Here is a 72,089-nt window from a genome sequence, read left to right as displayed (position 1 = left end):
TATTCGACGTGACACCAGCGTCGTCAATTCTCGCGAATGGCCTGCAGATGTTGGGATTGTAGAAAATGAAACCAACATCCCAGATAGCACCGTACATCCTAAGGACGACCGTTTCATGTCCAATTTATATCCGAATGTCCTACGTCTATTTTGGACATGCTTAGAACGTTAACAAAAGTCGTACGGATGTTCTAAAGACTTCATAACTTTCGGATGGTTTCGTTTAGTATTTTTGCCTATGTCATTCCGTGCAAGGTAATGGAACCCCATGAACAAGGTGTCAGTCTTTAAAGAATCAATAGATAAGTGTAACGATACTAGTGGTTTTGTGCGAAAACTTCAATAAAGTTGAAAAAACATGTTTTAAACTGTCTCTAACCAACACCGAATCAGACTTTTGCTGTGAAAGTAGAAATAAACACAATGTACTTGGAGATCATAATCCCCAGACGTATATTTTCATTACAATTCCTTATAGGAAGTTTAACCTTCTATTTATTAACAGGAACTAACTAAATCTAATTTCTACTAAGTGCGGAAATTGCAGGAACGTTAATCTTTTATTTGTTAAACACAAAACAACCTAACCTAACCTCCTGTCACCTTGCATACAATGAAACCTATCCGCAATTTTAAACATTTGGGAAACGTTCCTTATACGTCTTTTAAGACATTACCATAGCAATTTTCAAATCTCTTTAAAACGTTCCCAAAACGAATAGGGAATGTTACTTTTACACATTCAGGTAACGTTCTGAGAATGTTGACACAGGACGTCCTCAGGACGTTCCACTTTGTAAATAGGACCTTCCTAGGACATTTAAAGATTTTAATGAGGACCTAACGGGGACATATGGACCTTTTCGGGACATCCTCCGAATGTACAGAACGTCCGGAACGTCCGTACGTCCATTGGACGTACATAGGACGTTTTTGTGCTATTTGGGATAGGTATTATATATTTGGCTAAAGGCGAATTTACAGTTTAGATATACAGTGTAAGGCAGAGTATTAACTGCTGTTAATAAAATTAAATTACTCTCTAGTGTACTTTGTAGAGGGTCAAAACTGTTGCAACTACCTAGGCAGTTAACATTGTATAACACTACAGCTTGACCCATTAAGGTCCACCTCTGTAATGTTACGTTCGGCGAAAATATAACATTCCGTTTTACACCATTCACATATTATTACGTATTGATAAATACCTACGTAACAGTTTGGATACCATCCCATGTTGGAATTGAGAAAAATGATCTAGTAGATAACTTCCCTCACAAAGTACAATATACAACAACGTTGGAACAAAGAGTCAATGACCTGTCTTATCAGGATCAGACCATATTATATTATCAAAAATAAGAATGGGCCTTGCAAAATCAACTCACTCGCATCTCCTAAATAAAAGAGAATTCTCAATGTGTGACATCTAAAACATCAAAAGCATTATAGACTACAGTATTTTTTACTGCATCAGAATTTCATCGGATAGACGACACTTCGATATCGATCTATCCAGTATAAAGGACAGTTTGAACAATTTACAGAAAATACTACAACAATTACCTTCCCTGGAACAAGCAAAACTTTACCAAAAACAATAGTAGCGCATTTTAAATTGCAATCGTAATCGCTAGTAACCAGGCTGTTAGGGATTGGTGCGACTATAAAGAATAAAGTAAAAGAAAATATAGCGTGTATCTCAAAAACCACAAGTTTGAAAATCTACTCGTAATAAATCTGTTTTATGCTTTCTTTAAAGCTACCGTATGCACCCAAATAAACGACAGACAATCGATGAGAGGCTTAGGAAATAAACATTTTCTGCAATAATTGATCCCGAATGTGATTCCAGCGTAACCGTACTCACGATGCGCATGGCGTGTTGCGTGTTGCTCCGTTAGAACGCTATTGTTTACCGACTCGTTATTTGTATAGCGAAGGCATTGGTAATAACCGCACCGTGTCGCAGTGAACTCCGGGTAACCAGTAACCTGTACGCTGATGATAAGGGAAACGCCATCAGGCCCACACTGTTATACGGTCGCTCGCTTCATGTATGCAAGCATTCAGGTATCTTCCACGAAAGTATAAACTACGACGTTTCTACCGAAAAATTCAATTACAGTAGAACTTCATTTATCTGAATCAGAAAACAGTTCATGTAACTGGATCGTTCATGTAATGAGAGTTCACTGATTTCCCCCACTATCTATAATTTTTCTTTCAAACAACCGGAGTTCACGATCGGATAAGTGGATTCGTTCATATATTTGTACGTTCTTTTGCATATAATACAGCTTTAAATCTTATGGAAATAAATTTGCGAGAACAATAATTTCGTAATGCCTAGTAAATTAGTTGTACCAGTGAATTAATAAAGCATGATTGTGATTTTTCAATGCGTTAATTTACTGTTTACATTTAAGGCCCATTTACGCAATGTATTCAAAAAGTTCCCGTACTGTTATTACATGATAGCTTCTGGTGGCGACATCTGTGTTTTAAGCGTACATCTATTGACTATAGATCTTCTTTTGTTCATCAGCTTCGTTTAACCTTAATAGATTTAGTCGTGTGTCTGCAGAGCACATTTAAATTTGTCAGTTTTGTTTTGTTGTAATATTTTTTGTGATGGAGCAAAGAGCTGCGATACGGTTTTGTTTTTTAAGTGGAGAAAGTCCTACAAAGACATGCCAAATGATGCACAATGCATATGGAAGTGACAGTCTCCGTCGTACGCTAGTAGTTGAATGGTATTCAGGTTTCAAGAATGGTTGCAAGTCACTCGAGACAACCCAAGGAAAGGGCGTCCGTCGACAAGTAGAACGGATGAAAATTTTGAGCGAGTTCGTCAGCTTCACATGAAAGATCGCCGTATGACCATTGAAATGTTGTCAGAGGAGTTGAAAATAAGTATTGGAAGTGTTCATGCTATCCTTCATGACGAACTTGGAAAAAGAAACACCAGTCCGGTTAATGGTTTCTGTTACACGATAACGCTCCGTCTCACACATCGCTAACTGTGTCTTCATTTTTGGTTAAAAAGTCAGTCACGGTTCTAATGCATCCTCCGTACTCGCCAGATCTGGCTCCAACGGATTATTTCCTATTTCCAAAATTGAAACTAGCCATGAAAGGAACTCGTTTTGAGGATGAGGAAGCAATCAAACGGAAAGTGACAACGACGTTAAAGGGTATTTCAGTCGAAGACATTCCAGATGTTTCCGGCGACTGTATGAACGTCATCAAGAGTGTATCAACAGAGGAGGAAACTATGTAGAACATTAAACAATAAAATGATGTCTACCTATAAATCTTTTTGGTAGCAACGTCAGTCCGGGAACTTTTTCAATACACTGTGTATACACACCTGGGCCGTGTCCGATCTGGGTCCGGGAATCTTCCGGTGATGTTCCGGACATTTTTCGGGGATCGCCCGGACCGCTCCGGGAGAAATGTCAGTTTCTTTGGGCAACATCAGGGGTATAAAACGTCAGCGCGTGAAAAACCAGCAGAAGTTGCGTCTGAACCGCGATCCGACACACATTCACTTTGTACGTATGTAACTTCATTTTTACGCTATTTCTTACGTTGAGAAAACACTTTCTTTGCCACGTGACAACGTTATAGTGTGTACAACAAAATGCCGTTTTTAGCTGAAGAGTTACATATAATGGCAATACTTTTGCATAAAGAGGAAGAAGAGCAACAAAGGAAGAAAAGACGCTTTAGCGTACATCCGCTACGGCAAAACCGTGAAACGAAAAAATTTATTATTTTCAACCAATTAATAGACTATGAGGAAAAGTTTTATGAATACTTCAGGATAACAGAGTATTCTTATAATGTTTTACTGGATAAAATTAAACATCGAATATCCAAACAATATACACATTGGAAGACACCTATGTATATCTGCAAGAGAGCGATCAGCTGTTTGTTTACAGTAAGTGTGTATAAAATTCATACCCTTTTTAAAAATTAAAACATAACTCACTTCTTTTTTTATAAAATATAAACAACACCATATTTATTACAGAGGAAACTATTTTTATATTATGTGTACAAAATTATTTTTTTATTATATATACAAAATGTATACTAAAAAGGAAACGTCCCGAATTACGAAATCAACTCTCTTAGATTGTAGTTCGCTTAAAAATATTTGACACGTATTTTTTTTACCTGTTCTTATGCGCGTTGAAGGATCAAAACAGCCCTCAAAGTTGGGGGTGTGAACTGTATTCGGCCGAATATCTAGGAAACTATAAGAGATATAAAAACGGTTTACATTGCAATATTCTGTGTTTCTTAATAAGGAATCCAGCTATATGATTGGATCCCAGAATAATCCATTTGTTTAAGCAATACGGTTAATAATAGCACTTGTTATTAATTTTTCTAGTCAAATGTTAATATAAAATTCGCTCCTAGCTTTAGATTTGAGAATTTTGATTTGGAAAAAAATGCAAATTTTCAACTTTGAAAGTGTTTTGTGCTTAAATAGTAATGGTTATTCGATTGCTTTCAACACCAAAGTATCTCGTGATCTCTTCCGAATGAAATAATATAAGTTATTCTTGCATTAAAAACATTACAATATACTTAAACACCGATGAAATGATATTTTTCAATTTATTTTGAAAACTAAAACTGCAAGTAAGAATCGTAACTATAGTACCGCGCATTTGTTATTTATACATTTTTCAGATCTTCTCATTGACTGCATAAAACAACGAAATGTTATATGAAAATGGATAATTTTAAGTATACATTGACACTGTTTATTTTATCTGTTTTCTTTATTCTTCTGGATCTTCGTTTTTTCTAAAAGTAAGAATAACAATCGATTTGTCAGGTTAATATGGAAGAAATAAACCCAGTCTATAAGAAAAACAATTTATTCAATCGATACCGACTGTATACCAATTATAAACATATTTTTTGGTTTTACCGATTAACATAAATCTGTCATTCACATTCGCTCGTTTTTTCACGTTTCCTTCAAGTCTACGTAGCGATGGATCGACCTCCTTTTATCTTTTATATATTATTTATTCTTAATCTTCGAACTATCATGTACGAAAATCATGTTCCCTAAAATTTATCGTTGTTTTCATTCGAATACATCGAGCATCTTTATTATAGAAAAAGTTTCTTGTAAATATTGTTGAAATGTCGTCGACTGCGTGCAATAATTCGAGGATTAATTGAACGCGCTAATTCGTTGTCGACCATTCATTTAACTAAGTATAAACCTCTTCGAAATAAATGTCGGTTCAACCACGATCCACATATCGATTCGATAATGACGAGAACAACGTTAAAAACGGGAAACGCGATCGCGTTTGTCCAACCATTTATTTCGACGAGTGATTCATTTTTCACGCTTCGTGTTCGTCGACGAGTTTTAAGGAGATTCGAAAAATATTAAACTTCTATGTATATAACGCAGCCACACACGGGCGATACTTTGATTTTGAAATTCGCGCGCTTAATTAAACGATGAACTAAGCCTAATCGTATAATACAAACTGTACGTACGCATCGAAGGACCAGAGTCTTTGGTTAAATTTCGGGTTCACGACTGATGGAACGGATCGATGAAATTTTAAACAATCCGAATTTTCATCGTTTTTACACATAGGGAACCCGAACAGTACCGCTCGACTGGGTCCGACTTATTTCTATCTTTGGTCCTCTAGCCGCTATGATTCGTTGCCGGACATCGAATTTTTACAAAAGTTTTCTAGTCCCCCTCGCTCTTGCCCTTTTCGTCTCCACTGAAACGCATTATATATCGCAGTAGAATATTGGTTTCTTTTCACTGTAGCCGAATACTATAAAGGGTGGTGGAAAAAAAAGGGTCTAAGACTTTAGGGCTTATAGTACTCACCAAGAGGAGTAAAAAACTACTAACCAACATAGGTTCCAATATCAATCCTTCCAAAGAAAAATACAGAAATTGTTTTCACATTCGTTACAGACGTTCCATACGTCTTTCTTCGAATTCAAAGCAAAACTCACGTCTGCGAATCGAAGATCCACGAACATTTTCAAATATTCCTTCCATATCTCGTATTGCTTGTTGTAATATAACCTTGAATTAATGTACTTGTAAACCAATTTTTCTGTTTACATGCAATATGTTGCGAGAAGACTCACTTGCGATATCGATTGTTCGTAAATATAAACTTTAATTTCACAGCGAAAGAATTAGTTTTAGGTCCTGTGCTGTTCCGACATTTTATAGTAAGCCCTTAAAGGTTTAAACACTCTTTTTTATCACCCAGTAGATCGAATGTTTGGACGAGTAATAAATTAATTGTCTTGGGCGTGGAACATCTTTCAATCGTTATTTGCAAAGTGTAAGGCCTTAGATACCAGATAAACAAATTCTAATAAACAGAAACTATAATTCGATTAACTAATGGTCCCTATTTTGGCTCAATGCAAAGAGGATCAACTGTACAAAGAACGTACTGTTTTCCTTTTGTGTGGGTGCAGAAAAAATTTCAAAACATTTTTTTATACGGTTATGAATTCCGAATTTTTAGATAGCACTGTTCAACGCGATATTTGATTTGCACTATCCATTGGGAGATCCTTATATATTTTCTCGACCAGATCACGAATCCGAGGAGCAGTATTTCCCCATCTCCCTCACTTTATGAAATACATGACGCTTGTGTAAAAACACCCGATTTTTGCCAAAAATGACGTATTACGTGAAAATTCCATATATTTCCATATTTGGATAAGTGTTTGGAATCTTATAAAATCTTAATAATAAACACCCTGTAAACTCAATAACAATTGAGTGTGATTTTTAACGGCTACATATTAATAAGTCATACGTATACATGCATCGAACATTGAAATAACTTGAAACTGAAAGTGATCGGGAAAAGTTCATTACAGTTGCGGGACTAGTATTCACGAATACATGGAAAAATTCAAACATTGTACATATGGGAAGGGGATGCCCATTGTACGGTAGTATCGGTGTCGATTGCACATAGCTACGGCACTGAAGAGTCCGAGGTAAGCGAGCAATGGCCGCGTGGCGGTGAAACACCGTGCACACGTTGTTGACGGATATTTTTCCAACCTGTTCGAATTAAAAACTGTTCTGAAACTCTTTCTGGGTGGTTTCTTCTTCACAAACGTTTACAGCACCCGATACCGTGTCGCAAATTCGTACTAGTTAAAGAACTTTTCGTGAAAATGCAAAAATGGTGCATAGAATGTATGTACATCGGTTCTTTTTTAAATTTTCACCGCGGTATATAATCATTAAAAATTACACAATTTTATAACTAGGTATATACACTGCTGAATTTAGGAAACTCTCCTCTATCTTTCAAAGTTAAATTGAACTTTCTAGCATTCTTAGTTTTCACGTAATACGTCATTTTTGGCCAAAATCGGGTGTTTTTACAAAAGCTCATGGTTTTCATAAACCGAGAGAGATGGGGAAATTCTGATGTTGATCAGAAAAAAAGTTTAAATTTGTTAGACAGTGTAATCATTTTAATCGTGTTCACGAAGCACAATTCGAGATTGACGTAGCAAATATGCAAATGCATCCACTTCGAAATATTCATTTTGTGACACTGTCTTAGAGAATTTGATTGAAACCGCTTGCACAAGGATCCAGAATTAACTTTGGTTTCAAAAAAATTACATTGCGAATAGTTTACGCATTCCACTAAACATTTATATCGTAATATCTAATATACACGTGTGTCAAACGCATATACAATTTGTGGAAATATACGTCTAAAATACGAAACCTAATCTTTAAATTAAAAAAAATTTATCGGAAACATTACAAGGAGAAATATTTCCCTTTTCTCTCATTTTCTTATATGAATTTGACTACATATTTCATTTGATTACATTAAAACTGTTATTCGTATGCAAGATCAAATTCAGTATCGTCGTCTTCGTGCTTGCAGCGTATATTTTTTAATGTATTGCGTTCCTGAACATTATTTTCCAACGTAGATATGGCTTTTTCTAACACTCGTTTCAACACACTTTGAAATTAATTCTTATTTTTTAATCCCTTAAATGGCACGTCAGGTGCGATAAATTTTCCATTGCGGTCAAGAAAACTATCAACTTTTCGTTAGAGTTGAATAAAGTTTTCACAAACTTTTAAATTAAATCCACAGAAGCAAATATTGTCGCGAATTGGAAACATTTATGCGAGGATTTAAACATTTCGTAATAAAATCTATTAAATCGCAACTTTTCAATTCTTTCAAAATTGTGGACACTTACACAATCTGAATTTCTAATCAGCGTTGTAAAATTATTCGCGTAATTAAAATTTGTCTTTTTTGTCGCTTGTCGATGATGATTCCTTGACTAAGAAGTGTTATGTTATAATATTACGATTTACGTGTCGCCACTTAAACGATTAACAATATAATCGGTCCGGTAAGTAACTGTACGTACGTCTAAGTACATATTTAAAAAAAAACCCTGCACGTGCAATTGGTAACGCTGACTCGTATGTATGAAATTATAAGCGCAAACATACACACACGTACGCACACAGTCAGTCACACGCACACGTGACATATCATTACGTCAGTACAGTCATACAGGTGCATAAACTGTATTCTATGAATAGATGGGAGCCTTTTTATAATTTGCCTATTTTCCTTCAATTGACTGTTTTGTCCATTTGTTCGTGATTAAAATTATTTCGATTGTTATCAATGAAAATTATATTCTTTTTAAATACATATAATCTAAGCTTCAGTTTAATTATGATGTTGCCTTCTGGTTTTAATTCTTCCGTCATATATATTTTCTCGTTATTAGTAAATGTTTCTTCTAATTTATCCAAGACACCTGATAATTAATGGAAAAATTAAGACAAAGACAATTTTACAAGTAAAAATAGGTTAGACAGCCAGAAGAGAATTTTGTAGACACCTGTATTTTTGAAATATTGCGATAACAGTTTTGATCATAAATCATCATCTTCCACATAGTACTCATAAACAGAATATTATACAGAGTGTAACAAAAATGTTGTCCGACCCGGAAATGGGGCACTCGGGGGGTGAATTGGAACCAGTTTTTCCTTAGCAACAATGTAATCTAAGGCTTCGTTACCGAGATATTAACGAAAAACCCCGACCAATCAGAGCGCGAATTTGCCAGCCGAGTTCTCGCGCTACCGGTGGCTACGCGCTGCGATTTGTAACCAACGGTAGCGCGGGAACTCGGCTGGCAAACTCGCGCTCTGATTGGTCGGGGTTTTTCGTTAATATCTCGGTAACGAAGCCTCAGATTACATTGTTGCTAAGGAAAAACTAGTTCAACATTTTTGTTACACTCTGTATATTAATAACAACAGATACATGCCTGAAATATCCAAATAATTTGAGTCGACAGTATAAAATCTGAATATGCAATCGTGTAAAACTTGCAATAAAAATTTTACTGCAAGTTTCTGATTAATTTTTACTTGTAAAGTCTCCGATTCCTTAAATGTGTCACAAATTAGGATAGAGTATGGACACTGACCAATATAACAAAAATGGTTGCGTAATTCTTCGTTTTCTGATAGATTTCCAAGTAAATAGTACCTATTATTAAGTACGTCGAAAAAAATTATTTCAATCTTTATTCTCGATTTCTCCATTCTTTGTCACTTTTACGCAATGTCGACGTCGTAGATTAAATTTCTGTAACTGAAGCAATTAGTTTCACAAGCCAACCAATACAATAAACTTTGAATGTTTCGACCGCGAGATTTTCCAGTCATCCTATCCCCCATTATGTATATATATATATATATATATATATATATATATATATATAAGTATATATTTATATTGTATATACATGTACTTACATACCGAAAGTACTGCAATAATGGACGGCTGATGATTCCCTAACATGAAAGGCTAATCTTGTTCACTCGCTGATGACTACATACAGCTTTAGTTTGAATATTATGCAAAAGCGTGCCTCCCTTAAGTCGTTTTTCCATTGTTGAAAATTCGGGAGGCGCGTATAAGTACCGGTTATCAGTAGAGCTAAGGGTACACTTCGAACAGGTGTATGCTCTGCATTGTACCTACCTATGCGTCGAACGCATCGAAACTCCTGGTTACGAAACTTTTCGAATGGAAATTGTTTCTTCTTGGAACAACAGTCCGCGGTAATTACGACAAATTTAATTTATGCGTTTAGAATACTTTGGCCGTTGATTTCAGGAAATATTCCTCCCTTAAGTTTTATCGAATTCGTGTTGGAAAACCGTGCAAGCTTGAAATTATGTAAAGGTAATTTGTCAAATTAATTGTCCAAGATTGTCTGTTATTGTTGCATGATTTAATTGACGTCTGGAGTGTTGGGTATATCGAAGAGTAGCCCACTATTTTTTGATCAATTTTCTAATTCTTGCTAATCGCATGTACCCCACCTCACCGAGTTCGACAGTTTTGTTTAGTGCATGAATAATAACTTATTAGAGGGAAATTACAAAATCGATAAATACGTTATTATGTGATAAATGTACGAAAACACGGTATTCGCGAATCGGTTAACGATTTCGTGAAGTATCAGATGTCACATTGACGTAATGAAAATAAAACCTTGATAGCCTGAATGCAAAATAAAGTGTTATGTTTACGCGACTACGTTGGAATGTTTTGAACACCCTACGCGACTGGCTTCAAACATAGAAGTATGAAAATGTATCTACACTATACTGCTAATTTATTAAGAAAATAGTGGATTAGTCATTGATGCACCTAATATTAGGTCGAGTCGTAACTTTCGTCTTCCCGTTTTAAGCTTATATCGTTCTGATCGCTCTTAATATCAGTATACCATACATTCTCAGTCATTATTGAACTCAGTTATTGTTATTCAGTTTAAATATTTCCTTTATTGTTGCTATTCAATTACTATGCAGTAACTTTTTTAGTGTCTACGGTGGAAGTTACTTATGGATTTCGCATCACGATAAGACCTATGGTGGCTATCACTTTGTCCTTTTAATCTTCAGACACCACGCTAGTGCGATTTTACACCAGCAAAACGTTGTTTCCTCTGTTTGTTTTGCAATGTACCATTTCTTTTTAACAAATTTTCGCAGTTAAAAATTATTTCTCACTTTTACAATTATTACCATTGAATTTCTCAGGAAACTTTAACCTAAAAAATAGGTTATTAGTTCAATTTTCTTTTATCCTCATCAAGTTCTTATTCCAAAATTTAACATCCCAATTGGTACTAGAAGTGGTGTTTACGTAAGTTGAGGCGGGGTATCGTTTCTGAGGGCCACATATAATTTAACAAATGTCCAGACTAAAGTTTCGTTTTCGTGAAAGTAGTACCTAACCCAGATAGGTTCAATGACGTTTTGAAGACGGCTTAAACGCACCTCATTGTCAGACCTAAAATAGCCGTAAAGTAGGTGTCTTCAAGGCGTCATCTGCTATCTGGGAAGAAATCCTGTTCCAATCATTCGTTGTAAAAATCCTACTCTCGTAACACAGTCAGATAATTCACGCACCAAATTTACGAGATTTATACCGAATCACGTTTGCTAATCAATTTGAAGTGTACTTCGTAATTCACCGCTGTTCGTGTTTTCCTCCCTCGTAGGCCTCATCGTTGATTCTTTAGACCGAACAGCCGATGGCGCAGCGATCCAGTTGTATACTATCGGTTCAAAGGAGACACGAGGAAAAGTTCGAAGAAAAGGAAGAATGGACGATGATATCGTTGTAGGATCTCAACTGTTTCCAGGAATCGGTAGTAACATGTGATGAGCAGATGGCGCAGCGATGGAGTCGCATACGATCGGCTTAAAGGAGACACGGGGAAAAATTCTAAGAAAAGAAGGAACGATCGTCGAGGGATCTCAACTGTTGCCAGGAATCGGTATCATGTGATAAGCAGCAGAGGTCTGATGCGGTGGCGAGTGTCGAATGGTGGTAGGTTGCGACGGTAACTGGAGGGAACGATAATCGAGGGCCGGCGCTGCTGGATGCTGTCCTTCTCGGTGCCTCCTTAGGTCCACCTTCCTCTGGAACGCTTTCTCACATAGACCGCACTGGAACGGCTTATAACCGGTGTGCTTGCGCATGTGAGTGATCAGATTGCTGCTCTGGGAGAACGCCTTGCCGCATACCACGCACTTGTGCGGTTTCTCGCCTAGAACAAAAATCCCAAAAATTCGATTTTAGAGATTTCAGGATGCACCTGGAGTGGGCTGTTAGCAAGAGATTCCAAACGTTTACGTGTTGGGTTGAGTCATAAATAACTTTCAGAATATTTAAACCGAAACACAATTGAGGGGTCCAGTACAAGAGGGAGCTATTCCAGAACAGTAGCGTTGTGGAATATTGAAGCTTTTATAGAAAGTAGCGTACATCATAGTATACTATGATTGTATACATATGTATATGTATGTACGATCATAGTACAGACTACAGAGAGGAACTTTGCCACATAGTTATAAATTCAGGGACAATAACTAGACATTAAGAAGTGCCAGAATTAATAGAAATCTCATTTTTAAATATTTTGTAGCGCAGCTCCCTTTTGCGCCGGAACCCTCAATTACTGTGCTGGATAATGATTGAGAACATTTAATGCATTGATATTAATTTCAAAGTGTGTTTTTTAGGATATTGTATATATTTGTTTGTCTATATTTTGTAATATAGATATATAAACGTGCAAAATAAAACAGTATTGAAAAATATTTTGGGTTATAGCCATGTGCTATATTTTTACATCAAAACTACCAGCGTTGAATTTACAATAAATTACGTTGTATAATATAATAATATATAATGTAATTTAGCATAAAAAGTATAGTACTTATGCTATAAAATCTATAACGCATGGTTAATATAAATTCCGATAAAATCACCATTATGTTTCCAGTAATTGTAAAATTAGAAATCTGAAATCCAGCATTTTGTCGAATTTGGTAGAGCAGCTGTTCAGGAATTCAGACTGTGTATATACATACATATACAGAAAGATCTCAAGTATTCGGTGGAATTAAACCACATATGTATACTTAACCATAACGATTAAAACTAAAGACCAATGTACTTATTCAACACAAACTGTATTAAAATTCTGTAAATTTTGTAATTTTGTAAGTACATTATATTGTATGCTTCCGTGGTCACTATGAACCGAAAAGTGCATGTTGCCTTCATAAATAATCAACTAAAGAATAAATGTTGGTTTTCTGTTATGCTTCGTGAACAAAAAATTTTGGAACACATACAAAATACAATTATTGTACTAATCATTTTGCAGTGTTGCTTTAAAAATGTCATCTATTTTAGTATTATTGATCGAAGTTCTCCATTTGCAAATCGATTACCGACAATTGGTTTCCTCGAATGATCGTGACAGAAACGCAAGCTTGAAGCAAGATGCAAATTCTATAAACGGACGAAGAGAACGACGAAACACGATTTGGAATAATGAGTCAAGGTGAACTGTGCACACCTGAATCAACCAATAAATCGTGTCGAGCCTTTCATCATCGACGGTCCGAACAATCTGTTTACGTCAGCGACGAGCAAAGTCCCTTTTCGATATGATGGATCTTTATCCATTTCCTTCGACAACTGCAAACGATTCCTGATGCACGGAACAAACGTCAGGCGACCGTCTGGTTTGGAAATCGACAACCAAACGGTTTACAACCGGAGGATAAGCTCTCGTTAAATTCGTAAGAAATAAAATTTATTTAAGGACGTTGAAGTTGCACCGCCCACTTTTATGTGGTATTTAGTTGAGAGTAAAGTGAAATGTTTTAATGCCGACAATCAATTTTGAACGCATATAACGCATATAAATACCTTAAAAAGAAAATCACATGTCTTTAATGACGCTCCAATTTCTTACGGGAGATTTTGCAGTTCACATTAAAAAAACCGAACGAAGTTTAAAATATTCACTTACTTTTTTTGTATTTTATTATATTATTTATATTACATCATTGCATCCCTTTGTTATATCTTCTACATAGTGCCTAAATAAGAAGGTAAATGCATTGTACTGAAATTTGAGGTGGTCTGTGACGAACAGTTTCGAAACAAAATGACGGTAGCAAACGCCTTAAGCAAAGAGAGGTAAATCTGTGATTTCTTCTTACGATTAATTTCATATGTACTTGTTGAATAACCAAAATACTTACTATCATGTTAACGTTCAATCGAAATCTAATTAACTATGGTGTATTAGCTGATGTATAGACATTATAGACAACTTTCGTTCTATTCGTGTCAATTAAGTTCCTCTTTTCACCCATTACCGGCCAAGCATTAAAGTAGAAACTCTAGGACTATTTATATTATATATGTTCAATTAAAATATAAAAATTAGGACATTTTAATTAAGTTTTAGTAAATTGAGAATATAGGACCCTAATAACAAAATACACATGTATATGTATTTGTTACTTGGCTTAAACTATTATACAAAATTAAGTAATTATTAATTATGATAGACCCTGAAAGATGCTGTAAATGGACATTGCATTCACCACACGTATCAATTGTTTGTCTTGAACATATTTTACATCTCTTCCTCGATTTATCAGGATGTTCCCCAATGATATGGTTAATATTGTCTCTTCTCATTTCTTGACGAACATCATTCTTACTTGAAAAATTGGTAAATATAAAACAATTACTTTTTCATTCGCAAACAAAATTTGTTATGCCTTTACACAAATTTAGGGACATAATTATGATAGATAGAAAGCTTTATATTGCCTTTACCATAATTAAAAAAAAATTAAAATCTAATATTGCGTTTATACAACAATAACGGTTAATGGGTTAACTCTTTGGGGTTAGCATAACAATTACCTATACATAGTGGGTAAATGAATTAAAATTGGACTAAGTGACTCGAATTTTTCTGTGAAGATGGAAATATTAGTTTACTAAATGATGAAAATGTTGAAAAATGTTGAAGAAATTGCAACTGTTCGGAATCGCAAAGGAAATAGTAATTATCTGAGACTGTAATTAAAAATTTGTTTAAATATATCTCTTAGATTTATGTTAGCTATCTACATGCTGAAAATTTCATCGCAATCAGTTAACGTTGCTATGAGAAACAACCGGTTACAAATGATGAATAACGCAGTTTTTCGCGATTTTCGGCCTGTAACTATAGTATGTAAATCGAAAGATTTTAACATGTTTCGTTGGCTGTCGCTCGTTTCTGTACCAATCAATTTCACTCAACGTTTTATCATGTAAAGAACTAATGTGAATCTTCGAAATGTATTTTTTAAATTTTCATTAGTCTCAGATAAAGAAGTTGTAAAAAGTGACCTTTACTATTTTTTTCGCAATAGCAACCAGTTTCAATTTTTTCAATATTTGTTTGACACACTACTCCTTCTTTGTAAACATACAATCCAATTTTTGTAAACTAATCCTTTTAACTTCCCAACAAAACTCAAGTCACTTGCCCTAATTTCAAAAAAAGTTGTTCTGTTTTAAAGGGTGTGCAAATACCTTTTTTACCCACTGTATGGTATGTACGTTCTGAACTGGTCGAGTTCGTTCGAATTTCTCTGCTCAACACGTAAGGAATTCACGGAAACATAAATATTTGCACGAAACTATTATCAGGTCGTTTAAGAATCATCTCTCATGCGGATCGGGTTACCGATAACGGGGGGAAGAGCTCGTTTGAAAAGTCCTTGATTAGTCGTCTCTAACGATGATCGTTCGATAATTTGTGCAAACAGCTGTTCTCTCTCGAAATTCCAAACAAACGTTCTCGACCGATTGTAAAACGCCGATAAAAAAGCTCACGCGTAAGCCGTACGCGACGGGGCTCGTTTGTCGTTAAGATTCTATCGAGAAGAAATTAATTTCGCTCGGGGCGAAGTTACGAGCGAGGCTTCGCGTTGTCGGGCTGGAGAACTTATCTAAAGTGCACAAACCGCCGAGAAAAAAGTTTTCCACGAAGCTACTGCCGACCTCCCCTACTTTTCCTACTCTTTCGACGTTCATTACTTGAGGCACCATTTAATTTTTAATTGTTAAAAAAAAAACAATTTTTGTAACTTCTTGGGGGATACTGGTACATACAATATTCACAAATATATTTTAAATAAATACAGCTGAGAAAGAAAAAAAATTATTTTGTTCTGGTGTAAAGCAAATTCGTCCCTGATGAGATTAATCGATCAACATGTTTTCCCAAAATTACAACATTTACGGCAGAATCGAACTCTTAGTTTGTTACTCTTAGTCTCTATAAAGAAATTTATTTTAATTACTGCTACTCCTAGCAGAAAGTATTCAATCAAATAGTTTAATCTGATCACTGCTGGAACTACTTAAGATAAAGAATGAAAATTGGCGATGTTTGAAGACCGTGTTTATAAAATAATACATGATTCCGTGTATTTACCAAATATACAATAACAGAATAATTTCTGAAATGTGAAAACTATAGCAACTGTTTGAACGAAGATGCTAATTTTATTCTGCTCTTCCGCTATTAGTAAAAGCATGCTTTACATTCAGTACATGAATAATTTTTAATACAGACGCTCAATTTGTTCAATTAAACACTTTCGACCAGACGTACGAGGAATACAAATTAATTTCGAATATTATTGGAACATGGCTATTGGTGCATGGAAGTCGATTAATAAGATTGATATCGTGAGGCTGAGACTAAGAAGCAAGGAAAGCATTTTCTAATAATGAAACTATAATCAGAGTTATCGTCCTCACGTTTTGCCTCCTTATCCTTCCTCTAACTCGATTGTCGTGTCATCAATTTTGCAACGATGTATAATCGGAATTAGTGTCTTTTCTACAAATACGAACAATGGTACAAAGTGGTGAGAACGACACCTCGTTATCACTGGCGCCCAAGCTCATTTGTGTCAGCGGTTAGGACGACGCAAAGAAAAATACCATTATCGTAATTGTTCGGTCAGCTTTCGATCTACAACCCTTTTACAACTAATGAAAGATGGTTGTCTAAGAACATTCCCGAACGAAGTGTCACCTTATTATGAAAATGATTTTTTATGAAAATTAAAAACTGCCTGCGCTGGCTGAGTTGGAAAATATTTGCTACTATGTATAGGCAGGTAGGAAACTGGTTAATCGATACACATAACTGTAAACACCTTATTTTTTAATTTAGAACGGAAAAATTGGTAGTTGAATTGAATTATACATTTTATGTAAATGCCATGTTTTTCATTTTGTAGGTGTATTTCTCGGTATACAGGGTGATCCCAAAACCGTGGTACAACCGGTCGGTTGGTGATTCTACATCCAAAAATATGGTGAAAAAAAAATTTTCTCATTTCAGGCGTTTCGATTCTTTATTTTCAAAATAATCGATTTTGAAAATCTGTTGGATACACGTACAATTCAATAGGACGTGACTAGCGCGTCTGTGCATTGAATTCTGTTTCTACTCATTATCAAGACGAATAGACGCGTTTCAGATTAGTTGTCAAATTCGATTTTCTCGAAAACGAAACCTGAAACGAAAAAAATGTATTCTTTTTTTTTCGACTTATTTTTTCTTATAATAAATAATTAGTATATTCGTTGTACAATAAGTATTTCGATGCAAAGTAATAATGAAAAGTGGACGTGACTGAATCAATGAACAAAAATTCATGTATGTAATTAGTTTTTTATAAAATAAGAGTAAAACTATTATCACTATATTTCTATTGAACATTTATAATAAAAGTAGGAAAAATTCGTACTTTGTTACGAAGTACAAAGTTGTTGCGAAAAAGAAGAGAATACGAATGGCGAAGTAATAAAAATATATAATGAACAAGGTTCTACGAAATTAAACCTAGTGCATAATCTAGTTAAGCTTAATTCATAAACCTGAAATTCATATTTAGAAATTGTTACGTTATTTACGTCAATCGCATTTGATATGTATACATACAATGTATATTAATTACTTTGCATTGAAATTTGTACTATTTTCTCGTTGTGTTTCAGGTATCAGTAGACACTAGTTGGAATTGATTGTCACCGATTAAATTCATAGATTAGTGGAGTTTACACGAAACTGGCACGAGGAGGGAAATCGACTGTCTTGCCCATACAGGTGCGTGAATTTACCGTGGGTGAGTACACAGATACAGGTGGTGGTTTCCAATGAATTTGTTATTAGGTCTCATTAAGCTGCTTCTATTTACAAAAACATGAAATTTCAGCTGAGTATGATACAACAACTCCTTGCAGACGATTTTTGTTGATTTAATGGTCTTATCTGTTTGAGAACGCTCGTCGTGTTCTTTTGGTTATTTCACTTATACATATGTTAATAATCAACGTCAAGATTTGCGTCTATATGCTATCATAATATTGATACGTGTAACGTAACACACACATCTTTTTAAAAAATTAAAGAAGGATGACCTCCATATAACACGATTAGTTAATTAATTTGACGAAACGCAAATAAATCTAAATTTGTTACTACAAATGTTAGGGCTGATATTTAAAGAAATATACCAGGATACTTTTAATAACTTCTGATACGTAACACTGCTATTAATATATTATTCCCTTTCTATAGGCGCGCCACTGGGGACTGGTAACGTCATTACAGAGAGAGGCAGGTTGATGTCTCGTCGCACAGTCATCATTATTAAAACTGAAGCAAGCCTTGCTTGCTCTTAATGTGATTGATATTAGAATAATGTGATGAGAAATACTGTTTGTTGTTTAAATATCTATGCATTATGTGTACAGTCTAGACTCTAGACGTTTATGTATACGCATACTCACACATGCAAAAAATGTTAATAGATATGTATTATAATAGACACGTAATATTTCCTAGTTGCACGACAAATTGTTTTTCGTTAATTTACACAGTTCGAGTCATTACGTTTACGTAACCAACAAATACATGACATATTACTTCTAACAGTCACGTAACTTTAATAATAATATTAAACTCACATATTTGGTAAATTCAAAAGTGAACTTGTTCTTCAATTGTGGTAGCATAAATACTATTTCAGACAACAAAATGTGTTGATTGTTGCAGGATTATCGAAATTCATGCAGCTTCAGAGTGTACGTCCAACATAACGTGAATGCATTAGTAAATGAACACATACCAGTGAATGAACATTATCCTATAAAAATGGGTAAATTAAGTTATTACAATAAGCAAACGATTAAATATTAATTTTTTTCTATTCCGTATTTCATACTTGTTGGAAAAGATATTTAGACATATAATGTTCCGTCGCATATTTTTATTTTTGGACGCCAGGCATAGTGAAATGTACACAGTTCGCTGCGTGACTGATTTTATTGCGTTATGCGTTTTTCTTGTTGTAACCGGCCGTAGTGTATTCGATCGTAGTCAGTCGATGCGTGATCGTACTGTTCGTCGCAATGAAATCGTCGCGTAGCCTTAAGCATTCTTTTTTGTAACTTTTAATTATTTCCTTTCATATTATAGTTAAATATAGTTTTATATACATATAGTCTAATAGTGTGTGTGTGTGTGTGTGCTTTATTATTGTTATTATTAAGACCAGGACAGTAGTTCATTGGACAAATATTTCCAATATGTAATATTTAAACAATTTTCGCGCCATTCATTAGAAATGTTCAGTTACTTAATATTGTTCATTTACTGGTCCAATCCGTTACATTTTTCTACTATTTCAAATTCAAATCTATACGTTATAAAAAGGTATAGATATTATAAAATCTAATTTTCATATGTCAAATATCATATTTATTAATATTATTATCATTTAAAATTCAACTTTAATAGTTACAAAATTTCTTAAATGTTCATTCATAAATGCGTTTACCCTGCAGCCTAACTGTACACAATTTTGCACCAAGTGTCTCACTTTTATTTGCCATTAAACAGGACCGTGCATACACCAGGAGAAATAGGAGAAACTCGCGAGAGCGGATGGGCTGGGACGTCGTTGAAACAGTCGCAACTTTTCTATTCCGATCACAGAGTTCCTCTTTGCATGTTAGATGAATAGCGCGTATTGCAGCAGAATCGTAATATCTTTCGAAAGCTCTTTCAATTCATAATAAGAGGACAATCTCTATTTTTCAGTTGCAAAGAGGAAACGTCGTTCACCGCGTCACAAATAAATTTTCCATTCTCCGTCAATGAGAACTTTCCAATATGCTCAATTTATTATCTCTTATCAATAATCTGCGTCATCGTTCGAATCTAATTCTCCACTACTTAACCCTCTGAAACCGTTTACATTCCATTTGTCAGAGCCAATTGGCGACGACACCAACTTATTCTTGAACTTGAACGAATATTTACGTTCATCCAGGCTTTATCGCCGTGCCCGTACCATGCCGCGATTTTTTGTTCATAACTGTTTCAGAAATTAATTCACGCCTGTGTTTGAACGAGATAAGCCTGGAAAGTGACGCGATTCACCTGGTCGTGTATGCGGGTGTCGAGCATGGTGAGCCTGCAACGGCGATCGGGACTGAAAAGGTCATTGGCGAAAATTGTAATCGGGTCTGTTTATTCAAATGTTCTTGACAGCTACTCACAAAACACAGTGGGCATCAGGAAGGTTTCGTATACCACGCTTGAGCTTCATTTGGGTACACTTTAACCCTTTCAGGGGCAGAGGTACGTATACGTAGCATCTTCTTTTTCTCAATTTTTTCAATGTTTCTGATCTAGTTTACAATTTGTATGTACATATCAGAACTTGTTAGACTCTTACGGATCCAATCTATGCAACCTTCAAGAAAAATTGTGTTATGTATTTTGTTTATTCGCAATTCTTAATAAATGATCAGTGTGAGAAAAATTCCTTGTTTCACATTAAATTCGGCTATTCTTAAATGCGAAAACCTAAACCAGCCCTGAAAATTTATATGCATGTTCAATATACTCAAAAATATAATACATATTTCTTTCGGAATTTTCTGCACGCAAGTTCTTCCGAAATAGATTTTTTTAATTTTCGCAAACTGAACTTTTTATAATTAATTGGTTTATTATTTATTATTTCCATAAACATATATTGTTTACACACATATGTATATCATGTATTTACGTACATTTCAAAGTTTATGATATATTTATGGCAAAATTACTTTCTGAAAATCTCGAAAAATTAGTATTTTACAGGCGCCATATTGGACCCTCCATTTTGAATTTTCTAACTCTAATCTCAAAATCGTAATCAGCGACTCCGAAAATCTATAAATAACCTATGATTTTAATGTCCTTCAGCAGAAAAATGTACCCTTGTAAGGGTGAACCGACGAACGGCGGTGTCTGGGTTCATTTTCACCCAGGATTTTAAAAACTCCACGCATCATTCCAGCTTACAAAAACTAATTGAAGCGCACAATTGTTTGTATAAAAATTTACGATGATCAGCATGCTTCGAAGAAATTCGTTCTAAAACACATCTAAAGACGAATGAGGGATTTATGTGGAACTAACAACCACCGTTTATTCGATCAGCAGAAACATCCACCTACCGAGGGTTAACTTACCGAAAAACCTTTCATCGAGAGTTATTTGCATTGATACTGATTCACCAACATCGACTTTGACGGATATTATGTGTTTATGGACATTCAAATAAGTATATGTCGGTGAATGAGTGTCACTGTAATAACTGTCGGTGATACGCTTTGCGGTGAGTTAGAGTGGACTTCTTCATTTAGTCTTTTACGACGGTGTATGACTTTAGAGTCGTGTAGTAAATGTGTCAGGAACTTTAGCAAGGTAATAAATCGACAATGAGGTCTGGGTCCAGCTGTTACCAAAGGGCCCCAAAAAATATCACAATAAAAACATCACTCCGGTAGTGTAATGATGCCTAACCTAGACTTTGCACGGGTTCTAAAAAGCCTGGGTTAAAAAAAAACCCTTCTTCAGGGTTCTACAAAGCATTCTTTTTCTAGATTACATGTATCTATTTTTTTCTTAACAATCTACACGCTATTTTTATAAGGTACGATAGTAGAAAGATATACTTACTTATTGAATTTAAATTATATGTATTAAATTTGAAGATTATTTATTTGGGTTTGTACTTTAATAAACAGTTAAATTCATAAAAAATCTATAGATATACAAAATGTGAAAGTTACAATTATGCGGGAAATAAGATTAACAGTAGAAGCGAAGAATCAGTGGTATACAGGGTAAGGCACTTAAAACCGGCCACCTGAATAACTTGACAGCTTATGGTGATAGGAAAAAATGCATCAGGCCAAAATTATTTGGTATCGAGGGGCTGATCATCCGATGTTACTAGTTTTTTGATAGGTGGAGGCGTCAAGGAGATATGAAGCTCATCTCTGTTTTTTTAAATGGAACTGTATATTTTTTTACTTACATTCTGATAGAGTGTTTCAAGACGAATACAATGACCTACTGGGAAGGCCATTCGTGGTCTGGGTTCAGCCAATTGTGATGGAAAATAATTTACTTGGAAAATAATTAAATGGTCGAACACTTCTTTGCCGTCTCTGGTTGTTGATATTATTACTTCATCTCTGTCTCGGAATCTCTTGTTATGGGCCGTTGAATGGAAATAAACATTCAATCACGCTGTACGCTTCATCTATACATACTATAATTAGTCGTTTATGAGAATCTCTGCCGAGCGAAGTGTATCTCAACTTTCCGAAATGTGTTATTCAATAGCGGAGAAAGTAGATATGGATTTTGTTTATGGGGAATGTCGCGAAATTGTAAGAGATGCAGTCCGTTTGTATGCTGAACGGTTTCACGAACGTGTCACACCTTCACGATCTGCATTTACGAATGTTATTAATAGTTTTCAAGAATCTGGACGCGCAGATAACAAAATACGAAGAAGATCCAAGGCAGCAACTGATGATCGAAATACAATGAACATTTTAGCAGCTGTAACACAAAATCCCCATGCTAGTACAAGGCAGCTAGCACGTGAAAGTGGCATCAGTCAACGAAGTGTTTTGCGAATATTACATTCAAATAAATTCCACGCTTTTCATGTTTCACTTCACCAAGAATTACATGGGAATGATTTTCAAAACCGTGTAAATTTTTGTGAATGGGGTCTGCAGAAATTACAGAGTGATGAGCTGTTTTTGACTAAAGTTTTGTTTACGGACGAAGCCACATTTACAAACTGTGGCCAAGTCAATCGTCATAATATGCATTATTGGTCAATAGAAAATCCACGGAGGCTGCGAGAAGTGGATAAACAAAGACCTTGGTCTGTAAACGTTTGGTGCGGACTTCTTAACGGTGAAATAATTGATCTTTATTTTATCGATGGCACATTAAACACTTCGAGATATAAACACATTTTAACGGAAATTTTACCACACCTGCTGGAAAATATTCCGCTTCACATACGGTAAACTATGTGTTTCCAACAAGATGGATGCCCTGCTCATGCTGCACGGATAATTACTCAATTTCTCAACGTGACATTCCGAGATCGTTGGATTGGTCGTGCAGGAAATCATAAATGGCCCACACGATCTCCAGATTTAACACCTCTGGACTTCTATTTGTGGGAAAAATTAAAGCAGCAAATGTATAATGAAGTATCAACAACCAAAGAAGATATGAGAGAGCGTATAAGAAGAGCTTGTGCCGTGATAAACACAACTGAAATTCAACATGCGGTATTATCCGTCAAGCAACGCTTCAGAGCATGCATCAATGTTCAAGGTCACCATTTTGAACACTTGTATTAGTCGTAAAATAAATCAACGGTGCTTGATCATTTCTTCAAAGTGAATTATTTTCCATCACAATTGGCTTAACCCAGACCACGAATGACCTTTTGCAATAGGTCATTGTATTTGTCTTGAAATACTCTATCAGAATGTAAGTAAAAAAACATACATTTAAAAAAACAGAGATGACCTTCATATCTCCTTGACGCCTCCATCTATTAAAAAACTAGTAACATCGGATGATCAGCCCCTCGATACCAAATAATTTTGGCCTGATGCATTTTTTCCTATTACCAATAGCAGCCAAGTTATTCAGGTGGCCGGTTTTAAGTACCTCACCCTGTATACGTTTGTTCTCTTCATCTTATTACAAACATTGTAGATTATTCGTGTCACAAAAAAGAATTTTTTAAAATAAAGATACATCGGTATCGTAAGTTTGCATATTGTGCAGTACGATATTTTAAGCAATTACACTTTACGATGAAAGTATAAATAAACTGATCACTGGAAAGGAACAAGTATAAGTCTGCTACACTAACAGTCAGTATTAACATACACATTCAGTTAGTCACAAAAGTATTCGGCCACCTTAGGCATTAAGCGAATGTAGCACAGAGTGGTAACTAGATTTTCAAATAAAAAACTATATCAAAAACTATTTTTAATGAACATTTACTGCAAAATAAACTAACAGGCATTCACTAAAAATAGATTTTGGTATAGTTTTTCACTTGCAAACCTACTTACAATTCCACGCAAATTTCACTTAATACCTAAAGTGGCCGAATACTTCAGTGCCCAACTATACGTACAATTTAATCGAATAAAATTTGCAAAAGCTTATAAAGCAATGTGACAATAATCCTATTACGGATCGATCGGTGCAATAGGTTACGAGGAATCTGAATATTTACAAATTGAGGCATCGAAGAGTATAATTTCGTGAGCACAATCATTTTCTACGCTTCTGTTTTCATTCCAGCCAAGTGTCTCCCGGTAAATAATCAAACGAGGAACGGTACGAGCCGAAAGCTTCGTGGCGGCAAAGCTTTTTTCCAGCGTGGACGATTCTTCCATTCAGAATTAATTCCGATTGAGTTAGAAATTACGTAAACGCATACACGAAAAGGGGGTCAAAATAGGTAAGCAATTTCCAGCCGATGGGTAATATTTATCGAGAGTGCCGCGGTGGCGACCGAGAAACGTGTGTGTGTGCACACACACAGACACAAATACACGCTCGCACGCGTTTTATACATATGCCCAGATATCGATCCATCTCGACTCTCATTACCGAACCCTTACCGGCCGGCTTAAATATTTACCGACTGAAACGTTTACTTCGTGGCCGATTTTAATGATAGCACCGGGATACGTTCCACCGAGTATGCGTCCGCGTGTGTACGTGTGTTTTGGTAGTAGCCCGCCCCGTTTAATTATGCAGCGATCGCTTAATGAACTTGATGTAATGGCGTCTCGCGTGGTTTATGAGACCTGGAGCGGAGATATCGATTTTATGCCGCGAATCAGATACTTCTTCGGTGACATCGAAAAATTTTGCACTTACCCATAAAAGTGTTTCGTCGTTCCATACACTCGATACGTGTTTTATATAGTGATACAGTCTTGAATTTCGAAATATTAATTATAAGTTGCGTCAGTATAAACCTTTAGGTTAGGATGCACTCGATTGAGAAATCAGACACAGTTTGTTTTGACCCCAGAACTACCTTTATGATTTCTTTAGTTATACTGGGACCTCTCGATTATCAACTGGCTGTTTATCCACGATTATTGTCCAGGTGTCATCCCCACCACGGGAAGGGAGGGAGGGGGGCGTGGAATTCGTCAAGCGCATACTTTGTTGCCCCGGCGCGCCGAGGCGGCTTCCCATTCACGAGCCGACGGCTGAACGTTGGGAGCCTAAAGAAGATGATGACATTCCCGCGTGTCGGTGAGACAACACTAATGCAACGATGAAACTTTTTGATTTTTGGTTCTTTGTTAATGAAACTTTTACGAACATATGGATGAGATTGTTCAGATTAAAATGATACCAAACACGACACAATTTGGAGCATATTTACTGATGTATGTAGAATGTTACTAATTTGTTGCTACTTAATATGTTCTTTCATGATTTCACTGTTCAACACGCACAACACCTCATAACCGCTAATAGGCATTGCTGATAGATCTTTCAGAGCTGAATACGAATCTGCAAAATGTTTTTCCTCAGTACGTCCAGTTCTTGAAAAAATCATTTTAAGCGAAAATTGAACATTTCAACTTTGGAGGTGTGTTGTGCTTTTATAGTAATAGGTACTCAGTTGCTTTTGACATGAAATAATTCTCTGATACCTCCCGAAGAAAATTATGTAAATTGTTATTATATTATAGACATCTGCATATGTGTAAATAATGAGCAAAGTGAAAAGGACATCGAAAACATACCAACTTTTGTTGATATTCTTAAATTTATTTTAAAAACTAAGGGTCTAGGAAAAAATGTAACCATAGCATGAAATAGAGCAAACCTTTCTGCTAAGGAAGGTTTTTAGGAAAGTTACAAAATCTGTTTTGTTTTCAATAGGGAAGCGAAATAGTTCAGTAGTACTTCTAGTATGTTATACGTATATCAGTACAGTGTGTGCAAAAATTATACGTCACGACCACCATATCGAGATTCGACACCTCTGGATCGGTGGAGATCTGTTAAAAGAATGGACCGCAAAATTGACCTTAACCTTAACAATCAAGGTCAAAAGGTCAACATATTTTTTTCTATTGCATCGTATGTTACTCATCGCCAGGAACAAAAGTCTCACAGGAGCCATAGATCTCAAGTCAACCGTTCTCTTAAAAAAACAATGTTAAAGTTCTATTTAACTTCTAGAATGATTTTACTGTTACAATGTGTTTATATTTGCATGCATTTCCAAAGTAAATAAGAAGTAGGGGCACGAATGGATTACTATCGCACGTAAACACCACAATAAAGGTCAGTCTCTTAGTGTCTTGTTGATTTTAAGATATGATGGTTCGCTATCGAAATATTCGAAGCAGACATTGTGCTATTGACGAAGCAGGGGGAAATTATTCTTTCGCTCGGGAAATATGTATATCATAATAGAGTGAGGAATACCAGTCCAGCAGAAGTACCAGATCGACAGGATTTTCAGCGACTAGATCAACAATTTAGTGATCAAGAAATAATAGTACGTCATCTTTCTACACATCGGGGAGCAGGCCGACCCCGCATTCATTGGCATAAAGAGGAACAGTTTATTGCTGTCACTCGTGCTTATCTATTAATGGACTTACGGAGAACAGCTCGTCGAGTAGGAATCAATCATATGACAGTGCGACGAATAATCCGCGAAAGAGGGCTTACGACCTTACAGAATACGCCACGTTCATGCACTTCGACCAAATGACGCATGCTGCTCGACGAAGGTTGTGCTATTGGATGCTACAAAAGTTGCAATGTGAATCACAGTTTTTGGAAAATGTGTTGTTCATAGACGAAAGCAGTTTTTCGAGTAGCAGCATTCTGAATCAACAAAATGCGAGGATTGGGACTTGCAGAAATCCCCTTTCCCTTCAAAAACAGAAAGAGAAAGCTTCTGTTTCGACTCGACTCGACTGCGTGAGCCTGCCTGCGACGCTTTGGCCGGCCAATGAGTACATTGTAGCTACTGCGGTCGTGTTATCTCACTCGGTCTCGATGTGTCTCGTTCGCTCTCTTTATCATACGGTCCGATTGTGTATGTACCGTTTCGACCAATAATGAAAATACGTGTGACTGGAGGTGATCCAGCTAATTTGATTCGTCGGTGGCTCTCTAGTCATTCGCTGACGCTTGAACGCTTTGACCAATACATATGTAAGCGTCGTACATATACATATACATTCCCCCGCTCTGTGCGTCGGTCCGTCATGCCAGTCGGTAAGATGGAAGAGGATTTTTTTCGACGAGTATGGAATAGTTTTTTACATTTTCAATATTTAGAGAAGTTATAGCGTGCATATTTGCGACAAATGAATTTAAAATTCATCATCACCTTGCTGATGAAATGATTTATTTATGTTATTTGATTTTTAGTTCGTTTCTACAACTGAAGGATCGATACACCAAAGATGAAAAACTGAAGAATTATAATTATGTACGTATTATTATTCTAAATATTATACATTTATATGTACTGTACTACTTCACGCTGCGTTGGTGTATAATATATTAGAAGTACTACACTTACGCTATTATTATTTTAAATGTGTCTTAGAACCCATGCTGTAATTTATCAGAAGCGACAATGAAAGAATATGAATTGTTAACTCTTTCTACATAAGTAAATATGCTCGACATTATATCGTGTTTGGTGTCATTTTAATTAGAAAAATCTCATCAATCTGTTCGTGTAAGTTTCATTAACAAAGAATAAAAAATAAAAAAGTTTCATCATTGCATTAGCGTTGTGTCACCCCATACCCGGGCACGTAATCTTTTCTTGATCTTTTCTCGTTCAGCCGCCGCGCCGGGCAAAAAATTAAGTGCTTGACTGGTTGCACGGACCCCTTTCCCAGTGGTGGGAAAGTGAGGAGGCGGGCTCACACTTATCGAGGATTTTCTGTACACAGTAGACGTACGCTGAAGTAGCGGTAGGAACACCCCAGCTCACACGCATTACTGAATGAAGTGCTCGCATCCCACTATCGGTCGCCACTTGTAACCAAAGTTCTGATCCCATTCATGGGTTCGACTGAACTGCCACGAAATCCTGCATACCCATTGACTCGCGTTAAAGTAGCATTTCCTGGAAAAACCCGCCTCGAGAGCCCCGCTTCGCTACTTTAACGTGAGTCTACTGTACTAGTAAAATTTTCATTAACAACTAATCAAAAATAAAAAAGTTACATCGTTGCATTAGTATTGTCTCACCGATACACGGGACTGTAATCATTTTTGGGCCAAAAATTTTGGCTTGTGAATGGGAAGCCGTCTCGGCACGCCGTCGCAACAATGTATCCCGAAGCGTTCAATCGTCAGCGAATGCCTATAGCTGCCGACACATAAAATGTAGCTGGATCACCTCCCGTTACATGTATTTTTATTATTGGCCGAAACGGTACACACCAATCGGATTGTGTGATCGGCTATAATGTAACCATTGGCCGGTGAGAGCGTCGCAGGCGGGCCACGCAGCCGAGTCGAGTTAAAACAGAAGCTTTCTCTCTGTTTTTCACTCGTTTGTCCTTTTCTACGTTCGGAACACTACAAACGTGAGTTGCCGAGGCTCGAGCTTCGGGCAAAAAACGTATTTACGAGGGTCTGAAGCATTTCGCATATCGAAGATTATGCTGAGATCGGGATGATATTCGCGAGGTCCCTGTAAAATAAGAAATCTGAAGTCCGCGATTTTGACAGGTTTGAAATTCCCGCGTTAACTATCGCGTTCCTGTGGTTAGGTCATGCGCCGATAACCACAGTCACCGAACTGTTTATAGACAATTATTTACGAATGGATATTTGAAGATATTGCTATGGGTCACAATTGACCCAGTCGTCGACTTTAACAGTCCACACTCCGAAGGTTAATCAATATTGAATTAGAAACACTGATTATAATATTTATTATTATATTAATATATCATTAATATTAATTTAGGGATAATTTATAATACTAATAAATATTATATTAATATATTAATATTATAACATTTGTTAATAATATTTATTCGATTGAGAAATTATACGTAGTTTATTCTATAAGATATTGTTAGCAGTGAAAGTAGCAAAGAAATTCACATAAATATATTCGCCTAAAGTCAATATTTGTTTTACACAAACTTATTTCCAATAAGGAATAGTTTTGCTGGATTTTTTGAAAATTATGCATATATTGAGCTACTTTTATGTGATACTTGGTATATCTGTTCTTCGGTCACTTTCAGGCATAACAATACTTTTTAAACTAAACGATGTAAAATTTCTCAGTCGAGTGCGCTTTAATCTAAAATACGTGAATCAGGTTTTATACTTAAACAAACGTATGTCTCGTTCTTATATCGATTGGAAACGATACTTTTCTGCTACAATTACAGTGCTTCCCGAGTTGTAATGGTCTCTATAAGGTACCATGTATCTGCCATCGAAGAAATTGTAAAATAGCGATTAAGGAACGATCGATTGACTGGTATAGTATCAGTATGAACTGGCCGAATGAAAGCGAAGGAATGTTTAGTTGCGTTCGATCGGAGCTTTTTAATTCAAGTACATATGATCACGAAATTTATGCGTATGCGCTATATCGTTTCGAACGGGACAACTGTAATTCTTTATCCGTTGTTACACAAAAGCATAATATGTCTGAACATAGAAATACGAGCATACAATTTTCTACAATACAGGTGTATCAGCAAGAGAAATAGGTATCGTAAGTGAAATTTTATCGATAACCATCTATGGACGTCTACTTTTTGTCCTGTGTTTTATTCAATTGTAGCTCGCTACTATGCAGAGGGCCTGATCGTTGTACGTCTTTTAGACTGTTGCACAGGAAGAAACATATTCTTTCTTCGTAACTAATATTCCCAGCTTTTGTGTATTTTTCAAGCAAAATGGTAATAAAAGGAATACACATAATGATGTAACTGCGTACATTTACATTTTCAAGCTACTTTATATCGGTAAGTTACAAATCCTCATGCACAATCACGTGTTTGATGGAGGAATTCCTTGGTACAGGTGTCGAAAAGAAATTTATTGCTTCCGGAAATGGTTTCAGTAGAATAGAGAAAAATTTCAAAATTTGTTAAGTGTAGTCGAAAGTATTATTTGATTGGACAGTAGTACCTGCAGTTTAGATATTGCAAGTTACAGTTCATATATTTGTAATCTTAATAAAATGTTAAACAATTCATCACATCAAGTACTCAACTATTATTATTAAATCCTTGTGTGTTAATGGTTTTTTTTAATGAATGCGTGATGTTTTCTAAAAATGAAATATGTACTGTCAATAAGACAGAAGTAGATAATAGTTTTCCTAAGAGGTTTTATAATGTACAAAATATAGAAATGATAAGATAATGATTCCACACTTTGTATAATTTAAATCACTGCGGATTAAATTGTAATAAAATTCAATAAAGTTCCAAAAAAGAAAATTTCTAAGAAATATTTCACGACTGAGGGAAATAAAAAAGTTATTTAAAAAATTACTTGCAGTTTAAAATTTTGTACAGTTACAATACTAGCTACTGCTAAGAAAGTTACTATCATTAAAAGAGACTTACTTCAGAAAATAATAAACTATCGTTAATAATTGCTAATTTTTAGTGACGTTTTTCAAGCTTTATAACACACGATACTTATCAGTTACATTTTTTTTTATTAAATTAATGAAGAAGGAAGAGACACACTGTTTGAAACCCTAAGGAAAATCAACATACCTATAAATACAATTATTTAAAGAAAATACAAAATTTACGTTCTATGAGATAATAGAGCCTAGGATATGTTTCCAGGGTGTAGAATCGAAACGAGAGTTCTTGAATTAATAAGCATTAAATTCCGATCAATTATCCGCTTATTTGCTTTTAAATTTAAGACGTATAATGGAATACGTAGGTAATGTCACACTACGTCAGATATATTCAGCCTGAATTTATGAAAAGACAGCGTAGTAAGTATCTACATACGTCATCGGTCGCGAAATGTCTTACAGACACCTGCTTCTCGTTTTACCCTGCAGTAGTATCAAAACAATCTATATGTATATAGGGGAGACCAGGGACAAACGTTACACGGGACGAATGTAACAACTGTTATAAAACAAATTCCAATTGACCAACAGTCCTCTCTTCCCATTTTTATACACAAATTTCATTTATCTTTCACCTCTGTTATCGCCAACGTGCAGCAGTAAGCGGTTTTCCTAATACGACTATCCTATTGAAATACAATAATATACCAAAAGTAGGTGAGTTTGCATTATCTGTTTCAATTGTGTATCTTTTTGTTTCAGTTCCGTAAAATCCGTTGAACGTCTATGTGTTATATTAAATAATTGATGTATTTTCAGATAGATATAACATTTTTTATGATAATCAGTTAGGTTTGCATACATTAATGTGTTTATGAGAAATAGCGCTAGTAGGGACAAAAGTGACAAGCTGTTACTTTTGTCTGTACAAGGCGTACGCGCATTAATGGGAGCACGCAAGGCGAAACTCACCATTATTGTCAATCGCGAAGATAAGGAAAAAAATCTGCAATGGTCAGGCGAAGAAAATATATTTCCAGGACACCTGTATTTTTGAAATTAAACCATAGTCGGTACTCTGTCGGCCATTTTAATGCCTGTTCAAGCTGTTACACGCTTTTCGTCGAGCTATTAACATTCAATACCGATCGCCCGGTCTGTGTTTATAATCCCTCGACAATTAAGCGCAATTATCCGTCAAGGTTGCCTTTATCGAAACACGGCGAAAAGCAGAGGCGTGCTGAAAAGGCTAGAATACGTGCGCGTCTAACTAACGACTCCTGTGGTACACTTAAAGAAAAAAAGGAATTACAAGTGTGTGCCTCATACTCCAGGGTTACATTATGTAATATACCTACGCGACATATTTTATCTAAGTGTTGATTATGCGACGTCTAGTTTTAAACGGTTCACCGCGAACGTGTTTCGTCTCTGGACGAGAATTCACCGGAGCACCGTCAAACGACGAACATGTAGTCTAAACGTCGATCAAAATTAATAAAAAACAGTGGAAATGGTACATTGTGAAGCGTAATCAATGTACAGTACCGGAAAAACTTATGACAACTTCAGCGTAACAGTTCTTTGAAAAATAACTTCTTTAACATTTTCTGTATTAATTAACGATAAGTATGGATTTCCTTAAACGTAATTTTCTTAAATATCAATAATCTTAATGATATCCATACTCTCCGTTAATTAATATAGAAAATGCTAAAGAAATTAATCTTTAAAGCATTATTATGGTCAAGTTGTTGTAATTCCATCCGGTACTATAGTTTCATCGATTCATGTATTTGATGGATGGCATCAGTGATATATTTGTTTTTCTAGTTAATTATTGTAACATCAACATTTTCATGTGTCAAATATTGTAATGTTAAATATATTCTTAAATATATTATGTTTACCTTCCCCCACAAATCCATTATCAATATTAAGAAATTAAGTATCAAAAAATAATCGAGAATTAATATTTACATATCAAAAAACAAGGTACGAACGTACCTACATATCACTTATGTACAGGGTGGTTACGAAATGGTGGTACAACCCGAAAAGATGTGATTCTACATGCAAAATAAGCCGCAAATGTAGAATAACATTTTTCCGTAGGATGCTTCGTTTTCAAGAACATCGAAACGTTTGAAAATCTGCTGGATACATGTGCAGTTATTGAATAGGACTTCGTTAACGTAACTGTGCATTGCACTCTGTTTCTACTTATTGTCCCTATGATTGTATAATCATAGTATAAAATTTATACTATAAATACATAGGTATGCGTTGGATGAATTTTGAAAATTGATTATGTTGGGAACGAAGCATCATACAAAAAAATATTATTCTACATTTTCGACATATTTTCACATGTAGAATCACATTCCATTGAGTTGTACCACCATGTCGGAAACACCTTGTATATATTGTGTCAAGAATATTCTTAAATTAATTAATAATTCATCATACCCGGAAAGAGAATAATTTACTAATTGGGTAGTGTCTAATAACATAAGCAGAAACTGCGCATTCAAACAAAATTAAACGTGTTTTCATGATTGTTAGCGAGAATGGGTATTTAAAGTCTGACTTTTTGCACTGTTTTGACAGATGCTTACACGTCTCTGCCATTATAAATCTTAACATACAAACGTTACATTTGTACAGATGTTATTGTACATACACGTAACATTAAGTGCCGAGTAAAACTTTCCTTTCATTTTAACACGTTCACTGCCAAAAACCCTTGCATAATAATTTACCAACTAATAATATTAGTGAATTTATCTTGTCGTACGTTGTAATTAGTAGACTTCCGTTGCACAAATAGTTTTTACAATTTTACAAGCTACAAGTTGATTCACTAATACTATTAATGTATTTTGCAAGGGTTTGTTGCAGAATGAATGCGATTGTGCAAGTTATACAAATTTACTTGTAAAATTTTTACAAGTCTTGGAACACTGATAATTTTGTTTACAGATTAAAGCCGGATTCACACTAGTGGTCACGGTACGGTCAGATCACGTGAAATCAGGCAGCGGTCTTTATCAATCACACATAATCGAATGAGAGAGGTATAATTTAACTTCAGATTGATTGTGATCGAACCGTACCTTTGAACGTTAGTGTGAATCTGGCTTAATGTTTCGGACATTTATGAATTGCTATTGACTATGTTTATAATTTTAGGTATTTTACTTATGATTGATAGTTTTCTTTTATCATTATTTATAGCTAAATTGTCCAAACAATAAAATTTTGTGCTTTTTAATTTTCGTAAGGATACTCAATTTTAGTTTGCATTGTTCTTCACATATATCAATGTTTTATTAAAGAAAACACACTTGGCTATATTATTCAGTAATTCACTACTATCGATGTGTACTTAACATCAAAACACGAAATATAACAAGCAGTTGCTCTGTAAATTGTAAAATTTTCTTGTAGAACTGTACTTGTTCTATAAAGAAACTTGTTACTATTGTGCAACCGAATTCGTCAACTTTCAACTTGTAACGTGCGACTTGTATAATTTCACTAATAATATTAGTTCCAATTTTGACGTCAGCATATACTTTATCTGCCATAATCAGAATCTGTTTTGCATGTATTCATCTATATTTTATGCCATTCATTATCTCTGTTCCATGTCTTTTTAATATCTAATCACGAAGGTAAGAACATTGAATTGAAGAGAATGACGGAGACCTACGTAAAGTGGTCTGTGACGAACGTTTTCGAAACAAAATGGTGGTAGCGAACGAGTTAAGTGCCTACACTTCGACATTAATATTTCACACGGATGTTGACGTTTCAACGTCATACAACTGACAAAAAGCACAATTTCCAGGCGTGGAATGATAAATCCATATTTTCAATGCTGGGCGTACTTAATTCGATTAAAATGTAGTGTCACTATCGCTCGAGCGGGTACGCCACGGGACAAATCGATCGAAAGAAATCGCGACGAAGAGCGATTAAATTTGCATTAGCCGCTCCGTGGAACAGGGGGCCAGGAACGTTTACACGGCTGGGTAAAGGGGGAAGGCGCACACGTTCACCCCCCTTTCGATGCCCCGGTGCTAATTAGAAAAGGACACGAGGCCCGTGGCGGGCACGTGTCCGACCGGAAACTGCCTTAGACCATGACAAACAGTGCGTTTCCCATCGCTCGTGCACTCCTTCCGGTCGTTTCTACGGTTGGAACCCGATTAAATCATCCCTGAAAACTTTCTGTAACTATATCAAATTTCTTGTCACATGCAACCTACTTTTTCCATTCATTCCCACAGCTTTATGCCTCAGGACTTCTGTTATTATATTACATTCTGGGAAGAAGTAATTGAACACTTGCCAAAGTGATTGACTCCACAAAAATATAAAACGATAAGCACCAATCAACTGATTTTCCACTTAATTTTGAAAAAATTCAAAAAGTGTAGTTAGTCACTTTGGCCTGTCTACGGCTCATTCAATAACAGGTCTTCGTTTCCACTAAAATTTGTTAATTATTTTCGTTTCGATAATTATTTATCACTTCTAGTTCAGGTTTTATTTCTACATATCTATTACACTAAAACATATGTATTATATTTAAGTAAAGATCCACGATACAACGTCTATAACATGTAATGTTTATGAAATGCAATAAATTAATGTGATATTTAAAGATTAACGAATATGTGTGGATGAAGATCTTATATCACGATATTCTAGGATTTTCTAATTTAACCCTAGAAACCGCATAAAAATATAATATTTCGTAGTTGGTCCCTACAATATCCCCTACTGGAATAATAGCTGTCTTGGGAAAAATCTTTGCATATTTTACGACACTTTAATGGAAAGTCGTCAGTCCACAAGGGCTCAAAATGAATTATTGCATTCATCTTAGTATTTCCTGACAAATTACACATAATGATTTCTGGTAAATTATAAAGGAGACCGTGTGGTGGCTGCATGGCAGATACGTGAACTGTCAAGGAGTCTACAAAAGCATAAACCGTGTGTTTATAGTCATCACTCGAATATGTCAGTAGATGAATGTGTAGCCTACACTTCGATTTCTTCGTATTTTATGTCAGAAAAACGATTGGAATCGTTACTGCACACTTTACGCTGACATTACACGATTTCGTAAGCAGACTGCAAATTCTACGTAAATACTTATATCGTACACGATTGTCTAAAACTTATTATTATAAACAATTTAGTAAAATACAATGCATTTTAGTATTTTACTTGGTCTTATGGAATCTTCAGCAGATTAGACTGATTTTTATTCAGTTCTAGTTTCACTAAACCATCCATAAAAATCTGTACTCACTTTTTGATTAAGTGCTTAATGTGTTCAATAAATTTAAAATAAAGTACAAATCTGATAAATAATACTTTAAAGTTTTTGTTTAGGTATACATTCCACAGTCTAATAAAATTATCTAACACTCGAGCACAAAGTTACTACGTAAAACTGACTATATAAAAATTTTCAATGAAAATTGAAAACTGTGCAAGTAGCATTTTTAATATTTGCTCCTTTTACTAACGCTATATGCATACACAGACGTTAAGAAATTTAAAATTATGTTCCATAAAACTGTACAAAATCATCGATTTACGAAAAAAATCTCAACCACAAATGTATTATCTGTAAAGGTAAAGGCGCGTCTCCACCGGTGTTCGCGAATAGTTGGCGAACAGTATATGAATAATTTTTTCTGCAAATCTGTTTGCGTACTGTTTCCGAGGTGTTCGCGTACTATGTTCGCAGATATAGTTCTCTGAGACGTCTCCACCGAGGTTCTTGCGAACAGTGTTTTACCTATCGTTCCGCCTATACATATAGTACAGTATACAGATTACAGACCCCTGTTCACCGGATCTATGCGACATGTTCGCGAACTTTTCACAAGCTGCATGCGAGCTAGTCGAGATCAACAACTGTTTCCGTCTGTCCTGTTGATATTTGCAAACAGCTCGTTACGAGTTCGCATATGATGCGGTAAAATCGGAGGAGAAATCATATATTGTGTATATCCAAATACTGTCCCGAAGCTTCGAGGTGAAAGACAAGGACAGAAATAAGAAGTGGAAGTGCCATGTTCCACATTTCTCATTAGATTTTCACGAAAATTACGTCAATTGATTCCTTATGTTTCTCTAATCAAAATGATACCAAAAATAACACAATTCGGACTATAATTAACGAAATTACACGAATAATTAATTTGCATAATGTAAAACTAATTTCGTTACAAATAGTCTGATTTACGTGATATTTCGTATAATTTTAATCGGGAGAACGTCAAGAAACCATAGGTGTTATTTCCATATCGATATGGGATCATTCTGCGCGAAGTCTGATACTTTTTGGAGTAACATTTTGGATTTTGTTTATGCTTGGATATGTTGTACCTAGTCTTTAATGATATATAAACGTATCTCGAAGGATTTCTAAAAATTTGTAAAATTATTGATTTTACAGCTGTTTGAAATATAGTGCCAACCTTTTTTCAATAAATCATAACTGTTGAACTAAGAAACTGATCAAAGTGAGCTTTGTGAAATTATTAATTCAGAAAAATTATTTCAGTTACAAAAGGTATTTGTTAACTTTATTTTGCAACTATTTTAAAAAATGGATAAACTTAAAAAAACACGTTCACTTCAAAATGGTCTTATGAAAAGTAATTGAAGTTAACACTGCCTTTAACGCATGGCTCGGCCTGTGTGTTTCGACGCAGCGTTAACTTCAATTAATTTTCACATAGTCAATTTTGAAGTGTCAATATTTTTTAAAATTTGTCCATAAAGAGGATCAATAGAACTATGTCGTTGTAAGAATGTATTGACAAGTCACTATGACTTGCTTGGTAGTTCTAGTGTTAATAACATATTTTCTTTTTCGTCTGGAAGTACATACGTTGATGATTCGTCAATACATCTGTCGCGATCCGTTGGCACGTACATGTGTGGCTCGAATGAATCAAATTCAAAGGTAATCTAATTATTATGCTGATCTGTTCCCCTTCCGGCTTACAAAACCGCCAGTCGGAACCAATTAGACCGTTGTCCAATCGTTTCTCGTCATTTTTACGTTTCATCTGATGAAGCCTCCTAAATACATAAATGATAATTACATAATTCTGGTGAAGAGCTCAACTGCCCATTTACCGTCCACAATAAAAGTGGGTCTGTGTGTCTTCTGATGAATTATTTCTTTCAAAAAATTGTCTTTTTCGTACAATAATGAAAAAATCACATTTTTGGTGATAAAAAACGTTGTCACTGCTGGTTTATTTTGATTTTGATTTAAACAAAAATATCGACACTAGAAGTCATAAAGAACACCGATATAGTTTACGTAACGAAAACTATCGACAATAATCGATATACCATCGATGTTTCTCTAAGTGCCACAGGACCGCCCACATCAGCAACCCTCAAATTATTTAGCACAGCGTATAATCGTGTGAACCGACCGAACAAATAAAAATCGAGCTGAAAAACTTTTAAATATATATCCGAAAAATCGACACTTTCAATTTTTTCGAAACAGCACAATAAAAATGTTCCAACAGTTCTCCCATATTGAAAAGTTCTCGAGGTTCGTATCTACCACCGTCGTTGGCGTAAAATCCCTACCTCGCGATCTATGTGGGTGTATGTAGCGATGGCAACAAAAATAGTAATACATATGTCGTGAGTATGCGAAACTATACGATCCCGTGCGTGATTCACGGGCATATGACACTCATTGTCCGGAGAAACGTGCTCGATACGCGCGCGCCACACACACGAAACGGTCGAAGGAGACATTAGGCGCCCCAGGAGTAACGAGCGTGGATGCGCCCTGTCGAGGATGCGCTCTATCATATACATATTGTATAGTGCGCGTTAACATGCACGAGGCGCGTGGATCAAAAAGACGGCTTAGACAGCACACACACCCAACGTGCATGGTGATACCCCACGTCGTTCAGGCTTTTGCAGTATCGTTCGTCGTGCAAACACTCGTATACCACGTATGTATACATATACCCGACGCGATAAGCGCGCTTTCGTTGCGCCGACCATAACCTCCTCGCTCGTTGAACCGAAAGACGGATCATCGATGTTGCGGGAACAAAACGCGTCGCAAAAAACGTACATATATAGCAGAACAAAATATATAGTCTTGTTGTTCAGCCCACTACTGCCTTTTAATACATTATCTACTTTGTACTATTTAATAGGTTTAGTAAATCCAACTGTCAACAGCCAAGAAACTATTATTAACTACTTGAGGGATACTGGCACGTGTAAGTTATCGTAATATGGCCGAATGTTTGAATTGTGTAAGTGAAATGGAATGAAACGTATCATCTCCTTTTAAATTAAAACGGAACGTCTATCCTCAGACTACTTTAACGAAATTATTTCTTACTTCCGTTGCTATACTTACTCTGTGACCAATTCACCAACGTTTGACAATTTTCTTATCTTTATATTTGCTTCCAAATTTGTAAATGTCAATGTCATAAGCGCCGTTCGCTTAACGTGTACTTCATTGCATGACAACGTTTGCCTATATCTGGACCGTTCATCAGATATTAACCGTGTATTCATATTTTGTAATAAGTGTCATTTGTTTAACGTGTGCTTTATTGCATGGCAATGTTTGCCTATACATGTATGCCAGGAACGATTTCGGTCATACACTTGTCCACGTTGGACAAGTTTTATTATATAACATACAAAACCCCTCAATCTTTCGTTCCACCTTGAACGGAGATCCAAGGTTTTAAACAGTCTACTGCAGCAATTGTTCGTGCCCTCCTAGCCCTTCACGGAGATCCTCGACCTCATACCTGTCGTTCGGCAACAGTCTATGTCCTCGAAAGGGTCCTTTATACTTTGGGAGTAGTTCACAACTAGTCCCTGTTGATACTTCGCTCGTGATTTGCATTATAACAAGGTCACCTTCCTTATACATTGTTGTTTCACGTCTCAGTTTATCGTATCGTTCTTTTTGTTTCTATTGATCCTCAGTAATATGCTCACTAATACTTTGCCTTAAATTATCCAGATCGACCCTATCTATTTCATCCTGATTATCGTTCAACAACCGTGCCTCGGCTGCACTTATCGTATTACAGCTGATTAACGGTTTCATCGGTCACGTATTAATTCCTTTATTATGAGCGGTATTTAATGCACTTTGAATCTTTTTTATTTCCGCCTAACCCATCGATCTGGTCCTCGATTAAAGCGAAGGGATATTTGTCTCTGATCGTTATTGCGTTGAGTTTTCGAAAATCCACGCACATTCTAAAATCGTCCGTTTCCTTTTTTACCAGTGTGACCAGGGTAGCATATTGTGAGTTGGATTTGCGAACTATTCCGCTATCCAAAAGTTCCTGTACCATGCTCTTCAAAACGTTTCGGTAGGGTTCGGCTACTCGGTATGGTCGATAAACTATCGGACTATCACTAACACGTCGTATTTGCAACAATAACGTGTCTATTTTATCTAACTTCATCATTGACGACGACACGCAGTCGTCAAATTCGTGCAGTAATTCGATACATTGTCGTTTCGTCATGTCATTTACCTCGTCGAAATTTAGTTGCGTTGTGTAATCTTAGAAATTTATTTCGACCACCTTATCTAAATACATTTTACAACGCAGAGTCTGCTTAAGCAAAATTATTTTTATCATAATAATATGACTCTGTTTGGGACAATCCCTTCCAATGATTAGTAATAATTGATTACATCATGTGTTAGGTATTCGTCCGGAACCACCGAAGCATCTACCCTGGCAGTTGTACTCATTACACACAAGTTAAATGATACGGTCCGATTCGTAGCGACTATCTGACCTCCAAAACCTCTCAACGCGAAATCCGTCGTCTGAACTGATGTGAGCTTACACTTTTCAACTAAGGACAATCATATTAGCGTACAAGTACTATCGGTATCTATCAATCCTTTAGTCTTATAATTGTTTACGTGGACTACTTTTTCGTACAGATTCGGACGTTGGTTCACGGATGAGGCGATCTCGTATATATCTTTCGTACGTGGACATTTGTCTTTAGTATGCCGACTTGCACGGTGTCTACCCATGCTGTCGCCCGCTTCACCACAATTGAGTACAAGTAAACTTAGTTCGGCGTATTATTCGTCCTTACACTCGATCGGCTTGTCCTTACGTCTAATGCGCGTTAACAACACGTAAAAAAAGAAAAGGGAAGGGAAAAGAGAAAAAGAAATAGAAAATTTTCTTTTCTCTCTGTGCTGCGACGTCTATCCCACTTCTGATATGTAAGTTATCGTAATACAGCCTGGCCATGTCTTTCGACGTTCGAAAGGAATCTGAGATTCGGTCACGTATTAGATGTAGTGATGGGTAATCGAGCCGACTCGAAGCCAACGATACTCCGGCTTGACTTGGCCGGCTCGAACGAACCGGAATGACAGGTTTATGACGTGTCAGCGGAGACGAGGCTCTGCCCAGCCAAGCCTCGGTGCGTAGAGATGTTATTTGATACTCTATAAGCCGCCGCCGACCGACGCTCGGGTTACAATGTAACATACAGAACGAATCACCCATGAATAAAAATTTAAACTTTTACTCCTCGCAGTGTACTTTCTTAAAAATGTTACGAATAAATTTAGGAGATTCTCCTGATGAAAATAAGTCCCAACCCGACATAAATCAGTCTATTTTTAAGAACATATAATTCGTATCGCGACATAACGTACGAATAAAAATTGTTTTCCCTGCATTTCCCTATTCAGAAACACGCAAACATCGTGAAAAAAGTCTCACACATTTCAAATACCAAATCACCTATTAGATATAAAGATGTTATAATAAATTTACACATTATAAATGAATATAATTTTGCATGTATTCCATGTATGGAATACATATCGAGTGCTCTTCTAATGACGATAAAAAATTCAAAAAATTATTAACGAATAATTCGCGATACTTTATTTAACTGTGGTTAAAAAAAAAATCGCATTGCATAATTACATAAATAAATAATTACGTATGCAATGAAATGTAAGATATTTGCAGCCGCTTTTCACAAGATATCACCAGCAACAAAATAATTTAGTTTCAAGGAATAAATGGAACATCACATCAGATCTCGATAAATGGTTGCTTGCAAAATTTGCTGCGATTCTTTTAATTTAAAAGGAGATTCTACGTTTCATTTCATTTCACTTACACAATTCTAGTACCGAAACCCCCTCTCCCGGGAGACTAAGTGCCACTAATCACTAATCAGTAACCATTCTAACACACGTATGTGTACGTTTAGTTTCTCTTTCATTGAAGCATCATTCCGAAACTGTAATTAAATATTCATTAGGAAATCCCAACAAAAATGGACATTCCACCAATTGATTGCCGTTAACATTTATAAATATATTTTAATTAAATACAGTCGAAGAATGAAGAAAATATTCTTTCTGGTCTTGATAAATTCGTCCCTGAAAAGGTTAAACAGTTTAATCGCAGTAGCGAAATACAGGGTGCGAAACAAAACCCGAACGAAATGAGTTTAAATTGCGCGCGCGGGAGTTGAGTGCTGGAACTACTAATTTGATGAAGTAATAATAACTTTATAGCTAAATATGCGGTAAAGTTTGGGTAGGCTTGCATGATTTCATCCGAAACAGATACGAATGAGTAAAGAAATGTGCTAAATATATACAGCCAATGTACATGTAAGAGCAGTAGGTACCTAGAATGTTCACTCTAATGGTATCTACGATTTTTCAGCCGTTTGGGACAGTCTAATAAAAAAAATTATTAATGTTTAGAGAACGGAAAGCCTATTTTTAGGCGCCAGAGGAGTCGCTTAGTTTTCGTAGCATGCATAACACTATAACAAATATATAGATGTTTTAACTAGAAAATATAAAATGTCATGAAAAGACCTGCTCGTCCTCTAAAGGTGAACAAAAATTCTCCGGTTTCAAATGAACAACATGTAACGATAACAAACATTTCGAAAATACATTGTTTTTTCATTGTGAACTCAACGTCACCTTCAATTTTTAGTGTTTAGTGACCTTGGGTTCACTATGAAGAGAATGTATTCTCGAAATGTTTGTTATCGTTAGTGTATATTGTCTACTTAAAACAGATAAATTTTGATTAATAATAGTAATAAATACCGTTAAAGTACCCTAAGTAACCCTGTAGACATTTGTAAAAACGTGTACATTGCGAATTAAAAATTGAAATCAATTTTTTATTCGTGATCTTCTTCTAGCTTCATTCCCTATTTTTTCACTTTTAACTAGTAAGAAAGGTAAAAGAAAATGGTTACGAAGTACCTACAATATTTACTTTATAACGCTATTTACTTGAATTTCACGGAAACCACTTTCATAATATTCTATTTATTTTCCTTCGTCTATTGATAAAATCACGAGCAACAGAATTATATCGAATTATGGAGATAAAGAAGTTTCGAGTATCATTCGTTGAGTCACTCCACACATCACGGAAATGTGTGTCGAGGAGGTGTAGTACACATAGTAAACAATTATTTTTCGTTATCGATGACGTGCACGGCCAAACAGCAGCTCGAAAAGTTACAAACTACGATGTAGATACGTTTACCGGGGTGTCTTCGGGGGTGTACAAAGTATCGTGGGAGCTTTCGACGATCGCGCGCGGCAACAATGGTGCATTGAATAATACAACGAGCGAACAAGGGTATTAGAAACGAGACGAGCCTCGTATGAACAATTCAAAAACAACCAGCGAAGTTTCTTTCGATTAGAAAGTTAGGTACACGCGTCCAGATGCGCAGACCAGAGAACGTTTCCATCGTTTATCCACTCGATAATTCTGCACGCGAAACTTTCGTCGAAGCTGATATCACCCCCGCTCCCTCCCCCAACGGATGTTTCGTACCTCGATTCAAAGAAATGATTTGGGTTCTTTTTCGTTCTTTTTGTTGTAACTCACCGGTGTGTATGTATGTGTGCTTCTTCATGTCCGATTTCTGATGGAACCTCTTGCCGCAGTACTGACAGGGATACGGTCTGGTGTCGGAGTGGATCAGAAGGTGGGTGCTGAGAGTGCTGGAGCGTTTGAAGGCCTTCCCGCATTGTTTGCACTGAAACAAGTTGAAAATATATCGTGTCAGATCATATTAATAAATACGTATTTTTCAAACGTATACAGGGTGAAGCACTTAAAACCGGCCACCTGAATAACTTGGCTGCTATTGGTGATAGGAAAAAATGCATCAGGCCAATATTATTTGGTATCGAGGGGCTGATCATCCGATGTTACTAGTTTTTTGATAGGTGGCGACGTCAAGGAGATATGAAGGTCATCTCTGTTTTTTTAAATGGAACGGTATGTGTTTTTACTTACATTCTGCTAGAGTATTTCAAGACGAAAACAATGACCTATTGGAAAGGTCATTCGTGGTCTGGGTTAAGCCAATTGTGATGGAAACTAATTCACTTTGAAGAAATGATCAAGCACCGTTGATTTATTTTACGACTAATTGTACAAGTGTTCAAAATGGTGACCTTGAACATTGATGCATGCTCTGAAGCGTTGCTTGACGGATAATACGGCATGTTGAATTTCAGTTGTGTTTCTCGCGGCACAAGCTCTTCTTGTACGCTCTTTCATATCTTCTTTGGTTGTTGGTATTTCATTATACACTGGCTGCTTTAATTTTCCCCACAAATAGAAGTCCAGAGGTGTTAAATCTGGAGAACGTGCAGGCCATTTATGATTTCCTGCACGACTAATCCAACGATCTCCGAATGTCACGTTGAGAAATTGAGTAATTATCCGTGCAGCATGAGCAGGGCATCCATCTTGTTGGAACCACATAGTTTACCGTATGTGAAGCGGAATATTTTCCAGCAGGTGTGGTAAAATTTCCGTTAAAATGTGTTTATATCTCGAAGTGTTTAATGTGCCATCGATAAAATAAAGATCAATTATTTCACCGTTAAGAAGTCCGCACCAAACGTTTACAGACCAAGGTCTTTGTTTATCCACTTCTCGCAGCCTCCGTGGATTTTCTATTGACCAATAATGCATATTATGACGATTGACTTGGCCACAGTTTGTAAATGTGGCTTCGTCCGTAAACAAAACTTTAGTCAAAAACAGCTCATCACTCTGTAATTTCTGCAGACCCCATTCACAAAAATTTACACGGTTTTGAAAATCATTCCCATGTAATTCTTGGTGAAGTGAAACATGAAAAGCGTGGAATTTATTTGAATGTAATATTCGCAAAACACTTCGTTGACTGATGCCACTTTCACGTGCTAGCTGCCTTGTACTAGCATGGGGATTTTGTGTTACAGCTGCTAAAATGTTCATTGTATTTCGATCATCAGTTGCTGCCTTGGATCTTCTTCGTATTTTGTTATCTGCGCGTCCAGATTCTTGAAAACTATTAATAACATTCGTAAATGCAGATCGTGAAGGTGTGACACGTTCGTGAAACCGTTCAGCATACAAACGGACTGCATCTCTTACAATTTCGCGACATTCCCCATAAACAAAATCCATATCTACTTTCTCCGCTATTGAATAACACATTTCGGAAAGTTGAGATACACTTCGCTCGGCAGAGATTCTCATAAACGACTAATTATAGTATGTATAGATGAAGCGTACAGCGTGATTGAATGTTTATTTCCATTCAACGGCCCATAACAAGAGATTCCGAGACAGAGATGAAGTAATAATATCAACAACCAGAGACGGCAAGGAAGTGTTCGACCATTTCCTCAAAGTAAATTATTTTCCATCACAATTGACTGAACCCAGACCACGAATGACCTTTCCAATAGGTCATTGTATTTGTTTTGAAATACTCTATCAGAATGTAAGTAAAAAAATATACTGTTCCATTTAAAAAAAACAGAGATTACCTTCATATCTCCTTGACGCCTCCACCTATCAAAAAACTAGTGACATCGGATGATCAGCCCCTCGATACCAAATAATTTTGGCCTGATGCATTTTTTCCTAACACCAATAGCAGCCAAGTTATTCAGGTGGCCGGTTTTAAGTGCCTCGCTCTGTATAGGTACTATCAAGGTCCATGAAAAATATAGTCACCATATTTTCGTCTACAGTTCCGGACGAAAAAGATACGACGTTCCTCATTTTTTTGATTTCTATTATTTTTTAACATCAACTTAAAACCGTAGTATATTGGGTTTTATACAGCTTTTAATTTTCTTTCAAAATGTATATTTAACACATAGATACTAGAGTTTTAAGTTGACTTTGAAAAAGAATAAAAATGCAACGAATTAAGACAGTGGTAATTTCTTTTACCGGTACTGTGCATAATCGCGATTTTTGCAATGCGAAACCTTGCATTTGGTTATCGTAAATAATTAACATGGGAACTACCAAACCCGTGAAAATGACCGAATTCAGATTTGTTATTATATAACTATTAAAATCATAAAGGTTCTTTCGTTGGTATTTATATCAATCTTTAATTTATTATATATTTACATTACATTATATTATGCTATAATGTATTGTATATTATAAATATTAATATATTATTCAATTTAATTTAGTGTACATAGGTATATTCAACACTAGTGCTTCTAGTGTTCGGTGTAACATATAAATGGACCGGGCATTTATTCGGATTTAAGATGAACTTATTTATTAAGATTAATTAAGTCCTGGATATGACGCAGAATGAATTAAATATGGGGTATGCGTGGCTTTGTGTTTTCAGGTTTGACTGAAAAGTAATGAAGATAGATTGAAGTATTGGGGATACGTGTTCTCACTTATCATAAGATACAGTTTCGTTTAAAAAATAAGAACGATAAAGGTGGGATACATATTTCACTGATTATTTTTCGAATAGAATAATCGAGTTATACAAATATGCCAAATATTTACATCGCAACTTTAACAAAGATGTTACCGTTAACGAAGATCAATAGATTTTCTGTTTTATCTTCAGCTTATTAGAGCTCGCAATTATTTCGATTGAACCATGTGTACTAAAATATACTTCACTACGCTCTACCAAAAAATAAGCAAGTAAATATGTACTTTCCGCAGATTCTGATAACATAGCTACGTTGTATCTGCGTGTACTGTTTAAGAAAATAGTATATTACAACACATTCGATTAAGTTGAACCGAAATTGAAACTTAATTTACACGTTAATCATCATCATGTAAAACAAATTATATCGCCTTTGGCCATTGTGTATTCTTTTTCATAACGTTACTTAAATTATCATAAAATAATATAAGAAATATGTAAAATATGATCTGACATTTTTAACTATTTTTAGACAATAATTTGACCGAATTCATTTGGATATAGGCGGCTCATATGGGAAAAAACAGTGTTTGGCCACTGTATCTTACATCTTATCAAATACAGGTGTAAACTTGTTAGAATTTATGTAAGGATAACTAATCGTAAGTGTCCAAGAATAATGAATCCACGTTATTTCTTTAAGATGGTGTTTATTCCTCCGTGTTCACAACTCAATGAATACCTCATGTTCTTATAAATGTTATTTGGGTAGAACAAATTCCTAGCTACCAAGGTTTTCTGGACAACTAGGCCATCTTAATACGGTTCCTCGTAAAATCATACATAAAAATTGTTAAGAATACAGGCAGCCGAATCTGAACGAAGGACGTAATTTCCAAACTAATACAAGTGGCTCAATAAGCCAGAATGTATTGCATTCATTTGGATGGAAATAGCACTTAACTTGTTAAGAAAATATATTTACCTATTAAACATCAAATTTCTGTAAAATCAAGTATATGTGAAGATTTCCAATACTTTAATAATCTTCCCAAAAACTTTAGGAAAACTGTACATAGTTTTGGGTCAGATTGATCAGAACGGTACACTCGAGAGTTCAGGCCAAGTAGCAATTTGTGTCAATTTAAGATCACCATATTTTCCAGTTAATTATATGATAATTAAACACCCCCAGAAGTACATAGACGACAAATATACAAAGGGTTGGTTCGCCTATCGAAATCGGTGTGAGCGTTTTACGAGGAAGACGAACGCCGCGCTGCGCCGATGAGACGATCGCGCCCAGGCGCACCTGTGTTCACAGACCCGTCGGTTTTTCTCCTCGACTAATTGTCGCATGGGCGCCAGTACTGACAATGCTGCCCGACCTAGGCGTGTCTCTTTTCATGATACTACACGCATAGGTAGTACATGCGTGGAATCGCGTACGAATGCGAAATATTGTTACCAGTCTGCACCCGGTGCACCCGATGGACGCGACTTGCCACTACGCATGATTCACAACCCTCATCGATCAATAGTAAGAAGCGATATTGTAACGATATCAATTCTGCAGAATGTAAAGAACCACGATAATCACTCTAATGGGTTTCCAAAGCATCTCGCGACGACCAAGGAACAACAGAGGATGATCTCGTGTAAAACGACGTTGTTGGAACATTGACGGTGGAGATTCATTGCTAAGCATGACGTCGTTTTATGAAAAACGAATAAGACAAATTAATAATTTTACCTATATACAGTGAGAGTCGAAACTAAGTATACACCTTACAAAGGTGAAGTTTGTGTACTTCTGTTGCATCCTACTATATTACGATTATGGCAGTAATACAATAGGATATGCTTTTCATGATGAAATCGTCATTTTACGAGAGTCATACCACACAATAAAGTCAGATAACTTTCAAAAATATTACATACATATGTGTACGTAATGTGAGTTAAGTTTATAAAAAGAAATGTTATACTTTGGCTACCATGGGACTATATAGGGTGATGAAGAAGAGACATTAGGGGCTTGTAGTACACCCCGAGAGAAGTAAATAATGTTTAATCAACATGGGTCTTAGAATCAATCCCTTTAAAGAAAAATATAAAAGTTGTTTTTTATTTTTGTTACAGATGTTCCATATGTCTTCTTTCCACTTCAACACAAGGCTCACATCTGTGGATCAGAGATCGACGTACATTTCCAAATATTCTTTCCGTCTCTCGTAATGCCCGTTGTCATAAAACCTTGAATTAATGTACTTCTAAACCAATTTTTTCTGTTTACATTTAATATTCTGCGAGGTAACTCATTTACGATATCGAACGCTCGTAAATCTAAAAGTTAATTTTACTTGACATCACTTAAATCTAAAAGTTAATTTTACTTACTACCACTTAAATCTAAAAGTTTCTTTACTACATTCGACGAATACTATAAGCTCTTAAAGTCTTACACCCTACTGTTTTTCACCTTGTATAGAGTAGAAAGCAGATGATTAGTCGTTCATAGGTGAATCGACAGGGTAGAATGAAATTCATAGAAGTTACCTTGTTGAGAAAATTTTTATGTTGAATATTCATTAGGTGAAGGTGTTATTAACCCTCATCAGTTCCTCATTTTCCCAAATCAATTTGTCTCTCGGTGTCGAATTGAGACAATGGTAAAACATTAGTACAATGAAGAGATAAATAATTAAATTTGCAAATTCTTTAAAATAAGTCACGGAGCATCAGCGACAGAAATAACATAATTTCTTAGGAGAAAAATATGTCAAATTGACACAAGGGACGATGTGGGCTAAATCTGGTTTGAATAACTAATGTCTGTTCAGTTTTTGCTGTTTCTACTTGGGTGTACGAATGCATGTTTGTTAAATTAATTTTCAATGATTGATTTTCTCAGAATCGAAGTTTTATTGTATGTTCTCGACTTATTTTTGCATGAGGAGTCAACTTTCGTTCAGTTGCACCACGATGCCGGATACACCCTGTGCTTATGAGTAGGTATAATATGCGTGACACGAAACGGAACATGGTGATGGGAGAATTACAACTGCCACGTTTACTATTTTTCGTTCTAAGATATTTAAATAATTGTGTTGAAATAAAAGAGTAGATCAAGATTCGATAGTGTGGGATCGGGACCTCTATATCCAACAAAAAGGCGCAAAAAACATCACTGGAAAATAGGAGGGCTCCTCGGAGAAGCATGTTGTAGAATCTCAGTTTTCAGCGCCGAGGGTTGTGGATTCGAATCCCACTTGGGCCCTTATTTATTCCAACGCTCCTACAATAGTGAATTTGAACATTGGAAAGATGACTAATTGTGTTCATATTTTCGAAATTTATGCTTAGGCATTCATTCGGAATGCATACATAAGTTCGAAATTGTATACCAATTTTCTAAATAGGATTGTAATGTATTTTTATACATCTTCCTCTCTCTCTCTCTCTCTCTGTCTAGTAAAAATGGTGTAGGATGTGGATCGCAAATGCAAATCATTTCTTCTTGATTTCTTTGGCAATGAATTATGTAGAGTAATATAAGAGTAATAGTATCATTATCAAATTGCATTACAGTAGAATTTCATGTAATAAATGCATCTTGAGAGTTTTAAGCGATTCTCCAAAACTCGGTGGAGCAGGAAATTTAATAAAATTCAGCCAGGTTTTCATTTTATTAGGAACCTGATAGAACCCGTTAGTAGAGTGTGAAACCAAACAGATCCCTTAAAAATAATAATATTTTTGATTCCAGTCGCTGTAAGGTTTTGTAAACAAAAATCTAGATTCGAGTGAAAATCCGCAATTTAATTATTACTATACTTTAAATATTAAGACCAATCTTGCTTTCCTATTAAGATTTTCTTATATAATTAAAGACAAAATGAAAAATTTACTGAATTTTCATTAGAATATAAATTTTATTGTACCTGATAGAATTGCATGTAGGATAAACGCATAAAATCTGCAATTCAGCCGTTACTGGTTAATTTGACTGCGATGCTTAAGATTATTTCGTTCGAATACCAAATGTGCCGAAAGGAAATTAAATCGGACAAAACTCGGCGCGTTTTCTTGCACGATGAACTACCGGTTCGGTGAAGAGACCTCGGAGTCGAGGATTTATAAGCTCATTAGAATCCATTACACGTCTCTGCGGTCTCGCAAAGGAACACGCGAACGAGTTTTGGTGTACTTCTTCGATGTCGTCCAAATGCAGTAACCCGGTGAGTCGCAAGTTGCATTCGGGATTGCGTACATACAGGGTTTTTAAACAGCCGCCTGACCGCGAAAAACCTATAATTTGGATCATTTCCTATTACTCAATTCTCGGTTTCTTCAACTTCCTAAATGCCTAAGGATCCTTAAATACAAAGTTATTTACATATAAAAATTATTCAAATAGGTTAATATGTACAGAAAAATCTGTAATTTCTACTTTCTTTGCAGTCAAAATGACTGATGAACAGACTCTTGTAACGAAAATTAAAATGTTAAAACAATTCATTTCCTAGAACTTTCAGAACTTTCATTGTATAGTAGTATGAATATGAAGAAATAGTTAATTTATAAATTTGTATATTTTCAAAAGTTTGTCATGTATATCAATCCGATAAAAGTAGAAATACATTTATCGTCGGTAGTTCCCAGTGTTAAAAATACCATTTGGCAGTCAATGTTTCTTTTTCTTGTAAAGAGATACAAATACTCAATTGCGTTACGTGTAATGGAGTTTGTACAGGAAGGTACTTAGTTTTGTTTAAAACAAGTGAAAGAATTCGATGACATTTCAGAGTAGACGTAGTACTAAAAAATAAGCCAAATTTCACTGAATATATCTCACTATATTGAGTAAGACAATAGGGATTAATACAAACTGCTTAAACCGTTACCGTAATCTTGTACTTCGGGTTCAGTTGTTTGGTATTTTTTTTCTTTCGAACAATCACATGCTATTTTTTTACAACTTTTTGTACAATTTAATTTTTTTTTCAAAACTTTTTTCATGCATTCTTGTACAGTGTAATAGTCCGCAATGAAAGAAAAGCAAAAGAAATGAAAGAAAGCATTTTTATTATGAAAGACGAGGGAATAGACTATTCGACAATCAGAGACGATCACTCGGTACCGGATCCGACTTTACGGTATGTTCGCGTGTACGTAACGGTATAACATCGCGAAAGACTCGAATCGACGTTACGAATTGAAAGATCGTGAGACATTTGCAAATGAGAGATTTATTTCAGGTCAAAACATAGTATTAATGTGACGGGAGCAGAGTAAAACGGTCCACAGATTTTTCGTATCCATTGCTTCATCCGTTTTGACAGTAGAACGTATTTTGCAGTCTGATAATGACGTTTGAGAATTATATATCGTACTCTTAATGAGCTTCCGTTTACTTGAATGTTTACGGGAAGATTTTTGTAATTCATTGATAAGCTAATATTACTTTTATATGTTTATAACGTTGCTATTATTATTTCCCAGAACCTCTGTGCTATGTTTGACAATTTAATCGAATGTCAAAATTCTATATCGCAAATCTTAAGGTTCGTTTAATACAAATAAGTTACCAATAAATTATGCAGCATAAGTTAGAAGCAAAAACTTTTATTTAACAATTGGATGTTAATATCATCACGTTGAAACTGCTGTATATAGTAATAAAAATAATTTAGTTTCTTTAAATATTAAAAGGTTGTTTTACACATTTTTATACACTCATAGCATAACAAATTAAAATGAAAGGTTCATGAAATTCCAAAAATTGAATAAAACCATTAACAGGAGGAATCTCCAACAAAGTTGATAGAAAAAATCTATAAAGAATAGGCAAATCCTAAACAAATCTATAAAGAATATGAATTTACATAATTGCATGAAGAACACTACTATCTCCAGCAAGTTTCATCGTTAAAGTCAACGCAAATCAACCCCTGAGCTTAAGCTATCGACTTCTAAAAACAATGTTTGCTCTACACTCAGCTGTCTCATCAAATCTATCCGAAAACACAACATTCAGGTAGCTGTTACACTCTAACCGCCTATCAATCACCGGAATGAAATTCGACTGGTCACACAAAAGTCGCCTAAACTTTCACAGGAAGGCAGGAAAGTCTTTTTTTCGAAAACTGGTCAAAATGAAATTTTTTAAGTAATTAGCAACTGTTTGTTACTATGACATTTACTAATATATTGAAATATAATTAAACAATGACAAATGATTGTCATCAACAAAAGTTGATGAAATTATTTCATGCTTCTTAAAGACTGGAGAACGCTAGGATGTTTAACGTATGCCAATTAACACCTATCTACGATCTCCCTAAACGAACTCTGCTAGATCCGCACTCTTTAATTCAAATAACATTTATAATCCTTATTTCGTGTATTACTATATTTAACAGTATACATATCTGAACTACGTAACCTACTAAATATAGAAATGTTGAATTTTTCATGAAAATCGAAAAAAAATGTTCACAGTAAATAATTTCAAAAATGTTTTGAAATTAAGGTTACCGTATTAAATTCGACATGTTAATTACATAATTTTAGGCGAACATCAGAAAATTATTAATTTCCACACATATTAATTTAACACAAGAACTACCAATGATAAATGCATATCTATTTCGATCGGTCAATAAACATGACAAACTTTTGAAAATTTACAAATGTATAAATTGACTAATTTCTTCACTTTCATATCGTAATAAAAGTTGCAAAAGGTCTGCGAAAATCAATTGTTATGAAATTTCAATCATCGCTACAAGAATGTACTGACAAGTCATATATTGACTTGTTTGATAATTCCAGAGTTAAAAACAACATTTATGCCAGTGGTATTCGATCATTCGTGGTAAATTTTGCATTTCTGACAAGATATTCGAATTCGGCCACCTCCAAAACATAAGTACACCGATTTTCATGAAAATCGAATATAGTTACGAATTTTGAAGAAAGGCACCACCGTGCATCGTCTCGGTTCGGTGAAAATAAGTCTACCCAAAGTGGCAATCGCGCGGTTTCCGTGTCCCCCTGGACTCGTCGTTATTCGACGAGAGTTTCCTATCGGTCGGGAAGATACACGAATGATGATGACACAAGACAAATTTTGAGGGACCAGCAACGGAAAGAGTTCGATGGAGCCCTGGGGCGTGTGGCGAGGATCGAAGGAGCTTTTGTCGGTCGGAATCAGGATCGTGTGACGCGCGTGTGCCCCAGTTATCCTAATATGTCCACCGGGCTGTTACGTGTGTCTCGCGTAAAACTGTGTCCGGGCCGAGTTTCTACTTCCATTCAATCAGCCTCACCGTAATTGCGCCCGCCGTCTTTTGTCGAGTTCCGACATTCGTCAAACGCTTGACCCCCTTCGTCTTCTTCGAACGCTACACGGTACAAACTTTAGGGGGGCACTTGCGCCACCGCGAAACACCCATCGCGTGACCACGACGCGTTGGATTTCTCTTCGTATATGCAAATATTCGATCTGACGGAAACCCCGGGGATCCCACGAGAACGACGGACGGACGGATCCGTCTTTTGCAGAATGGGACGGGACATTTATTAGCCCTCGTCCGTACACGCCTTTCAATAAACCCGCGGCCTTGGTCCCGGCCATTACGGTCAATGGCGACGCCATTTAGAGAGTAATCGCGTGATGTGTATGAAACAATGTTTCTCAAGACGCGGTAACAGCTTTATTTTTTTTGTCACGAGACAGGTGGAAATGATGGAAGTAAGGATACAGTGAATCTCATAGATGTAGGGGAAGATTGCCGAATTTCGACCATCGCCTAAGTTGGAGGCTACTATAGGATCGATACTGTAACTTGTTATGTGTAAGCTTATACTTGACAAGTTGCAGTAGTGGTCCAACCTAAGCGATGGTTCTATTTGAACCCCCTCATAGTTGGTAAAGTATTAACCCTTCGTAGGCAAGTATATTTTTTCATACTCTATAGGTAAACTGGGTCGTTAATGTCCCAGCCTAATTTTTTAAATATTTTCACCAAACTCTCTACTACATTATACAGTCATTCGTTGAGTCAAATGTGGAAAACTTTGTTTAATAAAGATACATAAATATTCAGTGAACAGTCGAGGGAAAATGAAATTTTTCCTCTGTCAATCAACGACAAATATTGCCTACGGAGAGTTAATAAAAGCCATACCTTTCGTTAATTAATACAGAAAATGCTAAAGAAATTGATCATCAAAGAATTATCTACGTATTACGGTCAAGTTTTTATAATTTTATCCGGTACTGTGTGACGCCGCACTGATTCTGTTTTGAGAGCCCGTCACACATACGTGACACACATTAAAATAGAAGAAAACAAAACATGGCTTATGTTGGACGTTTTTCTCCAACCCACCACGTCGGTAAACGTGTTAAACACCTTCGCGCCCAATGACATCGATCGACGTCAAAGGCAGGGACGGAAAGGTGTGGATCATTCTATGGACGATTCGTTGAAAAGAGATGTCACCATAAACGTTGTATTGACTACCGATCTCTAACTATTGGTGTACATCCCATAAACAGGAGTACAATCAGGTTACAGGCGATAAGAGCCCTGACGCAAATATGTTAATCTTTGACTACATGAATAATCCGACAATAACTGATTCGCAACACTTTTAACAACCGACTCAACCGTATTTTGCAGTATACTTCTTTTTATATGTCTATTTTTTAAATGCGTCATACGAAAATAAGTACCGCACTTTAGAAATCCCTCGTTAACAGCATTTTCAAAAATTTTTTATGGTACTATTGCGATTTTAAACAATTGTGTTTGCGAGAATCTCCTAAAAAAACTGGCAACAGTGATTTAGACTCGTCTCTAACAATAAGACGAGTCGTCAGTAGTTAAGGGTTAACACTAGAACTACCAAAGCAGTCGAAATGACTGATTCGTAAGCCCTTATAAAAATGATTAAAATGTCATAACAGTGTACTTACTGATATTCTTTTCAACTTTTATTGCAATATATAAGTGAAGCATTTCGCTAATTTATCGATTTGCGTATATTTAAGGTGTGTAACTACTTGTTAAACAAAATTTTTTAATGTTTTCTTCCAACATACTGCCTGTTTTACCAACGTAATAGAAATAGAACCACATTCATCTTCGGTAGTTCTAATGTTAAGCTTGCTGAACGTTTCCAGATTCTTTTTAGTCAATTTTATAAGGGCGATTCAACTGTTACGGGAACTCGCCATAAAAAGTACTGTATGTACTGTGTACAGTTCGTATACATATCTTAATTCATAAAAAGGGAGTGAATCGATATATTGAGCTGTTCCATAAACCCTTGCCATTTTCTACCATTTTATTTTTATTTTCTATTTATGAAAACTTAATTTCTATTTTATGATATAATCACCGCCAGTATCAATAACATTCAGCTATCTGATCGGCAAGTTCTGAATGCGTTTCTCCCAGACAGATCGGGACTGGGTTACAAGAAAGGTCACCAATATACTTTTTAAGGGTGATATAATTGTCAAACCTCTTTGCCCTGCTGATGTCGTTTAAGAGGTCATGCTCAGTCAGAAATTTTCAAAAAATCGATTTTTCACTTTCTACATTTTCTTTAAGTACAACATCTCGAGAATATCCTGTGCAAGTTTCAAGGTAATCCAATGAAACATGACAGAGTTACAGGCGTTAAAAAATGAACATTTTATATAAGTGTAAGCTTGATTTGAAACTTTAAACGAGTCTTTCTCGAAACTACATTTTTCAAATCGGTGATCAATATTTCTCGAAAACTACTGTGTCAATTTACATGAAGCCTTTTGCGCCTTATTTCAAATCAGAAAAACTTGTTCTTGAACGGAGGATTCTTTTGTTCGTTGCATACTTATTTTTTAATTGACCAAAAACGAGTGATTGTTTAGGTGAAAATCGCACTTTTTCAGGAAAACGTCCGCTATTTTGTTCCAAATCAATATTTCGAAAAACCCCACGTTCAAGGACAAGATTGGTTCTTCCATTACATAAATCTTACTGAATTTTTAATTTCAGATGAACGGTTACGAAGTTACAGTGATCACGGCAGACCACTTTTTGTGAAGAGACATCCGGGAGATCACTCACCATTTATTTACTAATAAATATCTTTAAATAAAAAAATTACCTTATAATCTTGAAACTGCAATCTTTAAAACACAAACACATTTTTTGAAAAAGGTCTTATAGTTTTCGAGAAAAAAATTCCTAAAGAACACTCTTGTTTCGGCCTCCTGACTGAGCATGACCCCTTAAAGACGAAAATGTTCTAAAAGCTACGAACCCGGCAAGGACTTATGGGACAACCCAATAATTTATCGAACCGGTATTTCAGAGCGTTTATTCGTCGAACGACAATCCTAACTGATCGTGGCTACCACGGATTTCTCCGTTTCGAGAACGATGTCCAAGTCGCTGCAACCTAAATGACTGTGATTAAGACAAGGCGGCACACAGCGTGATTGTATAACCGTTAACGTCCACGGATCGATACATTTACTGCCAAAAATGTTTTTTTTTTCGAGTTGATTGGAAAGAGTGCCAAGTATTAAATCGGTGTTACCGGAGTATGACTCCAGTTGATCACGGTGTCGTTTATGGGCTCGTCGATGATGTCGAGCCAGTAAACGCACGGAACGAGTGTCCTAGGACGCTCGTAAAGTTCAGAACGAACGGGAAAAAGCGATTTCTAGTTGTTTATTTTCGACGGTTCAGAATTCTTCGAGCGATATCTATGCAGGGTTCTCCGAAAACCGATTCGCTGACTTTTTACTTCGCGGTTCGGTGTAATATTTCCCCGTGTAATTCTGCGTACTTTCTTTTATATTGTTGCTTTTTTTCACCGAAGAAACTAAATGTCGCTATTAAAAATCAATTATTTGTCACTGATATTGAAGAAAATGAAATGAGATATTAATTTAAACATAAATATTTTTCTTTATCTACGACATGCTTAATCAGAAGCTAAAATAATTGATTGAAGACTATATTCAATAACGTACAATTTGCAATATTCTGTACACAGTTTTCTGTCATTTTGATATTTCAGTGAGCATCACATTTTTCTAAATTTCATACACAGACACCTACATATGTAGGTTTTGTCGTTTTCTTGGTCAAATACAATCAATTTTTCCATTTCTTTTGTGTACCTATACACGATATAGTTCTCTACCTTTAATGTGTACGTAGACAATTTCTGTAGAGATCACATTAATCCGTTTTTAATATTGCTTGCCAGTAACATAATAGTTTGAAAACTATTCTACTTTACAGACCTCTTTCATAATTTTTCAAATTAGCTGTATTTGTATTGAATTTGGATGAATTGCAAGTGTTTCAAGAATACACATGTTGGCGACTTACCTGAAACGTTCTTTCGGACGAAGAGGGAGGTGTCAATGGCGAGTGATCGATTTGCCGGGTGATAACAGGTGTCACAGACGGACTCCTCGAGGACGGTACTCTAGTTTCCTTCGCTTCTCTCTCGCAAACCGTTCCCGGTGACCAAATTTTACTTTTACGTTCTGCACTCGACAAAACGTCGCTGGGTTTGGTACTCAGATTCAATGGCGCATCTTCTTCTGAAATATTTCATAAATAAAAGAAATTCATTAAACAAATCCATCAAAATTGTCGCCCATGGCACAGTTGCAAAAAAAATTCTCAATATTCTTTCAAACTGAACGTGGAAATTCCAACCCGTTTTTTGTAAATACGTATATTCTAAAGTATCCCTTCTTTGTTATCGTGACGCGAACCTAATTTGTTATCGTTCTGCAGACCGCAGAAAAAGTTGGTCACGTAATCGGTGATAATTATCAAAATCGAAAACGTTTAGTCGACGTGAAAAGGATTCGTACTTGTTTCAGCGAGATCTACTGTTTTCTCGCTGATAACGATTACACGTAAACACTGACAGCCGATAATCAGGAAACTAAACTACCAGGAAAATGGAATAATTCTTTGCTATTAAAACAAAAAACACAGAATGCTAATGTTCCATATATAATATACTCTAATAGCACGTACAGTGTGTTTCATAGTACTAGATGGTATCATGTGGCAGATCGTTGCATTCGTATCACCAAACGCTATCATGTTATAAACAAAGAAATACAGGATTCCATTTAACAACATTATTTTCACTTTGATATCTCCTTCAGTAGTACACGTCAAGAAAAATTATTTGCACCACGCAATGTCCCACTTTATACCGAACAACTTTTGTACGAACATTTTCTTTATAACTTCAATCCTTTGTGAGATACTCCACGGTTTTCAGTTAAACGAAACACCCTTTATATGTTCATAACGATATGAGAGTATTATTTATCCTAAATACGTAATCTTCTACCTCAATGGATCACTAGCATGGGTCTGATTAAATAAACCCTGACGAATTAGCTAATAAAAAAATAAATAATATATAAATAGTAATATAAAATAAAATTAATCAAAATTCTATGTTTGGAATTGTGGTGATAACTGTCATTGTTAACATATACTGTGAATTTTATGTAGGTACTTATGATATAAAAAAATCTGTAAGGCACAATGAAAGAAGAAGTTCAACAAAGATCAGTGAGTTTTTATTATGTAATTATGGTAAGCATCTATTACGGATTATGATAAGCTTTTATTACATTCACACTTCAGAAGCCATGTTCTTAACCTTTTAACGGTGGAACTTTGTTTTTAAAATGTGTATCCGTTTGATTCCTTTATTCTAATAAAAGAAATAGTATATTTTTCAATTTTATTTCAATTTTAATAACAAAAGGTATTCGACTTTTTTTACAAGACGAGGATACTCGTCAAACACCGATAAAGGATTAATCAAGTTTTTGTAATATAATCTATGTAAATGGAAAATTGCATACACATTGTCAGTATAGTATTGTATGACTGTAGATCAGGGATCCTAATCGCTGCCTAACCGTAACCCGGGTTACCCAGAGACGATTCCTGTAACCCGTAGTAACGATGAAGGAGCGGGTTACTAAGTATAGCAGAGAGCCGGAGCTTGCAAACATTGTACATGCAGTTCTAGCAACCAAAGTTTCTGTCGAACGTCTATTTTCCGGTCTAAAATTTATATTAAACGATCAAAGATCCAGATTAAATAATGATATTTTAGACGACAATATGGTCGTCAGGACCAACGAGGTTGGATAGATAATGTATACATATGTATATATACATATGTGTATATGTATGTATGTGTGGTGCGTGTGTGCTTTGTTTATTTTTATAATTACTGTGTATATTTTGTATATATTTGTTTTGTATTATATATGTTTAGTATTTAATTTGTATACTAGTATATTGCATGGTCGTATTTTTTAAATACTGTGTTTTCGTTTCTACACTTACCTACATACTATTTTCATTCAAATCAGAAATATTATTTTTATCGTTAATAAATAAGTTACATTCCGAAATTTTATAAAATTATTACGACATATATTACAGTCACATTTTGTGTCACTCTCTGCTGTACTTAGTAACCCGCTCCTTCATCGTTACTACGGATTACAGGAACCGTCTCTGGGTAACCCGGGTTACGGTCCAGGTTAGGCAGCGGTTAGGATCCCTTTTTTTTTTTTTTTTTTTTTTAACCCGGTTTAACCGGGTTACCCTGTGCTTCGATGCCTGCGGGTTACCCGACTGTGCGGGTTACCGGACAGCACAGAGAACCAAACCCGGTTTCGGTTACGGTTAGGATCCCTGCTGTAGATATTTAAAGATTGTCATTTTGATTGAGATTCTTACCGAATTTAGCCTTTTCCGGTGTACATCCGCGAGGTGAGCCAGCTCTGGACGGACTAAGAGGTTCCAAATGAATAGACGAACAATTTGTAACTGGTGTGGTGTGTTGGCTGGGAATCCTCGAGGTTGGCAGCAGGGAATGGGGTAGCAGGAGACGAGTCCACCAGGTAGCTCCCGTCGACCCGTAACCCCCGTACATTAGACCGCACCGTAGTTCTAAAACCCACCAAAATTTCGGTTCGCCGACCTATCAACAATACATATTCTTCCGCGTTCCTCCCTCCGAGAAGACTTGTAACAGCTATATGTATAGAACGAAAATCAAACGTTGTTTTACGTCCGAGTAAATCAATGTTGTTATTAGAATGATTAAAACCAGAACTAAATTTTATTAATAAATGGCCCTTCCTTATATTTGCATATATTTAGACATTAAACGAGAATAACATTATAACTAGATTGTGGATTTTATGCATTCATAGTGTACAAAATTATCCGTACATATTGTCAAAAGTTTAAAACTAGAACTATCAAACTCGACGAAATAACAGATTTTGGATTCATTATTTCATACTTACTGAGATTGTAAAAGAAGTGCTTCGACGGAATTTATTGTGGCCTTTAACTTACGATATTTTTTATGTTATATTAGGTTGATACTTAAATTCTGTCTACCATGTTTTTGAAATATTGAAGTCAAAAGGGTCTAATACGCACAAAAAAACTGACCGAACAAATACTACTATTTTTTATATATGTATGTATAATATGTATTTTTAAGAGTCAGAACTTTTGCAGCAACCTAATGCTATACTATGTTACATGTATGGTATTGCATATACGATATGTTATACACATTAAATTGTTCAATTGTTAATGTAATAAACTCCACAAAAAATATCAAGGAAAATTATTTGAGCGTCAAACACCAAGTAAGTGCTGTGACGCGAAAATTTGGAAAAATTCAAAAAGTGGAGTTAGTCACTTTGGCTTCTGAACGGTTCATATACTGTACAATGTATTTAATGTATCAGCATTTAATACTGGTAGATCCACTATTAATTAATTTTTTGAGACCTATACTGTATCCTCACTTGACAAAATTCGTAATGGAACAACCAATTTGTATTTGTGCAAAATAGTTCCTAGAAAACTGTTATGTGTATAAAATTCGCAGTCCAATTATCACTTATAAATTAGTTCACGTAGGCTTAATTGGTGCTACAATTTTCGTATGTAGTTCTAAAAAGGTCCATCTTCTGATTTTCATGGAACTTGGCAAAAGCGCCCCAAATGCTCTCAAATGAACATGTATCAAAGGTTTTGGGCGCAATTGAAAATTAACTAAGATAGCACTAAAATAATAAATATACCTTCATATGTTAGACACACGAAGTGCCGTAGCATGTAGAACGACCCACTCTCACCTTGTATCTGAAGTCATGACATAGAACGTCTTGTAGTACTGCAATCATTTATTTTAAAACTGTACCAAACCAATTATATGCAACCCACTCACAAAACGCGATACAAAACACGCTTTATGTATTGTTATCACGATATTAACATACCTGTTATGACAATGAATAATTACCTCATTGTTTTAGCGTTATCTCAGTTAATTTTCAGTTGCGCCAAAAAATCTTTTACATACCTACGTTCATTTCGGACTATTCGGAACGATTTTACCAAGTTTCATGAAAATCGAAGGGTGGAACATTTCGGAATTGCAGCCCAATATTTTCGCACGATCACCAGCTCTGATAGAAGGATCCCACTCACAACGGCTGATCCAGTGAGGTTCTCTGCGTGGTTATCTAATACGCTACCCTCACACCTCATTGGTACTTGCTATCAACTTTCACTAAACTGTATTTCCAACGGAGTATTAAAACTTCAATCATGATTATCTCAAAAGTTTTTGAGTATCTGACCCTATATAGCGAGGTATTTTCGTAAACAGAATGTTGACGTCTACCAGTCTGCAAAGTCTGAACTAAATCGGTTTAGTCCCAAAGGATGTGCACTCTCTTTGTAAGAGTAGGTATTATAGGGTGGTTCCTAAAATCGAAGTCTTAAAATTAAATCGGATTATCTTGTTATTTAGTTCTCACATCTAAAAGGTGAGTGTATGTAATTTTTTTTTTAAATTCGGATAGCGTTTCGAGGTCGCTACTGGGTACCGAAATGTTCATATTTTAAAAAACATCAGGATAGTTGTAATTTCTGAACAATGTTTAACGAATAATATAATTGTATTGTGAACATGGTCACGACTGGAAAGGCATTGCCGTGGTCTGGCAAGTGCTCGTTGTCAACGGTTTGAATTTGAAACAATTATGAAGATTACAGAACAAGCAAGGCAGTTGTTCACTCCATGAGAGTTATAAACGATATAGCGGAGCGAGGAGTAGCATTGATGAACTTTAATCGGGCAAACCAAGCAGTTAGTGAATGATCGAATTGTTGAATTTATGGACGTTTGAGATTAATACTTGAATGTATAATATTTATTTATAACAACAAAACAGCTGTTCAAATTGCAATACATTTATTTTTCATGAAATTTTTCTAAAACTAATTGCTTACACTTACCGTAATTTCAAAAAATTACTTATAAAGTGCACGAAACATGTAAAAGCCTAGTAAATGACTAGATGCTACATTTCTGAAATATTCTTAATAAGAATTGTACTTATAAAGGTTTGCTGGATACTCTAAACTAAAAATATGGGATATTAAAAATGCAACTACACTCCATTTATAAACATTGAATAATTTTAAATCTATAACTTACATTTCTCTGCTTAATGGTCATTCACTGGTATGCGATCAATTATTACATAGTTGGTTAACCCTACCTATTTTCTTTTAGAAGTGCCTCTTTTGTTAATGTAATGTATCAATAAGTATGATCATTTCTTAAAATAAAAAGTTTAACTTGTTTATGTAATATGGTTCTTTCATTCTAAATGTCTATTTTCTATAAGTGGTAGTACACCCCTAAAATTTCGTTACAAAATATTAAAAAATACTGTAACAGTTTCTTGAGGTACAGTCATTTTCAATTGGTGACACAATGAAATTTTGAAGAGAAATATTTCTGGTCCATATAAGAACCACCCTAGTAAGTATGCATTGTGTATATGGAAGCACATTACCTCGCGTTGAGTTGCTGGTGGTCGTCGGTGGCAAGGTTTGAAGTCTCGACTCAGGATTATACGCCGAGACTAGAGTGAACGCACTGAATCGATCCGATCCCGGCTGATTGAGGGCCGGAGAACAGATCGAGGACGGATTCGAGGATGTCGTGGTGCTCGAGCAGTTTCCTGCTGCGCCAGGACTCCAGGGTGAAGGCGGCAGTGTCACGCTCGGACTGCTTGGCGGTGAAAGTGTGGCAGAGGGTGACAGCGCACCCGCCGGAACAGCGACGCCGGTGCAGTGTAGTTCTGGTTTCATGTACCAGGTCCGTGGTACCGTTTCTAATAAACAAAATTCACGGAATGACATTCTTCTTTCATATGTATGATAATATTCAGGATCTCCAATACGCGAGGATATCAAAAACTTCGCGAAAAGTTTTAAGAAAGGACAGAATTAGGAATCAGAGGAGATTTATTTTTCCACATGTGATCCTACACTCTCAATGCATTTTTGCTACATTTCCACTTTTCTAAATCTTGCCTGTAGACGAAAGCATCCTTTTGAACCGAACCAGTTTACAACAGCCTGTTTTACAGCTTTAGGTGATTCCTAGTGAATTACCCCTTAATTGTTGTCTTCTTCAACAAGAGCATAAAGTCTGAAGGGCTGTAAGGTGGTCACTTGTTTTCCAATCGAGTTTTGTTGAAAATTAGTTGTTTGCACGTATCTCGAAATTCAGATTCTCCATTAGTTATTTAAAAAACAATGTTTCGAAAACAAGCGCAATCGAATAATATAGAATCAAATACTAAAATAAAATTCTGGAATTCAATAAGGAACACTTTATTTTACTCCGAAATATGGTCATCTTCGCAGTATGACTTCGTAAAACAAAATGGCAATCTCATTTCGCGAAGATTTCGATATCTCTATGTATAACATGTTTTTATAACTTGTTACAAGATGGTACTTTTTAAACAAGCCAAGCATAATAAATGACATCATACTTGGTGGATAATATATATTTTGCTATATAACACGAAAACTGTTATGTAACATTATGTAACATGTTGTATAACATTTTTTTGTTTGTTTTTCTACTAATTTGTATAACCTTGCTATACATGTTACGCGTTATGCTATGGGTGTAGTCCCAGCTTAACACGGTTAGAGAATTGTGTAGAATAGTGTAGTCTTGTTCATTTTTACAACTTAACCCTACAGTTTCTATGTATGTACATACTAGTTCTTAGTTTCGTATCAGAGATGACAAAATCTTTATTTAAATAAAAATTTCGAATCACGAAGATAAAGTATCTTTTGTTTAATTCGTCGTGTAAATATTTTTTTGTCTAGATAATCCCCAATTCTGTTTCGTGTAACACGAATTTCCGTAACATGGACATTCTTTGGAATCTAATCATCGTGCTATACAGGGGTTACTTGTACATAAAAGAGAATAAACTTTACTAATACGCGTATTACATATGTAGGTTGCTGCAACAGTTGTGATCCGTCGTAACAACGCGTCAAATAGAAATTTAACTGTATAACACGACATTTGTCTTCAATGTTACATGCGTATATACAATGAAAGTCATTAAATTTCGCAGACGAAACATTTATAGACTGATCTTTGAAACGAACAGCATTATTTTCTGCGCATAATATACAACTAACAAAGTAGCGTACGGAACTTGTACAGCAGCCTAATGCTCCTAACAGAAGAATTATATTTTCATTTAATTTCAGTTTTTGCAAATTAACTAATTTGCATGATGGTTCATTGTTAGGGAAATGCATTATATTTAATGTCGTAAAAAACGGTTTACATTGAAATTGAAATACTGTTCGAAGTGAATGAAATAAAAGATCTTCGATTGTTATCACAGACTAAACAAAAAATTAAAAAATGTAGATTATAAACTTTGCAAATGAGACATTGCTGTTTCGATGAAATTCAAAGGAAAGACAACCAAGGACGTTACACGTGTCAAACACGCCGTAGTCCGCTTTAAAACATAAATTTCCACTGTATTTAAAACCGAGCGCACATTAATGCATTATTCCTGTAAGTCACAGATAGGCGCAGCTATCAGATTTATAGAGAAAATCACAAACGCGCGCTCCTCCCTCGGACGAGAACCCTGAATTATATATCATAAAATACACGTGCGTGCGGTCGTTCGAGACGCAGAAGGCAGAAGTTTCATCTGATCGTGTTCGGTGAAACAGATGTAGTAATTGTTCACCGTGCGTTGTTTCTAATGAGCTGTAACACAGCGAAAGGCCAGTAAGAACTTCCATATTCTGAACTTTTTACAACCAAGTATTCGAGAATAAAAATAAGTTGAACCGTTGTCTCTTCAACTAAGGGGATTGCCGCTTTGGACGCATGAAAATGATGGGTTTATTCAGCAATTCTTTTCTTTTAAATAATAAACTTGATAGAAACTCTTGTTATTTCAGTTTATTCTTTTCTTCAATAAACCGCAGGGCTAGAGCCATTGCCTGGTGCATCCTTCAACACTAAACCTACCGAACCCATCAAAAAGACAGAATTGGGAACGGCAAAACCGGTCATTTGACCGGTTATCGTAGGTATAGTGTTAAAATTGACTCACCAATCGGCATTGAGCATTTCTCCGATCTGGTCGGTCTTAGAATAAAACACCAAAAATTTTCATTTTCTGCATTTTTATACACAGTTTAGGTTTTAAGAAAAATTATCACAGTACCACGAAACGTTGCCCAAATAGTACGGATAAGTCATATGTCTTTCGGAGGATCTCCCGGAAAGGTTCACATGTCCCTCCTACGTCCTCGGTAAGATCCTTAAATGTCCTAGGAAGGTCTTATTTACGAAGTACTGTGTCAACATTCTCAGAATGTTTTCCGAATATATAAAAGTAACATTCTCTGTACTTTTTGGAAACATTTAAAGAGTTTTTAAAAATGCAATGGTAATGTCTTAAAAAGCATATATGTATAATAAACATTTCCCAAATGTTTAAAATTACGGTTAGATTTTACTCTGTGCAAAATGATAGAAGTTAGGTTAGGTTGATTTGTGTGTAATAAATAAAAGGTTAGCTTTCCTGTGATTTCCGCACTTAGTAGAAATTAGATCAAGAAGTTCCTGTTAAGAAGTAAAAGGTTAAATGTCTTATACGGAATTATAATGAAAATATAGGTTTGGGGTTTATAATCTGTGTGTACATTGTGTTTATTTTTATTTTCAAAGTAAAATACTGATTGTGTGTTGATTAGAGACAGTTAAAGAAAAAAAATCACTGATTCAAAGAAAAATACTAATTCTGCGTTGGTTGGAGACAATTTAAAAAAACTACTTACTCAAAGCAAACTACTGATTCTGTGTTGGTTATAGATAGTTTAAGAACAACATTGTTTTTCAAATTTCCTGGGATTTTCTCACAAAACCACTATGTAGTGTTGTTACACTTCTCTATTGATTGTCCAAAGAATGACACCTTGCTTATGGAGTTCAATCATCTTGCACGGAATGACATTGAGCCAAAATTACTAAGCGAAACCATCCGAAATTTAAATCGTACATAGGAACATTCGCAAAACTTAAGAAACGGACAGTCCTAGAACATGCGAAATTTAAGTCTTACGAACATGTTAGGGATGTCTAAAATGGACGTAGGACATTCGGATATAAACTGGACATAAAACGGACGTTCTCTGTGTGTACAGGTGCTGGGGTTGTCATAGGTGCGACGGCACTTCATATAGATATAAAAAAATATTTATTATTTTCGTATTATAAGACTTCCTATTGAGAGCATTATTTAAAAGAAAAAAATTTCTAAATAAACCTATCATTTTCATGCGTCCAAAGTGGCACTCCCCCTCAAATCCCAATTTCGTATTTGTGGTGTTTAATAAGTGGATTTTCGTGCGCACACGAAAAGATCCAGAAATTCCAATTATAGAATGAGTCAGCTAAACAATATTATAAGAAAATGCTAATATTCCATGCCGAAGGCTTTCTGGCAACCAATAACGAGCGCACCTACGCATACGTAGACGTAGGCTAATAATCGTGGCTCGTTGTTTGAATAAATCTGTAATGCGATGTACAAACATGACTATGTAAGATATACGTGTAAGTCGTACTCGTTTAGCATAGATAGCGAAACATAACGCGCCCGAGTTTGATGTCAATCACCGACCGTTATTTATCGTCAAGTTTAACGTCGTTTACATTATTTCACGAAAAACCTGCTGTTTCTTTTTGTACGAATGGAACTGTTGAGTGTGTGCTTGTAATTTAACGTATAATGAACCGTGTATCTACCATTTACGGCGAATAATACGACAGCTGATCGTGACGTGATGTCAAACTTTGGAAGAATTCGCGCAGACATACCGATACGAAGTAACGTCATCGATAAAGCGATTTTAGTGTATTAACTGATTTGATATACCTGATGTGTGTTAGTATTTCGTGGCGTAAGTATTTCTCAGTAGGATTTAACATTCTAATCGTTTAACACTTTCATTCCCAACTTATTTCAAAATTAGCAAAGATATATTTTATTATATTTTTCGGAATATTACACTAAATCTTATTAAAATACTTAATAAAAATTAAAGTTTTGTAAAGTTTCTATTGGATTTGGAACGTATAATAAATAGCTCGACACTTGAATTCCATCAAATAAAACAGACAAAGGACCATTAATGTCTTATTTTAATTTCAAACTTTTTAGTGCACGTTCAAACTTGTGCCATACCATCTGTACAAGTTTAGAAGAAACTATTACGTACTCACAGATATGAAAAAATACATACATACATGATATTAACATTTTCTTTCGTAATTTAAAATACGTAGTCACATGGCTACAGTGGAAACGAAAGCGTTAATTCAATAAAGCAAGAAAGCAACAAAAATGTTTTGGTACAACATTTTTTTCAATCGTAGTCGACGATCAGTGTTCACAGAAATCACATGTTAAAAGTACCAGAAAGTTATTTTTTATTTCTTATGATTTCGAATTAATGTTAAAGATACAACTGTATAACTAAAGTGATTTATAATCCGATTGTAGAGGTATCAACATTTCGAAGGACGAAGAAGATCGATTGAATGAAACGTTATTTACACGCCAGTTATGAAAGCAACAGTTACAAAACGCCTTCGCTCGAAATCTTGGGAACGATTGTGAATCGAAATCGATCGGACGGAGGATGCGACGTCATAGCCACCAAATGGACGATTGAAATTGTGTAAACAAGTGTCGACATAAATGACAGTCAACGATCTCCTCTCTTTCTCTTAATGAACAATTCCGGGCCCGGGATATTAAAAGATTTTCGAATGATAATGAGAACAGCTGTTCGCTGAAATCTGACACGGCGGAACAGATTGTCCAAACACGTTCGTCGCGTAAAGAAAATTTTCGAGTCATTTGTACGGAAAATAACAGAACGATGAAGCGGAATCCTTATTATATCCGTTTGAATCATACCCGCCTCGAAAAATCTGAAAATTTATGGATCTACGACGAGGAATATCAAATATTCCGTTTATACACTGATAATAATGTGCATAAATAATAGTCATGAAAATTGTAAGAGTTGGTATACTACAATAATAAACATTACAGGCTTGTATACGTATTCTTCTACTTCGATGTCATGACAATTTTAAATGTTCACGTTACGTACACGTAGGAGCTGATAACTGTATTATTTTCTTTGCAATTGAGGCCATTGATAGAAAAAGGGCACATATGTACGTCAAATCGCTGTTTCGAGAAAATCGACTTTAAAGTTTTTAAGCAATGCAATTAAAACCAATTTTCTTTTTAAAGGTGTAGTAACATGTCCTTCAAACGTTCCGAAAATAGAGGTCATGGTTTGAAGATAATATTTGCCTTTTTTCGTTAGTATAAAAATTTGGTTTACGTACTCCTTTTCCATAAATGGAAAAAAATCGCAACAAAAGTGATATTTTTTGTTACTTTAATTAAAATTAATTACATATTAAGTTTATAACTTTTTTAATGTATTGTTTAAATAAAAGAATACGTAATTAAATAGGAAAAGAAACAAAAAATTGCATTTTTTGAGGTAGTCTTATTCTATAACTTATTCATAACTAAAATGTATTCAACAATTTACACAAAAGCCACTTTCAAAAATAAATATTGTACGACATCACGACCGCTGAGCGAGTGACTATCGGGCGAACTACTGCACAACTATGCGCGAATCTTCACGATCGCGATGCAGTAAAACAGCATCTAATGTAAACATTAGAGATGCGCTATATCCTTAGCATGTTATATGCATATATGTATATGTATAACCATACCTGAGTCGATTTAGACGATTTACGGAAACATAAACCTATGTGTATAATATTTTATATATGTCTATTTTTTTAATGTGTCATACTAAAGAAAGTACTTGAATGTAAAAAATCCGGCGTTAACAGCGCCTTTGAAATATTCTTAACAGCACTTTGGCGACTTTAGGCAATATTAAACAACTGTGTTTGCGAGATCTTATAAAAGATCTGGTGACACTACCACCGTGTATGTAACAGTTAATGCAAATTTTATAATGTATCGATAAAAGAATGAAAAAAATCAGGAGATGTAACTATGATATACTAAAATTGAAGAGATTGTAACACTTTATATTTAAGAGGAACTAGCATTCATATCTATTAACTAATAAATCAAATTCTAAAAGCTATTAAATTCGATAAGTTAAAATTAACAGAAAACTCGCCTGCATGCAGGTGAATCCTAATGCAATGGACTCTGATAAAATGTCTAGAATTGTTACCAACCGAGAAAATTTCCGATTGCGTACCTCAATGCGCGATAAAAGGAAGGTGTCTCGCGTCATGTGTATATCTTTGTCTCGTTTATAACTAGACTACGGTACGGATGTTTATGCAAATATTCATGGACTAACTTCTCGAATGGACGCAAAAAAAAATTCATTTACCTTGTTAAGGGTTGTAATAGGTTCGAAATATAAAGAAGCCTTAAATAAACGTCGTGAAACTTTTTCCCACATGAAATTTTCGACAATCGGGTATTCCACAAATGCATAAAGTCAGCAGTCTATTTACAACACACGAAAGGTGGATCAAACAAAGAGACAATAAAACTCACCGCACATTGCGTCCAACTCGTTGATCGATCGAGGATGCTATAGCTTCCGACTGTTCATAGAGAGGAAACGTAATTCCACTGGAACGTGTACGAGTTGTCTTCGTGGCACTAGATCCCTGAGTTTTCCGTGGTGTGGTACAAAACGCGCACTTTTCAGCACAATGTTATCAATTCCACATAGGTATACAGGGTCCCGACCGATTAAGATCGGTTCAATGTTGTCCGTTCACTGGACTAGAGGTCCCAGGATCGTGCTTCTCTCCACGTGGTTCACCAAGGTCGCGGGCAGAGTAGCCTCGGTCCCCGGGGCACACGTGTCGGAAACCCGTTCGGTTCGTTGCTCCGGATCGATAGAGATCAGGGGGGCGGGAGGACGCAGCAGAATATTTTGGCGAAACTGTGTGATCCACGGGGACACTCGTCACCCAAACGTAAAACGGTTCCCGGGGGTGCGGTGGAGGGGGGGTGCGATCGATCCTTGCGGTTCGATCCGTGTGACGACGTTACAGTTCGATTAGATCCGAAAGAAATCGTCAAACAACGAACGAGGCCGAGGATAGGGTGGGCTAAATGCTGAACGAAGTAACGGTAGGTAACGCTGACAGCTGTTCGGATGCCTCGAGCCTCAGGAAGAGATGCTCTCTCGGAGTGTCCTGTCTAAGAGCAGGACCCTGACTGACCTCGGTCTGGCCGAGGAGGGTACACGCACGGTCTCGCGTGGAGTGCGCGTCGCAGTCTACCGGTAGCTCGGCCCGTTTACCGGTGCTCTCCTCGGGTTTCTCTCTTCTCACCTGCGGCCACCACACTCTCACCGGAGCTTCGTCGCGCGTATCTCTCTCACCGCTACCTGAGACCACGCCTACCCCGCGCTCGCACGCGACTAACTTTAGACCACGTGAAACATCGGGCTGGTGGGGCGAGCTCGGTTTCTTTACCTGCCCTCTCCCGTCAAACGGGGTGGACGATTCTCTTTCTTCTTCCTACGGTTCTTACGTGTATGCACTGCTAACCTACGTTTTTCGTTCTTCGCTTCTCTTCCTTGTTTGTTCCTTCGGTTATACGGTCCGCGCGATAGAAATACTTGCGTTGAACAAGAGTGAGCGGTGACGTCCAAAATCGATAGGACGATAAATC

At 35.8% G+C, this 72,089-nt stretch overlaps 1 protein-coding gene across 1 annotated transcript; it reads right to left on the bottom strand.

The window, feature by feature from the left end:
* Positions 1–11,905: 11,905 nt before the first annotated feature.
* LOC107186031 (zinc finger protein 787-like) lies at positions 11,906–71,029 on the bottom strand. The gene is made up of 6 exons (XM_015573825.1): positions 70,956–71,029; positions 63,810–64,130; positions 60,652–60,864; positions 58,243–58,460; positions 44,014–44,164; positions 11,906–12,198 (listed from the first exon to the last, which is right to left on the bottom strand). Exons 1-6 carry the CDS (start codon positions 70,960–70,962, stop codon positions 11,906–11,908), a joined length of 1,203 nt encoding a protein of 400 aa, XP_015429311.1. The 5' UTR covers positions 70,963–71,029.
* Between the last annotated feature and the right edge of the window lie 1,060 nt (positions 71,030–72,089).

Source organism: Dufourea novaeangliae, unplaced genomic scaffold (assembly GCF_001272555.1).
Source record: "Dufourea novaeangliae isolate 0120121106 unplaced genomic scaffold, ASM127255v1 scaffold71, whole genome shotgun sequence".
NCBI lineage: Eukaryota > Metazoa > Arthropoda > Insecta > Hymenoptera > Halictidae > Dufourea > Dufourea novaeangliae.
This window is presented reverse-complemented; position numbering and strand designations above follow the sequence as displayed.

Coding starts and splice junctions, on each gene's coding strand:
- LOC107186031 (XM_015573825.1), bottom strand. Junction 60,865..63,809: donor CACCAGCAACTCAACGCGAG/GTAATGTGCTTC, acceptor GGTGGGTTTTAG/AACTACGGTGCGGTCTAATG. Junction 12,199..44,013: donor GCACACATACATACACACCG/GTGAGTTACAAC, acceptor TTTTTGTTCTAG/GCGAGAAACCGCACAAGTGC.